The sequence below is a fragment of the Bufo gargarizans genome, chromosome 5, assembly GCF_014858855.1.
Source record: "Bufo gargarizans isolate SCDJY-AF-19 chromosome 5, ASM1485885v1, whole genome shotgun sequence".
NCBI lineage: Eukaryota > Metazoa > Chordata > Amphibia > Anura > Bufonidae > Bufo > Bufo gargarizans.
Window position 1 is genome coordinate 271666716 of NC_058084.1, and position 72089 is coordinate 271738804.

The 72089-nt window shown below is 44.3% G+C and overlaps 1 protein-coding gene across 3 annotated transcripts; it reads right to left on the reverse strand.

Moving 5' to 3' along the window:
- Positions 1-678: 678 nt before the first annotated feature.
- ABITRAM (actin binding transcription modulator) lies at positions 679-47038 on the reverse strand. Of its 3 annotated transcripts, none has more exons than XM_044293172.1 (7): positions 46945-47038; positions 46010-46116; positions 31809-31860; positions 28956-29085; positions 13658-13734; positions 13341-13410; positions 679-1148 (listed from the first exon to the last, which is right to left on the reverse strand). In XM_044293172.1, exons 2-7 carry the CDS (start codon positions 46074-46076, stop codon positions 1113-1115), a joined length of 432 nt encoding a protein of 143 aa, XP_044149107.1. In that variant the 5' UTR covers positions 46077-46116; positions 46945-47038; the 3' UTR covers positions 679-1112. The 3 variants fall into 3 exon arrangements, with proteins under 3 accessions (XP_044149107.1, XP_044149106.1, XP_044149105.1); XM_044293171.1 differs by having other exon boundaries at positions 679-1173; XM_044293170.1 differs by lacking the exon at positions 679-1148 and adding an exon at positions 10217-10445.
- Positions 47039-72089: the final 25051 nt, after the last annotated feature.

Genomic DNA, 72089 nt, shown 5'->3' on the forward strand with positions numbered 1-72089 from the left:
AGAGACCCTTGCTGTTGGATGTGTCCAAATCTGCCATAGTCATTCTACCTGCTAAGCTCCAAGTCCAAATCCCCAGATTGTCAACACAGACACAGAGCTATGGCTTATAAGTAGTGGTCCCTTCATGTAGAGGTAGGTTTGTACAGGCTGCAGTCAGATATCCGGCTAGGAATCTGGGTTGGATGTCCACTTCATCAGGACTTCATATTGCTTTTGGGAAAAAAGTTCCTGTAACAGTTTTGCCCTCTTCAAATTTTGGCAGCGCAACTGCAATGTAACCGTCTGTTGACGGCAGAGTTTGAGGAAACTAAATGTTACAATCTGTACATGGATTGGCTCAATAGTGTTAACTGAAGACATTCATCTGCCTGGTGGTGTTCCCCTGCCTGACTGCTACAATGCCACGGTGCTCTAGCACAGGGCATATATGAGAAATACATTATGTTCCTATGGAGCCCTGCTGCTTATGGGTTTTTGCTCCTTCAGATGTCCTGGTCACATTTACTTGTTATATAAATTTAACTTTATATATAAAACTATAAACTTATGTTGAAAGGTGAACAAAATGATTACCTTCAAAAAACAAAACGTCCCATGTCAGCATGATACAGAACCATCTAGATTACTGGTACAACAAACCTCAGAAATGCAAAGTTTGATAAATGAACGAACATTTTGTCAAGTTTTAAAAAAGCCATTTATTAAAGACAAAATGGAAGTCACATTTTCAAGGACATATCACATACTGAAGTGGCCCATTTATCTTCAACTGCATTATGCTTCTAATGTGACCAGTTTCTTAAATGGAAACATCAGCTAATGGTTCAAAGACCAACTGTAAATGCAGTATGAAAGCAACACCCGAGACCTTTGCTGCTGAATATGACTGAGGCCGTGCCCACATCTGCCAGTCATTCTACCTGCTAAGCTCCAAGTCCGAATCCCCAGATTGTGAACACAGACACAGAGCTATGGCTTATAAATAGTTGTCCTTTCATGTAGAGGTAGGTTTGTACAGGCTCTGAACAGTCAGAAATCCGGTTACGAATCTGGGTTGGATGTCCGCGTCATCAGGACTTCTTCATATTGCTTTTGGGAAAGAAGTCCCTCTGTCACAGTTTTGCTCTCTTCAAATTTTGGCAGCACAACTGCAATGTAACCTTCTGTCAATGGCTGAGTTGGAAGAAACAAAACGTTACATACTGTACATGATTGGCTCAAGTGTTAACTGAAGACATGCGTCTGTGAGGTGCAGTGTTCCCCTGCCTGATGGGTACAATGCCACGGACACGTGACAGCAGAGAAATACTGTGCTGCTGTAAGGCTGCCATGGCACATCCTGTGTAAGAAAATTGCACTACAGCTAACGCAAAAATAGATAATACTTTTTATAAAGTCTTGAGTAATACGAGTAGTCAAACTAATCACGTGGTGTCTTTCTGCACTATATCTGAAGAACAGCCTGCAATCAAGGCAGGGACATGTAGTCCCCTTCCAACAGTGAAATGTTACAAGGACCAGGCTCCCAACTACCACCTCAGACTACTCAACAAGAAAAATAGATCAGATTTGGATGTCCAAGTAATTTATCCAGAATGATTGGATATTCTCAAATCCTGAAGGAGTGTCATCTCATATGGCACTGTTATTTATATGTGGGGGTCACGTTCATGCGGTCCTTAACTGCTGCTACATAATCTAGGGCTGACAGGCCTGCATTACCAATGTTTGTAACAAATTCCCTAATATTTTAAAAATACAGCTGGTCAATCCATTTTAATAGGCGGTAAAAATCCAAATCTTAACATCTTGGCGACAACCATTTTTTCCTGCCTTCTAAGAGACAATGTTTTTTTTACATTTCAGTTCACATAGCTGTATAAGGCTGCATTCACTCAACAGTATGTATTTAGCATTCCACAAAACACGGATCTGCAAAGAATATGGATGATGTCCGAGTTGCATCCATTTTTTTGCAGATCCATTGTAACAATGCCTATACTTGTCCACAAACTAGACAAGAATAGGACATGTTATATCCTTTTTGCAGGGCTACAGACAGACAACACTATGTGCTGGCTGCATTTTTGCGGATCAGATGCGGCCCAAAAATATGGTTATGTAAATGGGGACTAAGGGCTTGTTTTTCATGTGACAAGTTAATAGTACCATGTAAAGGGGTTCTCTGGGCTTTTTACAAAACCCACCATTTCTTTTGCCCTGTGGAAGAAGCATATTTTGGTTAATATTTACCTGTCCGTTGCATCACCAACACTGCCATCTAGGCTGCAGGCTCTTCCACTCAGTTCTAGATGTGTTCCCAAGTCTTTATGTTCAGAGGTGCAATAGACAGGTCAGTATTAACCAAACTGCCTTTCTTCCACAAAGTAGAAAATATGGGCTTCATAAAACATTTGGCGAACACCATCAATTTACGCTTATTGGGGAAAACTGTACACTTGAAAGGAGGCTCTAGTAACCTGTTGGGCTGCCTCTAGACTGATACAAGATGAGATATGGTTAGGCATGGAAGCATACAGGTTTTGTATAGTATCCGTCAGCAATTTTCCCACAGATGTTGCAGCTGGGCCTGTAGATCCTGCACACTTGTAGGTTGCCAAAGCTGGGATCAGAGCCAAGGAAATGTTGCAATCTGGCGGAAACATTCCTAGGAAACCCTTGATGTGTGTGGGCGACCATTATCCTGCTGAAAAATGCTAGTTGGAAGCCCTGCCATGAGAGGCAACACATGTGGCAGCAGGATGACCTGCATATATCGCTGAGCTGTTAGTGTTCCTCATATTACTACTAGGTGTGACCATCGTATGCGATGGCTCTCCAGATCACCACAAGAGCACCTGGGGCAGTGTGTCACTCAACTACAAAGGTAGGATTGAAGAGCTTAGCACAAGGCCGCCATACTCAAACCCAACCACCATGGGATGCCAAACAGAACCTGGATTTGTCGGTAAAAAATAAATAAAAGATTACTCTTACCGGTAATTGGATTTTCCTGAACCCACTACAGCACCAGAGGCTCCGCCCCCACAGACAGGAAACCTGAAGTACAAAAAGGTGGAGGCTTTTCTCCCCTTTCAGTAGGTTTTTCCAAAGATGAGAGAAAACTCTGCTCACAATTATCCAATTTTATCTCAATCTTTTTTTTTTTTTTTTTTCTTACTGCAACACCCCACACGTGCAGCAATCACCAATATAACAGTGTAGGGAAATTAGGGTGCTGTCGTAGGTTCAGGAAAATCCAATTGCCAGTAAGGGTCCATTCACACGTCCGTTTTTTCTTTCCTGATCTGTTCCGTTTTTTCAGGAACAGATCAGGACCAGATCTGGACCCATTCATTTTCAATGGGTCCTGGAAAAAATCGGACAGCACAATGTGTGCTGTCCGTTTCCGTTGTTCCGTTCCGCATGTCCGTTTAAATATAAAACATGTCCTATTCTTGTCCTGAAAAATCGGATCCTGGTACAATACAAAGTCAATGGATCCGCAAAAAACGGATGACATTCGGATGTCATTCCGTATGTCATCCGTTTTTTGCGGATTCCGTTCCTGGAAACACATAACAAATTTTTTTTTTTTTTTTTTTTTTTTTCTTTTCAATTTTTTTTCAAAGAAATCCAAACAACTTTATTTGATTATTGAAATGTATACATGCTCCCGTTTTTTGCGGATCCGCAAAAAACGGATGACATACGGATGACATACGGAAACATTTTCAGGAACAACGGATCCGCAAAAAACGGACCGTTTTTCAGGATGGAAAAAAACAGGACGTGTGAATGGACCCTAACAGTAATCTTCATTTTTCCCCTCACCCACAACATCACCACGAGAGTGATAATCAAGGAGAAAATCAGGGTGGGTTGACTGCCGAAAGCACCAGTTAGATCCAAAGAAGAGTCTAACTAAGCGGTAATGTCTGAAGAAGGTAGTCGAAGAAGACCAAAACAGCCGCCTTACAGATATCCTCTATAGAGACAGCCACCCTCTCAGCCCATGATGTGGAAACAGCCCTAGTAAAGTGAGCTCTAAGGCCTTCTGAAGAGTAAGCCAATGATATTGCTGAAGAAATCCATCTGGCCAAGTTATTTTGACGCTGCATGGCCCTTTCTTTTCCCCTAAAAAACAACAAACTCCAGTCTTTAGTCTTAGACAAATACTGTGTCAAACACCTAACATCAAGACAATGATGAGCCTCTTCCTCCTCTGTAGATGGTGATTGATAAAAGGTTAAAAGCACAATTACCCGAGACCTGTGAAACTACCTTAGGAAGGAAGGCTGGATCAGGTTGAATGATCACCTCATCTTCTAAGTCTACTTTCACACTCGTGTTTTGGCTTTCCGCTTGTGAGATCCATTCAGGGCACTCACAAGCGGTCTAAAACGGATCAGTTTGCATTCAGAATGGAAAAAGATCTGCTGCTTGCAGTGTTTTGGTGTCCGTCTGATGAAACTGAACCAAACAATCTGGCACAATAGAAAACGGATCTGTCCTCCATTGACTTTCAATGGCGTTTATGACGGATCCGTCTTAGCCATATTAAAGATAATACAAACGGATCCGTTCTGAACGGATGCAGACTGTTGTATTATCTGAACTGATCCGTCCATGCCGGATCTGCACAAAACGCAAGTGTGAAAGTAGCCTAATATGGTAGTATAATAAGGATTGATGGAAATACTGTGGAGTTCACTAATCCTACAGACCGAGGTTACAGCTACTAAGAGGCATAGTTTAAATGATAGACAACTTATAGAAATGTCTTCAATAGGCTCAAAGGGATGTTTTATTAAGGCGTTTGGGACCAAATTCAAATCCCAAGGTTCTATTCTGGGCAAAAGAAAGGGAAGAACGGGAGACTGAACTAAAGATGCTAGCTATCCATGGATCTGAAGACAAATTTTCATTAAACAGGGCAGAGATAACCATGTTATAAGGGAAAAATAATAATGATCGTGTCCCCATCCCGATAGTCTAGCAACCATGCATGAAAATCGCACTGCATCCGCACTTGCTTGTGATTTTCACGCAGCCCCATTCACTTCTATGGGGCCTGCGTTGAGTGAACAACGCACAATATAGAGCATGCTGCGATTTTCAAGCAACGCACAAGTGATAAGCGGTGTTTTTTTATATATTTTTTTCACACATGTGCACAGCCCTATAGAAATGAATGGGTCCGGATTCAATGCGGGTGCAATGCGTTCACCTCACGCAATGCACCTCACGTAATCTTGCCCCGTCTGAAAGAGGCCTAAGGGTTTATTTCTGCCTTCCCATGCTGTCAATGGGTCACACTGTAGGCCTCTAGAATGGAATTGGGCCCATGCAACAGCTGGAATACATGCCAAACTTCCTAGAATTGATATTCTTGGGTTGTGGGCTAGATCTTGTATCTTTTCTCTTATTTTCCAGATCCTTTCTGCCGTTCGGAAACACCCTGTTATTACCTTAAATCCAGCAGCAATCCTAGAAAATGCTGATTTTGTTAGGGTTGTGGTCTCGATCTTTGTTCAAAACCCATCTCATTTCTTCCAGAGTCTGAGACATTCTGTACAGCTTTCCTACAGGCCTCCCATGATTCTCTGGCTATCAAAAAGTCATCCAGATAAGGGATAAAAAGAATATCCTTCTCCCTGATATGAGCGGCCATCTCCGAGATTAACTCTCAGTGCCACTGACAGACCAAATGGAAGGGTCTGAAGTTGTAGATGCCTGACCATTCCTCCTAATTCCACAGCCACTCGGAGGAACTTCTGATAGTCTTGATGGATAGGGATATGAAAGTAGGCATCTTTTAAGTCCATAACCGCCATAAAGCAATAGAGCAAATTTATTGCCAATTTTATGGTCTTCATCTTGAACTTTAAGATCAGGAACCAATTTAGCTTTTTTAAATTTATAATTGTTCTGAAGGTACAGTTTTTTTTCACCAGAAATCAGGGTGGATTTGATTTAAATTAAACTGATTTAAATCACTAGTCAGTAAAGCTTGATTTAAATCATCGTTTTCTACATAAAGACCAAGGCTGGGTTCACAAGGGCGTGTCCAGATGCGTCCCGGTGTATTGCGGCAAACCCGTGTGAGTAGGTACGCAGTTGCAGTCAGTTTTGACTGCGATTGCGTTCCGATGTTCAGTTTTTATCGCGCGGGTGCAATGTGTTTTTTTTTTAAATCAAACTGTGGTACCCAGACCCGAACTTCTTCACAGAAGTTCAGGTTTGGGTTTGTTGTTGTGTAGATGTTATTATTTTCCCTTTTAACCATGTTATAAGGGAAAATACAGTGAATAGACTGTCACCTAGCAACCATGCGTGAAAAATCGGCACCACATCAGCACTTGCTTGCGATTTTCACTCAGCCCCATTCACTTCTATGGGGCCTACGTTGCGTGATGAACGCACAATATAGAGCATGCTGCGATTTTCACACAACGCATAAGTAATGCGTGAAAGTCACAGCTCATGTGCACAGCCCCATAGAAATGGATGGGTCCACATTCAGTGTGGGTGCAATGCGTTCACCTCCCGCATTTCACCCGCGAGGAAATCTCGCCCGTGTGAACTCAGCCTAATTCTTGCTGGTATAACTTATAATATGCAACTAGATGAAGATTTTTAGAATAACTTTTCATATTGGGTTGATTCTGTATTCATAGGTTTGTAGAAGTTAGGATTAAAGGTCTTTTTCTCAACTCTGTTCATGTTATAACATTTTTGCTGTGTAGAGGCATGTGATCTCTGCTGAGTCAAATTCAGTTTTGAAACTGCACAATAATCTTACAAAAACCTCTGGAAGAGCATGACATTGTGAATGGATTAATGGAATTTATTTACCAAAAAAATAAACATATACAGCCTTATTCTACATAATTAAAAAAAATAATCTATTTCATGATGGAATAACCTTTAGATGGTAATATATTTTCCTCAAAAAGCATTTTATATATAAAAAAAAATTTTTAGATTTTTTTTTCCACCCTGCCAGAAATAGAGAGAGTAAAAACCTTTTCTCCCCTGTCCCCTTGGAACTGGAATCAGGACTTCCAGTAACAATTTCAAGACTTCTAGTTCTATAGAACAGTTTCTTTCTCCAGCAGCCTATGTAGCCAGACTACAAACCTTACTGGAGAACAAAAAAAAAAAAACACAACTCTAGTTTTAAACCTAGACCTATGGTGTCCAAGATCCAGGAACTATTAGAAATTTTCTACAGGCAACCTGGTGTCATTGTTGGTCACCTGCTTTTTTCTCATCACCAAATGATTTACCGAAGAAAAACCCTCTTCCGCTTCTCCTTTGTGATCTGTATTTAAAGGGGTATTATCATCTTAATGATCACTGTTAAATCATTAACAGATTTAACAGTGATCATTTTTCTAAAATATTTAATTAACAAATCCCCACCCCTTAGAAAAAAATAAAGCTATACTTACCTGACTGTTGTCTTCCATCTCCCCTGGTTACGGCCACCGCTCTTCTCAGGAATCGCGGTGGCCGCGCGTGCGCAGACGTCTTCTCCCGGCCGGCCGCCCACTGTACTGAACGCGCACGTCGAGTCCGTGCGTGCGCCCTGGTGACTTTTTCCTGGCAAGTATACTATACTGGCCAGGAAGAAGTCACCAGGGCGCATGCGCGGACTCTGCGTGCGCGTTCAGTACAGCGCCCAGCCGGGAGAAGACATCAATAAAGATGGAGCCCGCCCCCTGCCGAAACCAGGAAGTGGACAGCGCGCCGGGAGCAGGCAAGTATGAACCTGCGTCTTGAGAAAACCCCTTTAAATTCCTTGTCTCCTTCTGTTACCCTGAAAGGAACAATCAAATCTACCTCTAGAAATTTAACTCCTACCAGAAAAGGGTTGGATTGGAAATTTCTTATCTGCTGCCTTGTCTAAAGCAGAACCAAACCAATACTCTCCCTCACAAGTAACCGCACACAACCTTTTCTTGGAAAGCAATCTCCACTCCAACCCTTTAGCCACAAAGCCCTTCTGGCAGAGTTAGCGAGAGCAGAAGACCTAGCCACAAGCCTAATAGAATCTGCAGATGCTTCTGCTAAAAAAAAAAAAAATATATATTAAAAATTAAAAAAATAAACAAAAAAATAATCAGCTGCTTTCTTAATAGGGACCTCCCTAGGACATTTGTTTTTTAACGGATCCTCTAAGGCTACTTTCACACTAGCGTTCGATCGGATCCGTTCTGAACGGATCCGATCATAATAATGCAGACGGAGGCTCCGTTCAGAACGGATCCGTCTGCATTATATTGGCATATAAAAGCTAAGTGTGAAAATAGCCTCGGACGGATCCGTCCAGACTTTCAATGTAAAGTCAATGGGGGACGGATCTGCTTGAAGATTGAGCCATATTGTGGCATCTTCAAACGGATACGCTGCAAGCAGCGTTCAGCTGTCCGCCTGTCCGTGCGGAGGCGAGCGGAGCGGAGGCTGAACGCCGCCAGACTGATGCAGTCTGAGCGGATCCGCATCCATTCAGACTGCATCAGGGCTGGACGGAAGCGTTCGGGTCCGCTCGTGAGCCCCTTCAAACGGAGCTCACGAGCGGACAGCCGAACGCTAGTGTGAAAGTAGCCTTACTCAGCCAAACATTTAAGGAACGGGCAGTACAAATAGACACGATAGAGGGTCTAAACGAGGATGTAGCCGCTGCCCAGGCACCCTTTAGAAACCCATCTACTTTTTTTTATCTAATGGATCCTTAAGGGAGCCCATAATCTTCAAAGGGGAGACATGACTTCTTGGTTACCTTTGAAATAGCAACGTCTATCTTGGTCACTTTTTCCAAGGGGCACAATCTACTTCTGAGAAGGGGCATTTTCTTTTAATATTTTTTTGAAATATAAACTCTCCTGCTGGATTATCCCACTCATTTAGACGTCACATTTTTATTAATAGGAAAACATTTGATCTTGCACGGATCTTAGTTCCTTAGAATCTTCAATTCCCATGGTCGATCTAACTGCTTTTAATAAGCAATTAATATCTTCCACTGGAAAAAAGGGCCTTCCAATTTATTTTCACTCTTCTTCAGAAGAGTAAGACGATATGTCAGAACAATCTTCAATTGAATGAAAATACTGTTCCTGCTCCGGGTCAGAAGAGCTCACCAAATCAAGATGCTGGACTAGTTTAGATTTCTGCTCTGACCCCCAGACTTTCTTGTGGACCTAGCAGAGCAGACCTCAGATCTGACCAATGACCGAAGGTTCTTATTTTTTCTCTTAGACACAGCTTTCTTAGGTTTTCCCTGTAATATACACCATTATAAAAACAAATGGCCAGAGGCTGCTCACCCCCCTTGAGGGACCAGAGCTGGAGTGGAGTGGAAGCAGGATCCTCAGGAATATCCTTTTTGTCTTCCTCCATAGTGTAACAGATCCCCATGTTTAAAATTAAAGACAGACATCTATGTGCATCAGGTACATAGGTGTAGACACACTTCCAGACAGTCAGTCTACACTAACCTCAAGACTGACCTACTTAATTACAATACACAAGATAACACTCTGGTCTATTGTCTGGGTAAAGACACAGTGTCTACTTGTAAGCCATGTGGCCAAGCCCCTGTTTGCGAGTGCCTTATCTTTTACTGTATATTGATTGGTTGCTGTAGTTTGTGTTCCTGCATATCAATAAAGAGAGTTCTTCTTCACCCTCAATCTAGAGTCTTGTCTCGTATTGGGTTAACAAATATACAGCTATCACACTAGCGCTTGGAAGAGCTTCTTCCCTTGGATCACTACTGGATGCTGAGCAGACTCCTCAACGATCGGCAAAAGGACACCCTCCAGCGGAGGAAACCCCTCTACACTACGGGGGTAACTGCTACACAAAGTAGCTTGGCACGGGATTCAGCTCTCCTAATGGGTTATGAAAGGAACACCCGCCAGGAGACTATACACATGTATTCTGGAGTAATTCCCATGAACCCACCAGCAACTACACTCAGAGTGTGCACTCTATAAGCACCTCCCACAACGTCATCGCTGAGCATGTGTACTTCCGATGCTTTGTGTTCCAAGCCTCCTTACCAACGTCACAACTCCACCATGCAGACATATGCCACAGCGCTTTAAAGCCCTCTATACCAACTATCGCACCTTCCATCAGCGCATGAGCATGTCGCCATATCCAAAAAAAAAAAAAAAAAAAAAAAAACACACACACCACACACCAACAACTGCAGGTAAACCAGGGATACCCGGGGGAGAGGCCACATGTAGAACTTCAGGCTTCTCTCCAGAGACAGGAAACTATACTGAAGGGGAAGAAGAGCCTCCGCCTTTTTGTGCTTCAGGTTTACTGTCTGTAGGGGGTGGAGCCTCTCGTGGTGCCATCGTGGGTGAGGGGAAAATTATACAGTTCCAGCCTGTAGCAGTCCAGATTTCTCGGTTATGACAACACTGCAAATGAAGGTGACAGTGGCTGTCAGTCAATGGCAGGACATGTAATTGTTGCTGTGAGAACACATCTCCTTCTGGCAAGCACCTGGAAATGGTCCTGCCAGAGACAGGGGTGTGTAATGAAGATGACACCTGTGTCCAGATGGTGGACAACTGTGGCAGCCGCTTGTGCTTGTTGACTGATCAATCCCCTCTACTAGTGGTATGTCTGGGCTGTCCAAATCTAGCTCACCAAGGGTGCTTGACCTCATGTAACCACTGCTCCCAACATCTAACAGCTAGGTAAGAACGGCATAGATCACATGTAATTCTTCAAAACAATTGACCTGCATCCCTGAGCCCAATGAGCCCCCTCTCAAACTCTTAAAGGGAACCTGTCACCTGGATTTTGGGTATAGAGCTGAGAACATGGGTTGCTAGATGGCCACTAGCATATCCGCAATACCCAGTCCCCATAGCTCTGTGTGCTTTTATTGTGTATAAAAACCGATTTGATACATATGCAAATTAACCTAAGATGAGTCAGAGCTTGAAAATATGACTCTTCTCTGGTCACACAAGATATGACTCTTTTATGTTAATTTGCATATGTATCAAATCGTTTTTTTAACACAATAAAAGCACACAGAGCTATGGGGACTGGATATTGCGGATGTGCTAGTGGCCATCTAGCAACTCATGTCCTCAGCTCTATACCCAAAATCCTGGTGACAGGTTCCCTTTAACTGAACAAAATGTCTGAGTGTCATAAAGGCATGTCTAGCAGTCAATCTCTCACCAAGAGTTACACTAACCAAGAGTAACCCGAGAGCCTTTATGGGGCAGCTGTGGAAGCACTTTTACACCCTCTTGTGAGAAAGACCCAGTATCTAATATCTTCCTGGGATATAACCGCACGCCAAGTTTTTTTGCAGCAACTCGCCATTTTTACCTGGAAACTTTTTTTTTATGTCAATGAGTGTATATTGGAAAAAGCAATTCAACCACTTGAGTTTTATTTTTATGCCATTTACTGTGCTGAAACTGACATGTTACTTTTATTTTGTGTCACCTCGATTACAGCGATACAAAGTTTATATCTATTCTTATGTATAACTAATTAAAGGGTTTCTGTCAGCAGGAAAATGGTTATTAACCTGGCTGACAGTGATGCACTAAAGTCAGCTGAACATAACTATATTAGTGCCACCTGACTGCGTGCTGCTGTTATTGAGAAAAAAACTTTTGTAATATGCAAAGCGTTGATCCTACTCCTAGGAGGCTCCGTTCTCCCACCTCTGGCCACGCTCTGCTACACTTGATTGACAGGGCCAGGCAACGTTGGTCTCCGCTTGCCGGCCCGGTCTCCTGTGGAAATCTTGCGCCTGTGCCGTCCCGTTCAGTATTCGGCACAGACGCAGTAAGTGAAGGAAGCTCGCCTAGTTATGTTCAGCTGACAGTGATGTACTAATGTCAGCCAGATTAATATCATTCCTGCTGATAGAAACCCTTTAAGAAAAACGTTGAAAACAAATTGCTTTTGTTGCCATATTCTGACACCCATTTTATATTTCCATCTACAGAGCCGTGAAAGGGCTTGGTTTTGGTGGGGGTAGGACTTTTTTGAACCACTTTGGGGTACATATGGCTGTAATTTTTTATAGAATTGACCAAGAAAGTGTTCACCATACAGGATTTTCAGATGCGGAGATACTAAATTACATTTTTATTATTTATACGTAAAATTGGGTAAATAAGCAATTTGAATTTAATACTATTTTATTTTTAGTTCAAACGTTTATACCATAGAATAGTTTACAATTTCAGTTTATCGGGATTCTACACAGTCTTTCGCAGATGATAACTAAGGATCAGCTTTAAAAAAAACAAACAAAATAAAAACAAAAAAACAGGTAAGTATTTACATGCAGGCCGCGCACTGCCACTCTCTACCTGGCTGCAGCATGTCAGCAAGATTGGCATCAGCTGTCATGAGTGATCACTGCTGCAGCTGGGAGAACTGGATCAGCGGCACAGGACCTTCCAGTTCTTAGTCGCAGGCTGATCCTGAGAGTTGTCCCATTTAAGCTCTAATGCTCCTGCTGTGTATGCAGCGGGTCAGCTCCCAAACCCACTTCATACTCCCTTGATGTCACCATTTCAAAAAATATACAGTATGTCACCAAGGGGTTACAAATCAGTAAAATTAGATCCGTTTATAACCGCTTGAGAAAAGTCCCAGTAAGAGGACTGAAAAGTCGCTTTTTGGTGATTAAAAGGACACTTATTTACTTACTTTTTTGGAGTGCTGTGGAATTTTTTTATTTATTTTAAACCTGTTTATAGAGATATTTTCCATCCTAAAATACAAGCAAATCCTAAGTTTCCACCTACCTCCGATCAGTTGTCCTAGATAATGCGATTTCCCTGCAGCTTTGAAAAGTGCCCCATTATACCTCCCACTGGCCAATTCCTTTTCTATTCACCATCCCACTAGAGCAGTGGGCCATGTTTAAAGGGGATATCCCATAAGAGGTGTGCATAACCTATTAAGAGGTTAACAAATAAATATTGGATCGCAGTCGGTCTAACTGCCTGGACCTCCAGCCATTCCGAGATGAAGGGGTCCCTGAGCCACCTCTCTGAATGGAACAGTAGTGCACATCAGTCCACCATTCCTATGAGTCCGACAAAGCGCGACACATTGTGGGATAATCCCTTTAACATTAGGGGCTATTTGATCTGTGCACTGTGTAGGTATATACAATGTCATGATGTGGCTTTCCTGAGAATTATTACTATGGTGATTACAACGGATCTACATTACGGGAGAAATAATGAACTGTACGGCTCTCCCCATTTAAGTAACAATTTCCCATATATGAGAAGCAGTGTTCTCAGCAATGCTTTAGTTACCTTTTCCTTCAGCAGCTCTGGATTGTGAAGAATATTCTCATTTACTTCCAGTAACCGGCCTCTAATACAACTAGGAGAGCAAAACAAAGTAAAAAACTAGACAAATTTCTAATATCCCATTAATCCACCAGGTATCCTGCCACTCTGCTGTGCTATACATTTCCCCCACACATTGTATAGGTATCAGGTTCCATATCAGCTACTAATTTACCGCTCACTGTTCTTCAAAATGAAGTAAGCTCCTAATGCTGAAACTAATCCCCAAGAAATAAAACTAAATATTTCTTAAGTGGTTTTTGTAATGGAAAAGTGTGCACCTGTAAATGGTATATTCATCGCCGTCACAGCAGGTTATCCTACACAACGGTGCAAGCTCTGTTAAGAACTGAGCCCCCTGAATAATAAAAGACAACACAACCTGCATTAGAAGCAATTAGTTAATCACATCTCATCCTCATTTCATTGATGAAATGTTTATTAGAATACAATACCACGGGGTGCAGTATTTTTCAGCAAAATGAATAAGCAAAAAAAAGGTGAAACTTGAAGTTTCCTTCCCTTTATCTAAATGGTTTTGACAAATGTGTACACACAAATACAGTACCAAAACTGCAGTGTGTGAACACAGCTCACGAGTCACATACTATCAAGACTTTCCAGTAATAAGGAGATATCTGTATAGCATTAGGCAAGTGCATGGCAATTACCAATAGCAACTCATCCTACTAAATGGACCTTTTGGTAGATGCTCCAAGCTGGAGCCATATGCAATCCATGTTCCACCATATGATGCTCTGTGAGGCACCATCCTGGAAAGAAAACCTCTAAATTGGCATTCATATGGATTCTGACAGAAAAAAAAGCTTGCATGGGTGCCAGTCAGTTGGTATGGCAGCCTGAGGCCTTGTGAAGGCTCCCAGGCTACCATAGCAAACTGCCTGTCAAAAGAGATTGTCCATGATCTGAAAAACATTGCTGCTTTGTTCCAAAAACAGTACCTCATCTGTCCATAGGTTGTGTCTGGTACTGCAGTCTAGTTCCAAGTATAAATAGGGCTGAGCTGCAATACCACACACAGCCTCTGGACAGGTGTGGTGCCGTTTTGGGACAAAGTAGCTATGTATTTTGAGAACAGAAAAAGAATTCGGCGGCACCAGTCTGCTGGCTCAGGTGCTATGTCCAAAGGAATGAGCTTCAACCACCTTATATATGTAGAAAACAGGACAGCACTCCAAGACTTGAAAAGGATAGAAATCTTTATTCACCCATGTGAAAAATAATTGCAACGTTTCAGCTCACAACTGAGCCTTTCTCAAGCAAAGAAACACAAGCCTGTGCGTGTCTTATACAGCATTCTCAAAAATCAAGTAACCAATGAATTTTGCAGATCAAAAACATGTGACTAGTCATCATGTGAAAATAATTAACCTCATTAGGTCATGTGAACCATTACATATGCAAAGTATCCTACTACTGAATACATGGAGCTGTGTCCATTAGTATTGCATCCAAACTTTTAACATTTGAATAGTGCATTTAACAAAGTGCATATGTGCATGAATAAAGTGCATAAATGTACAAAAGAGATAAATCATATATTAATGTTTAAAATCATACAACACGGAGACTGAGGAAAACCGTGAAAGTTTGACCATGTCTGACAATCGCATGTCCATGTGAATACTGGCCAAGAACAGCACTGTTAACTAATACTGCCAATACCACAAAATGTCAAAGACAAACCTCTGCCTCCACTATGCGCCCGCAGCTCAGCTCCATTACATCATCAGCAACCAGATTTCATAATGTTACTGTGTAGGGGCTATTGCACACGCATAATGTGGCATTATTTCAAGGAATCGTCTCAGTTTGGAACCAGGCACTTATCACTGTGTCAACCTCACTGTCTGGGCCAATCTGAAAGGGATCCAACCTCCCGGGTGGATCAACCCCTCCAAAATTATGGTCAGGTAAGGGGGACACCACATGTGAGTGTACCCTGAACCGTCTCACTGTTTCGGTCCATAGACAGTGTAATTGGGATCTCCCATATAGACCACTTAATAGCAGAGATTAATTTTGACACAGCGTGGATACAGTAACAGCGGAAAATCTATCCAGTTCATTTTCTACACATAGAACATCGCGAGCTGTCACATGTGTCCGAACGTCTATGTTCACTGTTTCCGCATCAGTCTGCATGGTGTCTAAAAAACAAAAAGAGAAAATTACTCATATGCTTGTGAATCTTATCTAAATACCACCTTCACAACAGGGATCATGCCAGAGAGCATAAGTTATGGGGTATCAGGTAAACAGTCATCTAAATACATCCAGGATTATATTCCACATTTAACCCTTTAGGTTTTAGGCTATCAAGAGTGTAAATCCACCACATTTCTTTATTTTTCAATATTTTTAATCGATTACCCCCTCTCCTGGGGGGAGGTACATGGTCTACAATCCAGCATATTAATTCACGTTCTGTATGTTTCTGCTCAGAAAAATGCTTCGGTACTGGTAGATCACACCGTTTTTGACGTATTGAGAATCTATGATTATTCAGCCTGGTTTTCAAATCAGTTGAGGTTTCTCCCACATGTATGATATTACATGGGCAGGTTAACACATAGATTACAAAATTTGAATTGCACGTCAAATGAAAGTTGATAGGGTAAGTTCTGCCAGTGGCAGGATGTGTGAAGCTGCATCCCTTGCCAATGTATCTGCAATTTACGTAGCTTAAACACGGAAAACTGCCCAATCCATATTTTGTCAATTTCATTTGACGTGTTTGCTGCTTTGTACCACAATTCGCTCTTACCAATTGATCCTTCAGACTGCTAGCTCTCTGGTATGAAAACAGGGGAGGCAGTCTGAATTCTTGAATATCACTGAAAGTATTTCCCAGTATACTCCAATGCTTTTTAATAATCTTACTGATAGCTGCACTTTCCTCCGTGTGTATGGAAATAAATGGAATCCGACGTTGGGGATTTTCCTTGTCTTTCCTCACTAAAGTCAACCCTCTATCTCCGAGGCCTTCTGCTTATGTGTGCGTAGCAACATTGGCGGATAGCCCCTATCTTCAAACTTCCTTGACATTTCTTCAAGGGCCTCCGTCAAATTGCTATCCTCTGACGTTATCCTCCGTACCCGCAGAAATTGCGAGTACGGTAAATGCCTGACCATATTTTTCGGATGATTACTGTCAGATCTTAATATGGTGTTCTTGTCAGTGGGCTTAGTGTATAATTTAGTGAGGAATTTTTCCCCAGACCAAACGAACGTGGTGTCAAGGAACTGTACCTCCGTATGTGAAAAAAATAAAATAAAATCAATGTGAATTGAAGATCACAATTTTTACTGTTTAAATACATATGAAAGTCAACCAGTTCCTTCTCCGTGCCGGTCCAAATGAGGAAGATGTCATCGATATAACGCCACCACCGCAGCACATGTCTGAAGTGGTGTGAAACATAGATGACGTCTTCCTCAAATTTTCACATAAAAATATTGGCGAACGTTGGGGCCACATTCGACCCCATCGCTACTCCCCTTAATTGCTTATAAAAGGAATCTTGAAACAGAAAATAATTCCAATGTAGAACAATACACAAGAGGGATAGAATGAAATGCCTGGCAGGTTCAGTCATTGAGGAGAGTTCTAACATATATTCCACAGCCGCTATGCCCTGTGTGTGATCAATTGAGGTGTAGAGAGAGACTACATCAAAGGATGCAAGAATATATGTCTGCTCTCTATCCACCTCAATTGCATTAAGTTTGCATTAAAAAAAAAAAAAAAAAAAAGCCGTGTTTTGAATATATGAGACTGCCCCTGTCGCTAAATTGCGAAGTATCTTATCCAAGAATATGGCGATATTGCTGAATATTGACTCAGAACCAGACACTATCGGCCGGCCCGGGGGATCAACCAGAGATTTGTGGACCTTGGGGAGCACATACATCACAGGTGTGACTGGATGTGTCACCACAAGGTACTCACAGAGATCCTGGTCAATCACCCCCGCCGCCAATGCATCGGTAAGGCACTGTCCAATAATCCTAGCGATATCAAATTTAGGGTCATAGTTAATCGGCAAATACACATTTATGTCACTGAGCTGCCGCTCTATTTCCGCAATATACTTGTGTTTATCCAGGATGACCACCCCCCCACCCTTATCGGCAGGTTTAATTACCAAAAGGGGATCATTCCTTAGTTGATCTAATGCGGCTATTTCAAACTTAGTCATATTGGGACGTGTAAATCTACTAGTGACAGATGATTTGAGAACAGATAAATCCTTTTTAACCACATTCATATATGCCTCCAACGCAGGGTTATTAACCACTGGTGTGAAGGTACTTTTCCCCGGTAGACAGTCTCCTCATGCAAAACTCGCTCGCCGGAGGGGAGTCAGTCTGCACTTTATTGTGAAACCATATTTTCAGTTTTATAGATCTAAAAAAAAAAAAGTCATAGATAATGATCATAGATTCTCAATACGTCAAAAACGGTGTGATCTACCAGTACGAAGCATTTTTCTGAGCAGAAACATACAGAACGTGAATTAATATGCTGGATTGTAGACCATGTACCTCCCCCCAGGAGAGGGGGTAATCAATTAAAAATATTGAAAAATAAAGAAATGTGGTGGATTTACACTCTTGATAGCCTAAAACCTAAAGGGTTAAATGTGGAATATAATCCTGGATGTATTTAGATGACTGTTTGCCTGATACCCCATAACTTATGCTCTCTGGCATGATCCCTGTTGTGAAGGTGGTATTTAGATAAGATTCACAAGCATATGAGTAATTTTCTCTTTTTGTCTTTTAGACACCATGCAGACTGATGCGGAAACAGTGAACATAGACGTTCGGACACATGTGACAGCTCGCGATGTTCTATGTGTAGAAAATGAACTGGATAGATTTTCCGCTGTTACTGTATCCACGCGGTGTCAAAATTAATCCCTGCTATTAAGTGGTCTATATGGGAGATCCCCATTACACTGTCTATGGACCGAAACAGTGAGACGGTTCAGGGTACACTACACTCACGTGTGGTGTCCCCCTTACCTGACCATAATTTTGGAGGGGTTGATCCACCCGGGAGGTTGGATCCCTTTCCGATTGGCCCAGACAGTGAGGTTGACACAGTGATAAGTGCCTGGTTCCAACCTGAGACGATTCCTTGAAATAATGCCACATTATGCGTGTGCAATAGCCCCTACACAGTAACATTATGAAATCTGGTTGCTGATGATGTAATGGAGCTGAGCTGCGGGCGCATAGTGGAGGCAGAGGTTTGTCTTTGACATTTTGTGGTATTGGCAGTATTAGTTAACAGTGCTGTTCTTGGCCAGTATTCACATGGACATGCGATTGTCAGACATGGTCAAACTTTCACGGTTTTCCTCAGTCTCCGTGTTGTATGATTTTAAACATTAATATATGATTTATCTCTTTTGTACATTTATGCACTTTATTCAAGGTACATATGCACTTTGTTAAATGCACTATTCAAATGTTAAAAGTTTGGATGCAATACTAATGGACACAGCTCCATGTATTCAGTAGTAGGATACTTTGCATATGTAATGGTTCACATGACCTAATGAGGTTAATTATTTTCACATGATGAATAGTCACATGTTTTTGATCTGCAAAATTCATTGGTTACTTGATTTTTGAGAATGCTGTATAAGACACGCACAGGCTTGTGTTTCTTTGCTTGAGAAAGGCTCAGTTGTGAGCTGAAACGTTGCAATTATTTTTCACATGGGTGAATAAAGATTTCTATCCTTTTCAAGTCTTGGAGTGCTGTCCTGTTTTCTACATATATACACACACACACAAAAAAATCACTTTCCCAAGTTTACGTATATAAAAATATACAAACCAAAAAAAACTGGTTTTGTTGCATCTAAAAAAAAAAAAAAAAAAAAAATGTCCAATGTGCAAATATAAAAAGTATTTATCCTTTACAGTTAACAGAGTATGGGGGAAAAAAAGCCTAAACTGTTTCATCTCGCCACCCGAAATAAAAACAAACATTACATAGCTCTGTAGATGTAAATATAAAAAAAGTTAGATGCCAAATTATTTTAATTTTTTTAGAAAGATTTTTGTTTTAAAAAGCAGTAAAACCTAAGAATATAAATTTGGTACTATTGTAATCGTACTGACCTACAGAATAAGGTCATCATGTCACTATTAGCACACAGTGAATCCCATAACAAACAAACCCTAAAAAAAAAAAAAAAAAAAATTATGGCAGAATTTTTTTTCTCTCTAGTTCACACCACAAATTTTTTTTCCTTTTCCTAACCACATTGTGGTCAAGCCATCTATTGGAAGTGTACATGTACAGATCGAGGGAGATTATCAGTGGTCTTGTAGGTCTTTAATTTTTCAATAATTGCTCCCACAGTTGATTTCTTCACACCAAGCTGCTCACCTATTGCAGATTCAGTCTTCCCAGCCTGGTGCAGGTCTACAATTTTGTTTATGGTGTCCTTCGACAGGTCTTTGGTTTTTGCCATAGTTGAGTTTGGAGGGGGACTGTTTAAGGTTGTGGACAGGTGTCTTTTATACTGATAAGTTCAAACAGGTGCCATTAATACAGGTAACAAGTGGAGGATAGAGGAGCCTCTTAACCTCTTCAGGACACCGGTACGTCATGTATGGTTCCGATCGACGATGCCCGGTCATCGGAACCCGGGGCCTGCTCAAATCATTGAGCAGGCACCTTGGCTAGATGCCGCCCCCCCATGTCGGCGATCACGGCAAACCGCAGGTCAATTCAGACCTGCGGTTTTCTGCGTTTCCAGGTTATTCGGGTCTCTGGGGACCAGATAACCCAGAACAGGATGGTGATCGGTGGTGCGATTTTACCATCCTGCGATCCTGAGAGGTGATCCATAATCACTATCCTGCAATCCTGAAAGATGATGGAGGCGATCATGAGAGGTGATGTCACAGATTGGTTGGTGGGCGGGCCAGCGGGAGATTCAAATGTTGCCAGCGCTCCTCTCCTCCTCCTTGTGTGTCCCGGAGCCGGAGGAGAGAGGAGCACTGCCTGCACGTCGATCTGTGCCAGCATCACCCCATCTGTGCCCCTTGCCCACCAGGACCCGATCTGTGCCCCAGCACCCAGCACCCCCCCCCCCCCCCCCCCCCCATCTGATTAGCAGGTAATTAGGGAAAGTATAGGGAAAGCTGCCGCTTGTCCCCCCCAAACATTTTTTTGGGGTGCAGGATTTATTTTTATTTTTGTGTACGCTGACTGTGGCCGGCACTCTTAGCGTCCGGCCACTGTTAACGCATCGCACACCCCACCGCTGATCAACTTCGGACTGTTGATCTGCGGTTTTGAATTATTTTTCACATTTTTTTTGCCCCCTTTTTTTAGTCTTTTTTCCTGTTAGTTTTAGGGTGAGTTCACGCACACCAAATAAAGATTTACACACACGCAGACACACACTCCCCTATGGCCCGCCGGACGTTCTCGGCCAAGGAGGCATACGCCCAGCTTGCCTCCGAGAGTCCCAGTGAGGACGAGGATGACCCCACTTTCCTGTGGTCATCATCTAGCGATGATGAGCCCCCAAGGCGGCGGAGCAAGGGGACCGCCATGTTAGGGACCCTGTGGCCCACCCTAGTACGAGCAGCTCTGGGGCTCGTACTAGTTTTCTGGCCCACCAGTTAAATCCACCACCAGGGCCCCCTGCCGGTGAACTTGTCTGGTGTACCCCGGAGCCATAGGATTTTTCAGTGACCAACTAGTAAATCTAATGGGTGTACAGGTTCATCTGCTCCACCAACAGTTCGTTGCTCAACACCCGGGGTCCTTTTTGGCTAGGCCCGGTGGCTGGATTCCAGTCAGTGCAGCCGAGATGAGGACATTTTGGGGCCTCGTGCTGCATATAGGCCTGGTCAAGAAACCCAGTGTCAGGCATTACTGGAGTGGGGACGTTCTCTACCAGACCCCACTTTACAGTACGGACATGACACGCTCCCGGTTTGAGGCCAGTTTTGTTCCAATTCATTCTCAATGGGGGGGGGGGGGGGGGGGGAACAAAAAACGGAATTAGACTTACCGGTAATTCAGTTTCCATGAAATCACCATGACGGCCACAAGGAGATTGACCCATGACCTCTGTGGGGGCAGGAAACAGAGAAGAGGTTAAATTGCCCCCTCCCACCACCGCACCTCAGTGTTCCAAAGATATCAAGTGCCAGAAGTGTCCTAGTATTTCCCAGTATTACACCATACCAGAAAAATACCAGTGAAAAACAAAATTTCAACAAAAGAAGGGGAGGGAATGTATGGGCCGTCATGGTGATTTCATGGAAACTGAATTACCGGTAAGTGTAATTCCGGTTTTCCCATATCATCACCATGACGGCCACAAGGAGAGTTATAAAATTATTTTTTTATGGGTGGGGGCAACCGCTTGGAGAACCTTCTGACCAAAGGAGAGGCCAGAGGTTCCAGACAAGTCCAAACGGTAATGTTTCACAAATGTGTGAATACTAGACCAGGAGGCGGCCCTGCATATATCATCCAGGGAGGCCCCTGCTCTTTCAGCAAAGGTAGTGGATACAGCTCTGGTAGAGTGAGCTCTAATATTGGAAGGAGGATCCAGATTCTGATTCTTATAACATAAGGTAATAGTGTCCTTAATCCATCTTGCAATGGAGGATTTTGAGGCCCTGGATCCCTTATTCCTTCCAGCAAATTGGACAAGCAGACTGTCAGACTTCCTGAAGTCCCTAGTGGCTTCCAAGTATCTAATGACTGTACGCCTAACGTCAAGGAAATGAAATTTCTCTTCCTCCTGATCCTTGGGATTGTTGAAGGATGGAAGTAGGATCTCCTGGCCTCTGTTGCGGTCTGAGGCCACCTTTGGCAGGAAACCTGGGTCTAGTTTAAGCACAATCTTATCCTCAGTGATGGTAAGGTATGGTTCCCTAATGGAGAGAGCCTGAATCTCTGCCAGTCTCTTGGCAGAGGTAATTGCTATAAGAAAAGCAGTTTTGAATGAAAGCAACTTAATTGAACAATCCTCCAATGGCTCAAATGGGGAACACATAAGATTGTTGAGAACTAAATTTAAGTCCCAGGTTGGGCTGCGGGACCTAAGCGTGGGTCTCAATCTACGTGCAGCTCTAATGAATCGTTTGATCCATCTATGGTCTGCCAGGTCGGAATCAAAGAAGGCGCTCAATGCCGAAATTTGAACCTTTAAGGTGGATGGAGAGAGGCCCATGTCCAGGCCCCTTTGTAGAAATTCCAGAATTTTCTGGATACTGGGCCCCACAGAATTTGGATTCTCCTCGCCCGACCATGAGCAGAATCTCTTCCAGATCTTCAGGTATATCGCGGAAGTGACTTTTTTCCTAGAACATCTCAGGGTGGCTATAACCTGGTCTGACAGGCCCTGAGACCTTAAGAGGGAGACCTCAGGATCCAAGCCGTGAGCTTCAGGAACTCCGGATGAGGATGTAGCAAAGGACCCTGGTATAGGATGTCCCCCCTGACTGGGAGTCTCACTGGTTCGTCTATTGCTAGCTTTAATAGAGGGGCGAACCAACTTCTCTTGGGCCACAACGGAGCGATCAATATTACCGTGGTTCTCCCCTCCTGAATCTTCTGAATGACCCTCGGGATGAGCGGCAATGGAGGGAATGCGTACCCTAGATCCCAGCACCATTTTAGGGAGAAGGCGTCTACTCTCCAGGGATGGTCCCCGGCATTTAGGGAGCAAAATGTTTGCACTTTCGTATTTCTCCTTGATGCGAACAGGTCTATTGTAGGAAGCCCCCATTTTTGGGTTAGCATATTGAAGACCTCTGGGTTCAGTGCCCACTCTGTATGATCTACCACCTGTCTGCTCAAAAAGTCCGCTTCTAGATTCAGGGATCCCTTCAGGTGCATTGCTGAGATGGACTTTAGTTCCTTTTCTGCAAAGGAGAAGATCTCCTCTGAGATACTCTGGAGTCTCCTTGATCGAGTACCCCCTTGGTGTTTTAGGTAGGAGACCACAGTCACGTTGTCCGATAGGACTTTCACGTGCTGATTTCTTATCAATTGCTTGGCGGCGAGAAGGGCTTCTCTTACTGCATACAGCTCCCTGAAATTTGAAGACTGAGCAGATATCAGACGCTTCCACGTTCCCTGGAAATAGGCTTTGTCGATTTTTGCTCCCCAACCGGATTAGCTGGCGTCCGTGAAGATGGTAATTGACGGTGATCTGATCCATGGGACTCCCTGGGACAGATTCCTCTCCTTCGTCCACCATGAGAGGGACCTCTTTACTAATCCTGGGATTGGGAGCTTAGAGTCCAGAGAACCCTTCTTGTTCCAGTGGGACAATAGCCAGGTCTGAATCACACGGCAGTGAGCCTGTGCCCACTCGACAGAGGGTATACAGGAGGTTAGGAGGCCGATTAGGCTCATTGCTTCCCTCACTGAGCATTTTTTCCCGCGTTGGAAGTGCCTCACCTTGTTTATCAGGGACTGGATTTTGCTCTGTGGAAGAAAGGTTGACTGAGTTACGGAGTCTAGAGTAACTCCCAGAAATCTCACCTTCTGGGATGGAACCAACATTGACTTGGGTTCGTTCACTATCCAACCTAGTTGAGATAGGCGGGACAGAAATACTTCCAGGTCCGACAGCAGGAGATCTTTTGAGTCCGCTATGACTAGGAAATCATCCAGATATGGCACTATATTTAATCCCTCCTGTCTGAGAGGGGCTATCATCTCTACCACAAGTTTGGTGAAGAGCCTTGGAGCGGCTGAAATCCCGAAGGGCAGTGCTATAAACTGGAAATGACGAATCCGATTGGAAGGGTCTAGGATAGCAAATCTTAGAAACCTCTGGTGATCTGGGTGAATGGGGACGTGCAGATAGGCGTCTTTCAGGTCGATCGAGCACATAAATGCCCCTAGCTTTATCAACGGTACTAAGGATTTGAGAGACTCCATCTTGAACTTCCTGTAAAGAATAAACTTGTTCAGTTGTTTTAAGTTTATGATGGTCCGGAAGTCTCCTTCCTTTTTCCTTACTAAGAATAGGGTTGAATAGTACCCTTGACCCCTCTGAGATGCGGGGACCGGGATTACAGCACCCTTCTTCACCAAGTCCTGGACTCCTTGAAAGATATTTAGGTTGGAGAGTCTGGTAGGCAACTTCGTGATGACGAATCTTGCAGGGGGGAGAGAGGTGAACTCGATCCTGTAACCTTGCTGAATGATGTCCAGGGCCCAGGGATTTCTTGATGTTAATGACCATGGACCCAGGAAATCCTTCAGTCTCCCCCCTACAACGGCGTCATTGTTTGTCCTCGGATTTGGATTGGGGCTTGAGAAGGAAGCCCTTTCCTCTACCCCCTTTGGGATAAGACCAGAGGCCTGACTTGCCTTTCCCTCTAACAGACTTGTTCTGTCCGCCGTAGGACCGAAAGGACTGTTTTTTCCTAAAGGACCTTTCCTCTGGGAATCCCTTTTTCTTGTCGGCCGCCTTCTCAAGTATCTCGTCTAGGACCGGCCCGAATACATATTCTCCTGAAAAGGGGATAGATATCAACTTTAGTTTAGAGATTCTATCGCCCGACCAGGACTTCATCCACAAAGTCCGACGAGCCGCATTGGAAAGCCCTGCCTCCCGAGCACAGAATCTGATAGATTCAGCAGATGCATCTGCCAGGAACCCTGTAGCTGATTTAAGTAGCGGTATGGACTGCAGGATTTCTTCCCTGGAGGTCTTTCTGATTAGGTGGTTCTCAAGTTCCCCTAACCATAGGTACATAGACCTGGCTACCGACGTTGCCGCAATGTTGGTCTTGATGTTAAACATGGAGGCCTCCCAAGCTTTCCTTAAAAGGGCATCTGCCTTCCGCTCCATGGCGTCCTTCAATTGGGCAGCATCCTCAAACGGCAGGGCAGTTTTTTTGTTAACCTTTGCCACCTGCACGTCAACTTTAGGGGTCACGTCAAACAGCTTAGACTGAGAGGGGTCGAATAATAATCGATTTTTAAACTCTTTGGAAATCCCCAATTGTTTTTCTGGTTCTGACCATTCCTCCAGAATCATTTGTCTAATGTGTTTGTTTATGGGGAAGACCCTGGATTTTTTCACCTTGAGTCCCCCAAACATTTCGTCCTGAATGGAAACGGACCTAGAGGTCTCTTCAATCCCCATTGTCGCTCTGACTGCCTTTAGCAAGTCATTCATCTCCTCCGAGGAAAAATAAAACTTCCTATTATTTTTGTATATTTCCCCCTCAGAGAGAGATGGATCATCCTCCCACTGCGTGGAAGTAGAAGCTTTATCGCCTGCATCCTCGGATCCGGAGGAAATAATCCTGGAACGCGGACGCTTGCGAGAAGGCTCGTCCTGGGGATCAGACGGAGCAACTCTAGCGGCCCGAATTTCTTCCTGAACCACCGATCTGATATTTTCCATAAGGGACGATTGTTCCTGCTGGATTACATCAGAAATACATGCTTTACAAAGCTTCTTTCCATATTCGTCAGGCAGTTTCCTTGCACAAGAGATGCAGCGAGGAGGTTTTTTAAACTTTTTTTGCGCCTCTTTAGCCTGAAACAGATATGGAAATAGCGGTATCAGAAATAAGGCTTTAGAAAAAAAATGAATATCGTGCCATAAGACAAGCGGACCCCCAGAGGGATACTTACAGGAGGCAGAGGGGGAGCATCCAGCTCCATAACAGTTTGTACCTCAGGACCTGACATTTCTGTAAAGTAAAATGCAGCTGCAGTACTCACAGACCTCAGATCAGCGTCCTATGGCAGCTCCCGCCTTTTATTCAAACTGCTCTGCTCCTGCGCTTTACTTCCGGGTTGCGCCGAACCCGGAAGTGACATCACCGACGTCGGCGTGCGCACACGCCGGCCGCTACCAGCCCGACCCACAGGGGAGGAGGAGGAGGAAGATTGCGGCCCGGGAGCAGGCTCCAGACCAGCCGGAGAGAGTCCTCCCAATACCCCCCAGCCCAGCATGAGCACGCGGCCGCCGGCGGACTGGGGGAGCTCCGACGAGCCTCAGGTAACCCAGGAGGCCCCTGGAGACAGAAAAAATAATAAAACAAAATCCTATCTTCATCTCCCTGCCGCCGCAGGGAGACTCTTCTCTGACCCTGGCCACAGTGGGGACAGGAACACTGAGGTGCGGTGGTGGGAGGGGGCAATTTAACCTCTTCTCTGTTTCCTGCCCCCACAGAGGTCATGGGTCAATCTCCTTGTGGCCGTCATGGTGATGATATGGGAAAAACTGATCAGGGTGCATAAGTATGCATCTGTTCCGTTTTGGTGCTGGACACAACCACTGCAAGCTGCAGTTTTGCGAAACAGAATAAAGCAGATCAGTCATGAAAATCAATGTAAGTCAATGGTGCTGGATCAGTTTTTTTGTTAGCGAAAACAAAGGATCCGGCTACCAGGGACTTACAATTATTTGTTCAGTTTTGATTTAATGAAACCGGATCCAGCCAAAACAGCATTCTAGATGTATTAAATGGAACTGATCCGTTTAACTGAGTTTTGAAATCTTCTGCCAGATCTCAAAACTGCAAATAATGGCAAAAAGGAAGAGAAAGGCGCTCATAGGGAGAATAAGTCAAATAATGGTATCCTCACAATAGGAGACATAATTTGCGCACCTATTTAAGTTGCACCAAATTGGGCACAACCACAATGAAGGCCCGATGAATTTAATTGCTGGTTGGTGCTGCCGGACTTGTCCAATAAGCTTAGGCGGGAGCCAGACCGCCGGTTGGGTGGACAATAGTACTGGAGAGCCACTGGACTATAGAGGTCAAGCGAGCGTGAGGAAAACACAGGGCGCACAGGTCACAACTGGGTTTCAGTTTATTCAGAGAGTGCGTTTCGGGGTTTATGACCCCTTTTTTAAGTCTGGATGCTGACAGCTGGAGTAGAGGCACGTCTGCTGCGTGCTGACACGTGGAGCGCTTGGAGCGTTGTGTGCCAGATCTCAAAACTTGAATTAACAACACAGATGTGAGAGTAGCCTTCATCATTGAATTCAGGCGTTTCGTTCAGTCCCACTGCCACAGGTGTATAAAATCCAGCCCCTAGCCATGCAGTATGTTTTTATAAACATTTGTGAAAGAATCGGTTGGTCTAAAGAGCTCACTGAATTCAAGAGTGATACTGTAATAGGCTGTTCATGATATATCTTCCCTCCTATACATTCCACGAGCAGCTGGGATTGGTATTATTGCAAAGTGGAAGATGTTTAGGAACCACGGCAATTTCACCATGAAGTGGTAGACCACGTAAAGTTACAGAGCGGGGTCACCGAGTGCTGAGGTGCATAAAAGTCCCCAAAGATCTGCTGACTAACTGCAGAGGTCCAACCATCTAGTATTAATATCAGCACACAATAGAAGCTTTATGGCATTGGTTTCCATGGCCGACCAGCTGCATGCAAATCTTACATCACCAAGGACCATGGCAAGCATGAGATGGAGTGCTGTAATGCAAGCCGTCACTGTATTCTGGAGCAGTGGAAACATGTTCTGTGGAGTGACGAATTACTGACAGTCTGGTGGACTAAAACAAATTAATATTTTTAACCTGATGAAGGTGGCCCAAGTAACCCCGAAACGCATTGATTTATTTGTTTTACCGGATGAGCATTTTCCATTAAAGAAGAACTATTCACCATACTTACATCTGTCCTGACCAGTGATTTTCCGCCTAAAAGTGAAGACCTATCACACTGCTATTAACCCGTCTTTGGAGAGACTGGGCTGCTTCTCCTGAAGAATCTGATGCTTTGGCTGCATACCCGGCGACTGGACAACTTTAGTTTTTTTTATACATCAACAATAGTGTTGTGCCTATGCTTAGCACAGCCACCTAAGGTGAGCCTCCATTTCTCATTCTATCCACCAATATCTTTATCTGGAACCTACTACCCTATGGTGCCCTTTCTTGTATATCATTTTACAGCTTCTGTACGCCTAATCATAAAAGTCTGGTGGACGAGTCTGGGTTTTGCCAGGAGAATGTTACCTGCTTGACTACACACTGTGCCAACTAATGTTTGGTAAAGGACAGATAATCCTATGCTTTTTTTCCTAGCCTAGTCCCCTTAGTCCCAATGAATAGAAATCTTAATGCTTCAGCATACCAAGCTATTTTGGACATTTGTACACTTCCAATCTTGTGGGAACAGTATGGGGAAGGTCCTTTATTGTTCCAGCATAACTGCACCCCAGGGCACAAAATGGTCCATAAGTGCATGTTTGAGTGGGTTTGGTGTGGAAGAACTTGACTGGACCACACAGAGCCCAGGCCTCAACCCTATCAAACATTTGGGATAAACTAGAACAGATTGTGAGCCAGACACTCTTGTCTGATAAAGGCTCAAAGGCTCTTCTGTATAAATGGGCATAAATTCCCACAGACAGAAGGACCAGGGAGTTTTCCCAGTGCATGCACAGAATGTGCAGTGTGTCGTAGCCCGACATCATCCATGAACCCTATAGTAATAAGCACAATTACAATAATACAGATATGAACATATTTGCACATGAAATGACACTTACTCTTTTGGACTTCCCCGATACTTTGTTCTGTAGTCTGCTGCAGTTAGCACTGATTTGGTAACTAATACTAGAAATATTTTTGCCACTTTGAAGAACTGGATGGCATTCTGCCAGAGTAACTACACAGATTCTAAAACAGATAAAAAGGGAAAAAAATTAATAGAGCTGGAAGTTCATAGATAAAAATACAGGACAGGCATGCCAAATATTAGGTATTTAAGCTTTTTTTTGGTCACTGTTGACCAAAGAAAATACCATAACCTTGAATTTCCCAGCACACATTCTTATCCATAAATATCTGTTTATACGCACTGATGTTTAAAGGGATTTTTCAGGCTGGGGCAATGGTGTGAAATGCCATGACATTAAAAAGGAGCATTCCTTATCTATTAGATTGCCTGCTGCCTCAGCATTAATGGCGGCTCCTCTGACCCAGTCTCACTGATTTATGATGCAGTCAATTCCTACTGGTAGGTCTATTGTACTGCATCATAAATTTCTATGATACAGTAAGTTCAGGTAAGCCGACACATGGGCCATGTTGTGTGCATGAACCAAAACAGCAATTACTTCCTTGAAATGGTTGTCCCTTTTTACATACATGCCGACGCTATGACACCACCACCATGCTTCACTGATGAGGTGGTATGCTTGGGATCATGAGCAGGTCCTTTCCTTCTCCATACTCTTCTCTTCCCATCACTCTGGTACAAGTTGATCTTGGTCTCATCTGTCCATAGGATGATGTTCCAGAGCTGTGAAGGCTTTTTTAGATGTTTGGCAAACTCTAATCTGGCCTGTTTTTGAGGCTCACCAATGGTTTACATCTTGTGGTGAACCCGCTGTATTCAGTCTTCTCTTGATTGTTGACTTTGACACACACACACCTACCTCCTGGAGAGTGTTCTTGATCTAGCCAACTGTTGTGAAGGGTGTTTTCTTTACCAGGGAAAGAATTCTTCGGTCATACAACAGTTATTTTCCATGGTCTTCCGGATCTCACCGGTGCGTTCCTTCTTTTTAAGGATGTTCCAAACTGTTGTTTTGGCCACCCCTAATGTTTTTTGCCATCTCTCTGATGGGTTTGTTTTGGTTTTTTTCCATCCTAATGATGGCTTGCTTCACTGATAGCGACAGCTCTTTGGATCTCATCTTGAGAGTTGACAGCAACAGATTCCAAATGCAAATAGCACACATGAAATGAACTCTGGACCTTTTATCTGCTCATTGCAATTGGGGTAATAAGGGAATATAACATACCTGGCCATGGAACAGCTGCGAAGCCAACTGTCCTACTACTTTGGGTCCCTTAACAAGTGGGAGGCACATATGCAAACTGTTGTAATTCCTACACCGTTCACCTGATTTGGATGTAAATACCCTCAAATTAAAATTAACACGTTAAGGACCTATGACGAGTATACTCATCCTGGAGCACTGCTACTTAGCGCTCCATGGCGAGTATACTCGTCATGGCAGTAAACTGTCACCATGTCTGCAGACATGGTGACAGCGCTGAGTGCCCGGCTGTTACACACAGCCAGGCACCCAGGGTCAATGCCTAGGAGGGTCCTGTTTCAAATCCATTGTGGTAGTGTATAGAGCCAAAAATGTTAGAATTGTGTTGATGTCCCAATATTTATGGACCTGGCTGTATATTCTCCGATTGCCCATAGTGCCTCCTTTGCTGGCTGGATTCATTTTTCCGTCACATACACACTGCTTGTTTCCATAGTTACGACCACTCTGCAATCTATTAGTTGTGGCTGTGCTTGCACAATATAGGAAAAAAAGGGTCAGCCTCTCTGGTGTCTGGGATCATGGGAGCACACATAGGCTGGTGCTTTTTCCTATAGTGTGCAAGCACGACCACCACCGATAGATTTCAGGGGGGTCGTAACCATGGAAATAAGCAGTGGATAATGTGATAACAATATATTAGTAAGTTGATTGAATTAACTTTATCTACATAATAAAGTCCATTTGCTGAAGTAAGACAACCCCTTTAAAAGATACAGTGGCTCAGGAATGCAAAGGCTTACACAGCCAAGCCAGCTGATGGGGACCCAGGGGCCTTCTGCGTCACAGTGGGGGGAAGTTTTGAGGCCATTGCAAAATATTTTTAAAAAAAATATAGATAAAAAAAAACAAAAAAAAAAACAACACGTATACATACTAGCAGAAAGACTGCCATTTCATGTCATGTTTCTGTATGTCGTAAAAAGATAACAGTATCCCCCCCATAACCGTGATCTCCACAGCAGCCGTCCGTTTAATAGTGGCCCATGCATGTAGAAGTGTAGTTGTGCCGTCATATGTCATGACTGAATATTTAAGGACCTGCGAACTACTAAAACCTGTGATCAGTTGTTATGGCAACCTGGAGTAGGACCTGCAAGCTTCTATTGGCTAATGCAGGTCATTTTTTGGGGAATCTCTCCAGTACGGCAAGTCCTAGAGAGCAGAGACCCATACTAAAACCTTCCCGGACACCTGATGTACCTGTGTGCCAAATTTGGTGAAGATCGGTTCAGTCGCGCATAAAGAACGTCCAGACCAGAAGATCTTCTGGTATTCCAGAAGATCAGCCCTACTACTCCTCAGTATCCTGTGTCTGCCTGCATGACGACTATCTGCAGCAGGAGCCTCCCACCTTTGCCTTGTTAATACTCGGCCTCCTTTTTGCAAATCTAGACAATACAATAATCATAAACTGCAAATGGAACTGTTCAGCAGTATATGAACTCGTTGTTATGCACCCTTCAATCAGGCATTCATAGCATTAAGGATATGCCATAAAATCCATTCATTGGCATTGCTTTTTAAAGCTTCTTTTCAATTTGTTGGATTTACCGGTTTGAATGCTGCAGTATGCAGAAGTCTTCATTAAGCTGGCCCTTTACATCTGTAATAGAAAGAATGCCAATTAAACCAAAGCATAACACTAAAGGCCCTTATATACAGTAGGTACCAAGGATTGAGCAATAAAAATCGTCTGGTATAAATGTGCCACCAATCACAATGAACGAGCAAACACTCCTTTTTTATCACGTTTTATGCAGCACACTACCTACATATACAGCAATCTGCTGGCAGCAAACAGCGAATCCGTATGGAAACAAGTGATCGCTGTAGGCAATGCCTGTCCCCATACAGAGATGACTGCTGCATGTAAATGCAGCTTCAGCTCTGCTGACTTACTAATATTAAAAGTGGTGGCAGGCACTACAAAATATTAATACTGGGGTGCCAATCAATGTGGTATGCACCATGTGAGGAAGAAATAAAAAAGTCCACATATACAACATACTACACTTAATATATCAAACTTATGTATCAAATGCCTAACAACAAACTACCAAAATTTTATAAGGTTAACCCCTTCCTGACATGCACCTTATATGTACGACGCAGCAGGAAGCAAGTTCCCGACACTCGCTGTACATGTAAAGTACGCTGTATGAGCAGGCACGAAAGCTGAACTTGATCAATCAGCAGCCCAGCAGTATCCGCCAGCATCAGTGATTGAATATTAACCCTTTAGATGTGAATGCTTACTTAAAACGGCCTTGGATCCTGCCAGCTACAGAGGCTTGATCTTAGACGAACTGTCAGTTCAATGCAGCCTGTATGCAGCCTACATTACCAGTCTGTCCTGTCCATCCTTTCCGTACCTCATGACCTCCATTCCCACAGATTCAGCTGAAGAGCTTATCAGCTGTATTCAGGATTATAATCTGACAAGTAGAGCAGAGAGGAGGATGAGGCAGCTCTTTAGCGCAGGGTTCTGAAGTAACTTGTCCTCCTGTGTGATTATGACAGGTTCTGTGTGTACTAATAGGATGGCGGCCATTTTATTTCTCCTAATGATTGCTCCCCAGTGAAAACGAGCCATTATAACTAATGAAACATATTTGGGAATTTATTTATAATGAAGTAATATTTATATACTTTCATTTTCTTTATTCCTGGTGAACTCCTTTAAATTCCATTATAACTGTTATAACAGAGCGGGATAATGGAATATAGAATGCATACTGTATGTGAACCCTTACTGATTAAGTCGGAGTTAAAGCTAGTTTTGGGTGCAGTCAGGCGTTAGAACTGTACTGATTTGTATTAGCTATTAATATTCTGTAATAATGACGTTACAAAAGTTTACAAATGATAGAGATTATATATATATATATATATATATATATATATTTTTTTTTTATTATGTTCTATCAAGCTAAGGCCCTTATTTATAAAAAAAAAAAAAAAGGGGTTCTAGAGTGATAAGATAAGTTCTCACCTCTCCTGTCCTTATACTAGGTATCTTCATGCTTCTCCAAGGCCCTTAGTTACAATGTCTGAAACTGTACTGCACATACTCATTAGTAAGTTCCTCTTCTAGAAGGAAGTTCCCTACTGGGCATGCCTGCAGTCATCTCAGAACTACTGAACAGAGCAGCAAGATTGCATTAAAGTAGAGGCAGCCTGCCTCTACTATGGAAAGAGCCATAGTTGCCTGCACCCTGACGCTCTAGTGTGTATATCTTCTGGTCCGTGGCTTGTTTAATTGGTCCCCTGCGTGGACATGATCATCTACTCTATTGCAGCCAATAACTGGCTTAAGTGGTGATGTGTATCTTGTGGACACGTCACTGCTGAAGCCAGTCATTGGCTGCAGTGGAGCAGAGGAGTGTGGTGTGAATTGGACGTCAGATCCAAGATCCAAAGTCTATTTGCTCAAAACGTCATTTTAATGCTGTATGGAGACCCGTCTCCATACAGCATTAAGATTAGGGATGAGCGGATCGACTTCAGATGAAACATCCGAAGTAGATTCATATAAAACTTTATTCTAATACTGTAGATCAGGAGTTCCTTACAGTATTAGAATCTATTGGCTCAGATGAGCCAAAGTTATTGCTTTGCGAAGTCTAGCGAGACTTCGCGCAATAACTTCATAAATTAATTTGTACTGTAAAAAGCCATTTCCCAAGGTACCTCCTTTGTTCCATCCCGCCTGTAGGAAATCTAATACGAGCGGGATGTCAAGAGCTTCTAGCAGTTTTTTTTGGCAAATCTGATAAAGGTCCTCCAAACTCTAAGGTAGATCTCTGAAGTGACCTTCTGACTGGCCATAGTGTTTACCACATCCTCAGAGACCGCTTTTCTTTAAAATCTACCTCTCAACCAGGCAGTCAGGTGCAAATTCTTCATATCTGGGTGAAAAATTGGACAGCAGCTCCTGGATATTCTGGAAGCACCCATGGTGTTGCTATCGCCATTTTGGGGAGCCAGGAAAACCACACCCTTCTCGGCCAAAAGGGAGCTATAACTATTACCGTGGCCTCCTCCTCTCGGATTTTCTTGAGGACCCTTGATAGCAATTTTAGCGGGGGAAAGGCATACAGAAGGCCCTGCTTCCAAGACTGGGCCAGTGCATCCACTGCTCTCAGATGCTCCTCCGGAGAAAGGGAAAAGACCTCTACCTTTCTGTTTGACCTGGTGGCAAAGAGATCCATCTCTGGAGTTCCCCATAATGCTGCCGCTCGATTGAAAACCCCCTGATCTAGGGACCACTCTCCTTGGTATAGTCGATGACGACAACTGAGGAAGTCTGCTTTCACGTTGTCTGAACCCCTTAGATGTACTGCAGAAAGAGATAATAGAGAACCTTCTGCTAGGCTGATAATCTGATGAGTGAGACATTACCTCCCTTGTACCTCCCTACCGGCTGATATGGGCCACTGCTGTCCTGTTGTCTGAATAGACCCTTACGTTCCTGCCTCTGATGGCCGGGAGACTCTGTACTAAGGCTATCCTGATTGTATCCAGTTCCCTGAAATTGTGCGAATGGAGATTTGTTGTAGCAATTCCCCTGCAAAAGCAGGGACCCCACACAGGCTACCCTTTCGGATGGGCTTGCATCTGTGGTTAAGTGGAGAACTGGCTCCGTGGTCCAAGGAACGCCTCTTTCTACATTTTTTGATCCATCCACCACCCCAAGGAATCTAGGGTCTGGGAAGATAGAGAGAAGGGAGACTTCGTCCCAATCCTGCAGGATCTGAAGAAGCCTTGAATGCTACTGGGCCCATTCCACCCCTGGAATAGTGGCTGTCATGAGACCCAGTACCAACATGGGCTCTGACAGATGAGTGAAGAAGCTGGACTTTTGATCTGATTAGTAAAGCTTTTTGCAGGGGTAGCAGGCACTTCTGGGAACTGGATTCCAAAATCATTCCTAGGAAACTGCTCTCTGGCTTGGGTATAAACTGGGTTTTTCTAGTTTTATCTCCCATCCCAGCTTTTCTAGACTTCCCTCAACCAGGCAATCTGGGCTGTCATTGTGGACTCAAGGAAACAGAATTACCGGTAAGTCTAATTACGGTTTTTCCATTTCGTCCACCATGACAGCTCTACCAGATTACTTAATAGGGTGGGCAACTGCTTGCAGAACCTTCTGACCGAAGGTTAAGTCAACAGAAGCAGAAATATTAATGCGGTAATGTCCGAAAGGTATTTATACTTGACCAGGTGGGCGCTTTACAAATTTTGTCGGAGACACCCCCTTTTTCTGCCCACAAAGAAGCCATAGCTCTTGTAGAGTGGGCTCTTATATTTGTAGGGCTGTTTAGACCTGATATTTGATAGCAACAAGCAATAGTAGATTTAATCCATCATCCAATGGATGCTTTTTTTCCCCCTTGCTTGAACCTGCGTATTGAACAAGAAGATTGTCTTCCTTCCCAAATTCCTTTGTTGCTGCTAGACACTGTATGATAGTATCCCAAACATCCAGGAGCTGGAACTGATCGTGTGATGGATCTGATAAATCCCTGGGAAAAGATGGAAGGACAATTTCCTGATCTCTTAGAAAGTCCGATACGACCTTCGGCAAGAAACCAGGATCCAAACGTAATACTATTCTATCTGGAAAGACAGTGAGGTATGGTTCACGGCAGGATAGCGCCTGGATCTCGCCCAACCATCTAGCCGAAGTTATGGCTACTAGGAAGGCTGCTTTTAATGACAGGTGTTTAAGTGAAATATCCTGAATAGGAAAAAAAAATTAAAAATTGAGATTTTTGTAAGTCCTTTCAGGACCAAGTTCAAGTCCCATTGAGGAGTCCTCAATGGGCCTTAAAGAGGACCTTTCACTAGAATAAAACAATCTAAACTATACAGACATGGAGAGCAGCGCCCAGGGATCTCCCTGCACTTACGGTTATACCTGGGCGCCGCGCCGTTCTGCCGGTATAGCCTCCGGTATCTTCATAGGTTAGGCTCCACCCAGTGAAACCTGCCAGCATCTCCTCCCATGCTGTAGCACTGGCCAATCGCAGCGCTCAGCTCATAGCCTGAGAGGCTTTTTTCTCTCTCAGGCTATGAGCTGAGCACTGCGATTGGCCAGCGCTACAGCATGGGAGAAGGAGATGCCAGCAGGTTCCCCTGGGTGGAGCCCAACTATGAAGATACCGGAGCCTATACCGGGAGAGCGGAGCGGCGCCCAGGTATAACAGTAGGTGCAGGTGCGCTCTCCGTGTCTGTATAGTTAGTTTAGATGTTTTATTCTAGTGAAAGGTCCTCTTTAACCTAGAGGCAGCTCTTATAAAACCTCCTTATCCACTTATGGCTGGCCACGTCTGTATCATAGCATGCCCCCAAGGCTGAGACCTGCACTTTAAGTGTACTTCGTGTCAGGCCCAGATCCTATCCCTTTTGAAGAAAATAAAGTATTTTCTCAATGCTTTGGGCAGAATCTACAGGAGGGTTCTGGCCTAGCCAGCTATAATACTTCTTCCAGATTTTAAGCTATATCGCAGAGGTGAATTTTTTCCTGCTAGATTTGAGGGCATTTATAACCGTTTCAGACAGCCCTCTGCTTTTTAAGACCTCATGCTCAGGATCCAGGCTGATAATTTGAACCGTCCTGGATTCTGAAGAAAGATTGGACCCCGAGAAAGGATGTTCCCCAGTGGGGGAATTTTCCAGGGTTCTTCCAGAGCTAGTTCCTTTAAGTACTGGGAACCAATTTCTTTTTGTCCAGTATGGAACCACTAGGATTACTGTTACTGGGTCCGATCTTATTTTTTGCAGTACTCTGGGTACTAGCACTCAAGGGGGAAAGGCATAGGCTAGATCCCAAGTCCACCTAATTGAGAATGCATCCAATGCCCAAATGTTCTCCCTGGGGTTTAGGGAGCAGAAAGGATGAACTTTTGCATTTTACTTTGACGCAAACAGGTCTATCTGGGGGGTCCCCCATTTCCTGGTGATCTGATGGAATACCTCTGAGTTTAGGGCCCATTCTCCTGGATCTATGGTCTTCCTGCTGAGGAAGTCCGCCTGTATAATTTTCTGTACCTTTTAAATGGATAGCTGTGATGGATGGAACATTTCTTTCTGCCCAGAAGAATATTTTTTCTGCAAGATCTTTTAAGCCTGGGGATCCTGTGCCCCCCTGATGTTTTAAATATGCGACTGCTGTTACGTTTGTCTGAAAGAATTAGGTGTCTTCCGGATACCTTGTCCTGTGACGCCTTCAGAACCTCCCAGATAGCCCTCAGTTCTATGTGGTTTGATGATTTAATTTTTATGTTGACCGACCAAGTGCCCTGGTAGATTAGTGAGCCTACCTTTGCTCCCCATCCTGTGCCACTTTCATCTGTATATATTTGCATTTCTGGATTTTTTATACAGGGTACACCTCTTAGCAAGTTTTTGTTTTCCGTCCACCAGTTCAAATCTGATCTTACGCGGTCGGGGATGGAGATTCTTTTTTCTAGAGGACTGCCTCTTGTCCAAATTCTTTAGGATCCAAGACTGGGCTACCCTGGTATGAGCTTGGGACCAGGATACTGCGGTTATACAGGAGGTCATCATTCCCAAGAGGCTGATCGCACTGCGGATGGAGCACTGAGACTGGCGTTAAAATCCTTTATAGGCAAAACAAAAAGGTTCCATTTTCTCCTGAGGGAGGGATGTTATCTGGGAAACTGAATCCAGAATCACTCCCAAAAAATGTCATTCTGGTGGATGGAACTGTGCAGGATTTCTTTAGGTTTATTATCCAGCCAAGTCTGAGAACCTGCATATTAGGTCGTTGGTAAGGCTGGTTGTCTACCCCAGAACTAGGAAATAGTCTAGGTACGGAAATACTTTTATTCCTTCTGCTCTGAGGGGGATATCATTTCCACTAAGAGCTTAGGGAATACCCTTGGAGCAGAGGAAATTCCAAAGGGTAACGCAGTGAACTGGAAGTGCTTTACTCCTCCCGAGTTGTCTACTAGGGCAAATCTGAGGTTTTGATCAAAGGAATGATGGTTGCTATTTATTCCATCTTGAATTTTCTGTATGTGACAGCTTTGTTTAGTCCCTTTAGATTTATAATAGTGCAGAAGGAACAGTCTGGTTTCTGAACCAGGAATAAATTTAAGTAGTAACCCCTTCCTATTTCCGCACTGGGGACTTTTGCCACCACTCCTGAATCTAAGTTTTAGGACCCACTGCCAGATATTTTCTAGAGTCTTTTGGCTGTGAGATGTTAATCTTAACTTTTTTAGAGGGAGTTGGTAGCCATTTCCTAAGATGTCTAAGGCCCTCGGATTTTTGGTCACGGTTTCCCAACGGGACAGAAAATTCCTCAGTCTCCCCCCTACTCTGGCGTCATTGCTTATTTGCTTGCTTATTCTGCGGGGTTGAAAAGGAATGCTCTGCCTTTTTCCCCCCTTTCTGGTAACACCACCTACCCGACTTCCCTTTGCCCCTATAGGATCTAGTCTGGGTATTAAAGGAAGGAAAGGGCTTCTTTTTACTTTCTTCCGGAAACCCTTTTTTTGTCTGCTGCTTTTTCAAGGATGGAGTCTAGCATGGGTCCAAAAATGTATTCCCAGGAAAAACGATAGAACATAGAACCTCAAAAGGCAAGCTATCCCCTCCCCATGCTTTCACCCACAATGCCCTTCTAGCTAAATTGGAGAGAGCAGCATCCTTGGTGGCGAACCTCAGACTCAGGTGAGGCATCCGCCAAGAATGCAGCGGCTGATTTAAGGAGTGAAATAGAGTTTAATATTTCCTCTCTTGGGTTTTATTTTTAATATGGTTTTCCAACTCATTAAGCCTGAAATACATGGACCTAGCTACCGACATCGCAGCCATGTTTGTTTTTATACCAAACATAGACGCCTCCCAGGATCTTTTTAGAAGCGAGTCGGGCTTCCTTTTCATTTGGTCTTGTAATTGTGACGAGTCCTCAAATGGGAGGGAGGTATTTTTGACTACCTTTGCCACCTGGACGTACATTTTTGGGGTGTCATTAAACAATTTAACATCAGCCGTATCAAATAGCCTATTCCTGAATTCCTTGGATACCCCCAGGATTCGTCCATTCATCCAGGATCATATCTTTTATGTTTTCGTTCACTGGAAATACTTTTTTGGCTCTAAGTCCCACGGACATTTCATCCTAGACAGATCGTGGTTTTGCACCTCCTCAATGCCCATGGTTGCTCTGACAGCGCCCAATAATTCCTCCATGTCCTCAGATGAGAAGAAGTATTTCTTACTATATTCCACAATTTCTCCCTCAGACAGAGCGTCAATATCTACATTCTGTCAGAGAGGATGGAACAGACCTGAGGTTTTTTTTTTCGGTGGTGTTGGAGGGACAGATCTGAGAGAGGCAAGGGAGGACTTTATTTTGCTCTGAATCAAGGATTTGACTTCCATGAGTATGGATGGTTGCTCCTCCTTTACAAGATCATTGATGCAAACTGAGTCTTTTTGCGATTTTCTGGAGGCCTCTTGCTACAAGTCGCACCCCTAGGGACTTTAGTTTTAGTTCTGGGCTCTTTTACTCCCTATAAGAGAGGAGTAACCAGGTATCAATAGACAAGTATAGCAGGTCAGTATGATACACCATTTTTTTCTCCCCACAGGGGAACTCACGGTTGGAGTAGCCGAGGGGGCTTCAGAAGATTACATCTGGACTACAGGGGCATCAGGAACAGACATCTGGAGCTTGGAGACACTCAGAGGGAGGCCCAGTCGTGTTCCACCGCATCTTCTAAATGCCCAGAGCGGCATCTGACGTCATCGCAGTGCGCGTGTGGTCCAAGCTCCGCCCCTTCAGCCTCCTGCCAGTCTGAAGCAGAGTGCAGCACTAAGGCTTTTCTACAGGGAGTCAGCATGCGGCGCGGGGTCAGCTTCCTCAATGTAGGGAAGGGGGACCCGACACTATGAGGAGAGATACAGGCCCCTGCTGACAGGGACGAGATGCAGCTCCATTGTCATCCTCTGCCCAGCTTTGGACTCAACCGCAGGAAGGCAGAGGGAAGGGACAGAGATCCCTAAGGTATTTAAAATAAAAAAAAATAAAAAAAAAGTCTTCACCTCCACCAGGAGGACTCTCTGTGATGTGCCCCTGTAGGGACAAGAAACACTGTGGGTGGTGGCCTTTTAAACTGTGTTCCTGCCCCTACAGAGGTCAATCTCATGGTAGAGCCGTCATGGTGGATGAAATGGAAAAAGTTGAATAAAACCTCTGTCAATTGCTGCTCTGGGACTCTTACCAACACCCTTTTTTCTATCAGGGGACAAAAAAAAAAAAATGATTATGGCAAATTGTTTTGTGGGATTTGAACAGTAATCTGTAATTACATATCTCCCTACTGGAAAAATTTAGCTTTAGGCCCTCCCCCATCACAGAATTTATCCAGGGGCTGTTAGAGATCGTCTGTCACTGAGCTGCAAAGAGACAGGCTACCCCCCACAGGTGCTCTGGCATCATTGGGACTGCTTTTTTGTGGCATCTGACCCGGAAAAAAAGAAATCCCTTACTTACTTACCCAGACCTGCAAATTGTTTTGCTCTCTCCTTCCCCTTAAAGACCCCCTTATTAAATCTGGGACGGAAAGACTTTCTGGGTGCCTGACTAAGAGGGAAAGCCCCTCTTGTCAGAGGCCTTTTCTAGTAAATAGTCAAGGGCAGGCCCAAACAAAAACTCTCCCTGACAAGCACAAAAGTTTAACCTTAGAACTAGCATCCCTATTCCAGCCTTTTAACCAAATAGCCCGCCGGGCAGAGTTGGATAAGGCGGAAGCCCTAGCAGAAAATCTTAAGGTATCCGCAGAAGCGTTGGCTAAGAAATCCAAGGCATTTTATATAGTAGGGAAGGAAGAAAGTAACTAACTGTTCCCTAGGGGTACCCCCTTCAATGTGGGCCTCTAATTCCCCCATCCACACCTTTAGGGACCTGGCAACAGACAGTGAAAATAGCAGGTTTAAAAGCCACTGCAAAGGCTTCAGAATTTTCTCTTTAAAAGGATAACTGATATTTTTACACCAAATTCAATTTTCAAATATGTAGTTGCTGATGAGGTGATAATCCCTAATTATTTTGCTCATACCCCCATGTTGAATTACATTCCGTCCATAGCAACTGCTTCCCCAGACTTCATTCTGACTCTTCTAAAAGATGGCCACTGATGACCTCAACCTGAGACCAAGACCGCCTTTCCCTCAGTACCCAAAATTTATTCTGCTCATCTCTGGAACGCGCAGCCTCACCTCAACCAGTTGGTGTTCTCCACACTTAAACACACCATCTTCCTCTTGAGACCGCTATAATACTCTGTAGAACAGTATTTCAAGCTCTCTATGCAGCATGTAACTTATGCAGTCCGACGGGAGCGCTCACTACTACGTCCTCCGTCTTTTATATAAAGAAGATAGGAGACCTAACAACGCTCTTATAGCGGCACCGCAGAATTGCCAGGGGGAGGACCAAACATGCAGGAATTACTAGGTAATTCAATACCTAGCCAAAAGGGAACGAATGTAAACTTAAAGGGTTGTCAGAGTTATGAAAAAAAAAAAAAAAAAAAAAAAAAAAAAAAAAAAAAAAAATTTATATATATATATATATATATATATATATATATATATATATATATATATATATATATATATATATATATATCTCTGAAAATCTGATATATAACTGAGCTAAGCAAGTTTTATGCAAAAAATAAAATATATATTTCCTCATTTCCCTGGTTCTTTTATGGCCCTTTGTTTACATGCAATAAAAACAAAAACAATCTCTGCCCCTCCCCCTGCTCTGCTAAGGGAGAGAATACAAGAGCTGCCCTGAGTGACATGTCTGCCTGCTGGGAGACTCTGCAGCATGTTGTAAGTGTAGAACACCAAGCCCCAGCTGTATAATGACACTGCTAATACACACAGGATCTTTCCCCTACCTTCTTGTGCAATGCTCTCTAGTATATCAGCTCCAGTGCCCAGCATTGTCTCCTCACTGCCTGCAAAGCTGTGCAGCTGAAGGGGTTAAGAATCCTAGCAGAGTAGACGGCAGTGAAAGGGGGAGTGGCCAGCACAGTGACGTCTTGTAAATGACCTTTATCAGAGCAGGGAGAGAAGCTGACATCACAGGTCATGTGACCTTCAGTAAAATCTGAGAAACCAGCCCCTGGAGATAAAGAGTTAATTGGAAAGCTGTTACATTTGCTTAGTTAGGAACCTAGAAAGAACAAAAACAAAAAAATATATAACTCGGATAACCCCTTTAATGAGACAGATCCAATTACCTAAAAAACACAAAAAAAAAAAACACACACCTCTGCCCTCCTGTCCAGTGGGCCCTTGAGCGAACCCATATACTCAAAGGGGCTTTTCTGTACATTTTACTGGGGCATCAAGCTTTGGGGCTCTATCCCAAGAAGCAGACAACTCCTCAAATGGATACTTCCGCTTCACCGAAGGAGGAACAAAAAGCTTCCTATCTGGTCTTTTCCATTCTCTGGCAATCACCCCGGAATGTTCTTATGCACAAACACCTTTCTCTTCTTGGGGCCCAAACCTTCAGAGTCCTGGACTCTGCTGTGGCTTCTGATCATCCAACCCAATAGTAGCCCTTTACTAGGGAGTTAGTGTTCTCCACATGAAATAGTGGTCTCCCTGCGGCCTCATCCTCAGAAGACTCATCTGATGACCCCCGCTCTCATTCTTCCAGACCAGAAAGTATAAGCACTGTCACACTCGAGCGGGAGTCCTTCGCAGCAGAAGTACTGGGACAGTGCTTTATGAAATTGCTAACCGACTCTCAGACCTCTTCATGCATCATCCGTTTAAGGCCCCATGCACACGACCGTGTTTCACAGCCGTGTGCGGGCCGTGGAACCGCGGCCTGGATCCCTTTTGAGAGCAGGAGCGCACGGCGTCACTGGTTGCTATGACGCCGTGCGCTCCCTGCTGCCGCCGCAATACAGTAATACACTGGTATGATCTATACCAGTGTATTACTGTACTGTGCCGGCAGCAGGGAGCGCACGGCGTCATAGCAACCAGTGACGCCGTGCGCTCCTGCTCTCAGGAGGGATCCAGGCTGTGGTTCCACGGCCCGCACACGGCTGTGAAACACGGCCGTGTGCATGGGGCCTAATGCTGCCCATAAAAGACAGAGCTTCCTTCTCCATTAATTTGCTGATACACTCTTGACATAGGGGTTTTGCCCAGGCAGAAGGAAGTTTCTTCTTAGGCTACTTTCACACTCGAGTTTGGTCACATCATGGATCTGCACAGACGGATCGGTTTAGAAAATACAAACTTCTGCATCCGTTTGTATTATCTTTAACACTGCCAAGACGGATCAGTTTAGTCTTGAACACTATTAAAAGTCAATGGAGGACAGATTGCGGCAGTAAAAAACGGATCCAGAACGTTTGGCTCAGTTTCGTCAGACGGACACCAAAATGCTGTAGGCAGCATTTTGGTGTCCGCCTCCAAAGCAGAATGGTGACTGAACGGAGGCAAAATTATGCATTCTGAGCAGATCCTTTTCCATTAAGAATGCATTGGGGCAAAACTGATCCGTTTTGGACCGCTTGTGAGAGCCCTGAACGGATCTCACAAATGGAAAGCCAAAACACCAGTGTGAAAGTAGCCTTACCCACACCACATCCCCCTTTCATTTACTCTGGAGGGCCTTCCTAGAAGACTCCTTTGAAACCTAAGCAACAAGAAATGACCCCATGAGCATTAAGAAGAATATTTCATGCTGGGGTATAACCCCTCTTACCCCAACTTGGTACCAATGTATCATTGGTGGTCTCAGTGGGTTCAACATGCTGAACCTGCTCCATGTTTCATACAGCCAACACCAGCCTGAATGGAGCAAATGCCACGTTTTTCCACCCAGCATGGCAGTGAGCTGGCTGGGCTTTTCCCCTCGGCAAACGCTAGCCGGCATCCCTCCTCTTCTGGTCCGCAGCGTCCGCTTCCTCCCATCGCCGCAACCCGGAAGTAAAGGCTGAACAAACCGGCAGATTTATCACACGGGCTGGCGGCCGAACATGCGATCACGGCTGCAGAAGTTCGCAGGAGTCGGAAGGAGGACGGAAGGGTAAAGGATAGAGAAGGGAGCCCAGACTTCCTTTCCATTGATGTTCTTCCAGCGGATCAGATTCCCTCCTGCCCCTTAGGACAGGAAACAGAACGGGAGATACAAGGGATGATCCCTCCTTTAAAAGGCCGTTCTGGTTCCTGTCCTGAGGAGGTGGAGGCTGTCTCTCTAGGGGTGCTGTCATAGGCGAAAAAGGAGCTAATTTGCATGGTCGCTAATAAAACAGCCAAAGCAGGCATGCACCAGCCGCATAATACAGTTTGCTACTGCCAAGTATGGAGCAAGCTCAAGTTCATGAACCTGCTGCATACATTCCTCATGCACCTCAGACATACAGTTACATCCAGGAGCGAGAGAGGGTTAAAGAATTACTGCCTGACGGGCATACTAATTAGCCCATGCATTATAGGCAGATACTTATTACACCCATAATAAAAGCACTGCCAGCCTCCTAGTAATCATGTCATTGGAAGGACCAAAAAGAGCACACAGATGGAGCCCCATCAGACATAGCAGATGCCACGGTTACCATTTACCAAGGCAGCTTTGTTGGTCTCCAGTCAGTGACTGATGCCCAAGACTATTTAGCAACAGTCTGAGCACTGGGAGTCTTCAAAGAATTCTGCTCTCTTCTTATGAAGCGCTGCTGTAAAAAGGCAGCATATCGGAAGACGTTCTTCGATTGGCCAACACAAAAACACTATATGGCATTCAATAAGGGATTAAAAGGGTTGTCCAAGTTATATTTACTGATGACCCCCGCCGATCAGCTGTTTGAAGAGAAGGCGCGCACCGTGCCAGCACCGCCTCCGTTACATCTGCAGCAGTGAGCAGGTGTAATTACACCCAAGCCACCCCATTCACTTCAATGGTACGGATCGCTTCTATAAAAAGGTGTATATGAGCGATCCGTACCACCGAAATAAATGGGACGGCTTGGGTGTAATTACACCTGCTCACTGCTGCAGATGCAACGGCGAGAAGGTAAACAGTGAAGAGGAGGCAGCGCTGGCTCGGCGCACGCCTTCTCTTCAAACAGCTGATCGGCGGGGCTGCCAAGTGTCGGACCCCAGACGATCTGAGGATAAGTCATCAATAAATATAACTTTGTCAACCCCTTTAAGGCTAAATAAATATAATCTTTCGATTAACTTTATCCAATTTTGAGGGAGGAAAGCATCTCCACCATACTGCAAATAGTTTATGCTGATAACTGATACATGACCAAATAGGCTAATACCTGTGGCACCTGAAGGCGCTTTGTTATGGCAATTCATCAGCACCTCAGACAGAGCTGACCCCTTCTGTTCTTTCAGGAATTCCCATAGATTTCAGACTAACAGAATATGGGAGGAAACGCACATGGCAAACAGCATACCCAGTCAGCAAACTGAAGCGAGACTTGGAGACAAATGGACTCACAATCAGCACTCCAACATAATCCACCAGGCAAGGCTAGATGAGAACTAAACCCAGACTCAAATGCAAGGCCGCATAGAAGCAAGCAGACTCCTGCTTTGTGTAACAATAGTCCGATTTTTTTGATCTTTACATACATTAATAGACATATGAAGGTGGGTTTTCAAAAGAAGACGACCCCTTTGAATGTTACTTGTTCAGTCGGCATAGCTTTTCTGCACTGTACCTGATTTGTACCATCGCGTAAAATAACGATCAACCACAGAAGGAAATTGTTGGGGTGCTTCAGCCATATAAAGATCAATGATAAAGCAGTAGTTTCACTCTTGATGCCTAAAAAAAAAAAATATATATTATATTAGATAATAATAATAATAATAATAATAATAATAATTTCACACTTATGTTGTGAGGTTGAAACACCGTATCAGTCTCTCTGGTGTTATCCGGAAAAAAACGGATCTGGTATTTTTTTTTTTGCATTTTAAAGAGGTCTGTGCATGGAAAACCGGATCCATTTTGCCAGAACACTTGGTGCCAGATCCAGCATTAATGCATTTCAATGGAAAATAATGCCAGATCCGGCATTCCAGCAAGTGTTCTGGAATTTTGGACGGAGAAAATACTGCGGCATGCAATTGTGAAAGTATCCTAAGAGAAGTACCGCTGCACACTCAGGGTTAACAAGCAAGTAAAAATTCTTTATTGTGACATATCCTCCAGTAAATACATCAGTAGATTAGTAAGGATATCAATTAACGTGACTTCAAGTCTTGATGTTTCGGTCAATTCAGACCTTCGCCACATATGACAGTAACGAGAAAGGGAACAGAATCCATTAGTTAGTAGACTAGGTAAGCGGTCCGGTAGAGTGGAGTCCGATATGTAACAGTATGGGAGATATGGCTGTAACACAAAGTGGCCATAGAGATCAGAACTATGGTGCCAGACCTGGGCTGAAAGAGGCTAGTGATGGAATGGTACAAAATGTAAGGAAGTAAGGTGGAGGGGAATATTAGGTGTCACTAGGTAGTGATGCAAAGAGCCCAGACCGAAGCAAACTAGAGGGAAGAGAAACTTGTCAAAAAGAGTATAATATTAAGATGCTGCCTTGTGGGGTGTGGCGGTAATCTGGAGGCAACCCCGGCAGGAAGGACTTACCAGAGGAGAGTCACGAGACAGCATGGAGGACCCCGTGGGACAGCGTGAACGCGCAGCGGGGGAGCGACGTCTAAGTAGGGGCAGTGCGCCTGTGCGGCGCGTGAAGTCACGCGAGAACTCGCAGACTACGGCCTCATGTAAGATAGGTGGAGCGCGAGATCAAGCAAAGCGTGATGCGGCCATGTTGGATGTGGGATAAGGGAAGAGAATCGGTTATAGAGTGAATGGGGAAAGAAAGAGAAAAACGGAGGATAACATGGGAGTAGATGTGTGTGGTCAAGTGTGCAAACAAGGGGGAGTAGGGGAAAGCAAGTGGAATGAGGGTGTAGTGGGAGGAGTGCAGAATATGTGTAAATAAGAGAAAAGAAGAGGGGAGGAAATGGAAAAAGAAAGAAAAAAAAAGATGAAAAGAAAACTAATAAAAAATAGAGAAAATTGAAAAATAAAAACCGTACAAATAATAAAGATTAAATAAAATAAAAAAATTGTAGAGGAAAAGAGGGGAATAGAGTGAAAAAAATTGAATGAATGGATTTATGGCAAAAGTGAAGAAAAGAGGAAAGGCGCGATGTGTGATGAAGTAAGGTGAGGCGTGTGTGTGTTAGTGCGTGTGATCTGTGGGAGAAAGCGAAGAGAGGCCGGTCTGGGGTGCATACTACCTCAGGAATCCACCGGAGGATCAATGGGTCTGGAAAGTAAAACGGAAAAATTAAGTCACAGAGAACAAAACTAGTAGACTGCTCATGTGTTATTAAATATATGGATTAAAGTCCCGATTGAGGCCTTTGGGATGTAGGCTCTGTGTGTAGATCCAGTATGCTGTGCGTTCTTTCAGTAGGTGTAAGTGATTACCACCGCGTCGTGGGCATTGCACTTTTTCAATGATCTTAAGCTGTGCAATGCTGTGGGGGGCTTTGTTGAAATTATCAGGAATTGGTAACCAGTTCTTCTTACATCTGATAGTGGACTTGTGGCTTGTGATAAGATCCCATATAGGTCGTGTGGTTTCACCCACATAAAGGAGTCCGCAAAGGACATTTGATGAGATAAATGACAGAAAGGATCTGCCCGTGTGTGTATGTGTGACACGGTCACCCTTTATTACATTGGAGCAACAGCTGCAGTGTAAGCAAGGGACAGTGCCATGGCGTTGAGTCTTAAGGAAAGTTTGTCTAGGTTGGAACATTCGGCTCCCTATGTCAGCTTTGATGAGTTTGTCTTTGAGGTTGGTAGGTCTTTTCAAGCACATTAATGGTGGGGTTTAAAAAGATTGTATCGTGGGGTAGGCATTTTTTAGGAGGGGCCAATGATTTTGGATTATATGTTGAATTTTAGGCATGAGGGGATGGTAAGTATGAACGAAAGGAACCCATTCAGGGGTTTCTTTGATTGATTTTGTGGAGGTAGGTGTGCAAGACATTTCTTTATCAAGTAATTTTTTTGAGTAGCCTCTTTCAGTGAATTTAGAGGCCATAGTTTAGAGTTGTGCCTGTCGGGCCTATGGGTCAGAAACGATGCGTTTAAGGCGGTGAAATTGGGTTTGTGGGAGAGAGTTTTTTGTTGCAGATGGATGGCAACTAGAGTAGTAGAGGAGGTCATGGCGGTCAGTCTGTTTTGTATAGAGGTCAGTATTGATGTTGCCCATGTCGTCCGTAAAAAAATTTGTATCAAGGAACTTAATGGAGTGGGGATAATACTTCTAAGTAAATTGTAGTTCTGGTCTGGGACTGTTAAGTAAACCTGTTAATTCAGATAAAGAGGTTTGGGAGCCATGCCATATACAAAATATGTCGATGAATCTGAAACAGCATGTGACATAATGAGATCAAGGGGGTATATGTAAAATTCTTCAAAATGGGCCATGTAGCCATTAGCTTAAGGCAGAGCCACGTTCGCACCAATGGCGGTCCTGCACATCTGCAAGTAGAAAGTGTCTACGTAAAGGAAGAAATTGTCCCTCAGGACAATGTTGAGTAATTCAAGTACCAGTTGAATGGTATTGAGGTCACGGGTGGACTGTTCTAGAAGGGATTCTATGGCTAGGATACCTTTGTTCTATGCTGGTGTAGAGGCTATTTATGTCAAAAGTGACCAGGATGCTGTCTGGCGCAATTGGTGAAATGTCTCAAAATTTTATTAGGAAATCATTTGTATCTAAAATATATTATTTCAAAAGCTTGTGAGACCTGTAGAGTTTCATTATTTCATTCTTTGAGAAGTAGAAACGCACGCTGCAACAACCCTTCCCCCCCCCCCTCGGCCTTTCCCTTCCTCCCTCCCTCCCTTTTTCCTGTTATATATAATGTACTTTCGACAGCACAATTCTTATACATTGGTTTATCAGCTCTATACTTGGATTTAACAGTGATATAGCTACCTTGTATTGTATAAGATGTCATTATCACCTTTATTGTCATTCATACAATGATCTTTAACACTTTTTGTACTTATGAGATAAATACGTACAATAAAATTTGTTTAAACATAAAATATATTATTTCACTTTCCGGGTGAGGGGGGAACAATTTTCTCAAGGAAGATTGAAATTGGTGCTAGAATGGAGTCGGTGGATGAGACTATAGGGCGACCTAGTGGTTTGTGTAAAGATTTGTGTATTTTAGAATGTACAGTACAGACCAAAAGTTTGGACACACCTTCTCATTCAAATAGTTTTCTTTATTTTCATGACTATGAAAATTGTAGATTCACAGTGAAGGCATCAAAACTATGAATTAACACATGTGGAATTATATACATAACAAAAAAGTGTGACACAACTGAAAATATGTCATATTCTAGGTTCTTCAAAGTAGCCACCTTTTGCTTTGATTACTGCTTTGCACACTCTTGGCATTCTCTTGATGAGCTTCAAGAGGTAGTCACCTGAAATGGTCTTCCAACAGTCTTGAAGGAGTTCCTAGAGATGCTTAGCACTTGTTGGCCCTTTTGCCTTCACTCTGCGGTCCAGCTCACTCCAAACCATCTTGATTGGGTTCAGGTACGGTGACTGTGGAGGCCAGGTCATCTGGCGCAGCACCTCATCACTCTCCTTCATGGTCAAATAGCCCTTACACAGCCTGGAGGTGTGTTTGGGTCATTGTCCTGTTGAAAAATAAATTATGGTCTAACTAAACGCAAACCGGATGGAATAGCATGCCGCTGCAAGATGCTGTGGTAGCCACGCTGGTTCAGTATGCCTTCAATTTTGAATAAATCCCCAACAGTGTCACCAGCAAAGCACCCCCACACCATCACACCTCCTCCTCCATGCTTCACAATGGGAACCAGGCATGTAGAGTCCATCCGTTCACCTTTTCTGCGTCGCACAAAGACACAGTGGTTGGAACCAAAGATCTCAAATTTGGACTCATCAGACCAAAGCACAGATTTCCACTGGTCTAATGTCCATTCCTTGTGTTCTTTAGCCCAAACAAGTCTCTTCTGCTTGTTGCCTGTCCTTAGCAGTGGTTTCCTAGCAGATATTCTACCATGAAGGCCAAATTCACACAGTCTCCTCTTAACAGTTGTTCTAGAGATGTGTCTGCTGCTAGAACTCTGTGTGGCATTGACCTGGTCTCTAATCTGAGCTGCTGTTAACCTGCGATTTCTGAGGCTGGTGACTCGGATTAACTTATCCTCCGCAGCAGAGGTGACTCTTGGTCCTCCTTTCCTGGGGCGGTCCGCATGTGAGCCAGTTTCTTTGTAGCGCTTAATGGTTTTTGTGACTGCACTTGGGGACACTTTCAAAGTTTTCCCAATTTTTCGGACTGACTGACCTTCATTTCTTAAAGTAATGATGGCCACTCGTTTTTCTTTACTTAGCTGCTTTTTTCTTGCCATAATACTAATTCTAACAGTCTATTCAGCTGTGTATCCACCTGACTTCTCCACAACGCAACTGATGGTCCCAACCCCATTTATAAGGCAAGAAATCCCACTTATTAAACCTGACAGGGCACACCTGTGAAGTGAAAACCATTTCAGGTGACTACCTCTTGAAGCTAAGAGAATGCCAAGAGTGTGCAAAGCAGTAATCAAAGCAAAAGGTGGCTACTTTGAAGAACCTAGAATATGACATATTTGTTTCACACTTTTTTGGTATGTATATAATTCCACATGTGTTAATTCATAGTTTTGATGCCTTCAGTGTGAATCTACAATTTTCATAGTCATGAAAATAAAGAAAACTCTTTGAATGAGAAGGTGTGTACAAACTTTTGGTCTATACTGTATATGACAGGGGTTATAGGATAGTGATTGGTAAGAAAATCAGCAGTTTTTTTTTGTCTATGGTGCCACACGCAAGGTGTTTATCAAGAATGGCCTGTATTTTTGAGAAAGTAATCCTGTGTAGGTTCAGTCGTAAGGATGGTGTATGTTTTTGTGTTGACTAATTGGCGTTCTAATTCGTCCTTGTAGTCCCTTGTGTCTGAGAGGACAATTGCCCCACCCTTGTCTACCGGTATTATGGTAATCTCTCAATTACGTTGAAGACTCCTTACAGCCTGTTTTTCCTCCATTGTGAGGTTGTTCCGTGTGGGGTAACAGCCGTGTTTATAATCTGTGATAATTTTATTAAAGAGGACCTTTCATCTGTTTAGCCCTAGTCTAATTTTTATGTCTTAACTTATAGGGTGGCCTCCACTCATGTCATCGCACTTTTTTTTTTTTTTTTTCTCATTCTCCCTGGCTATGAGCGTTGGCATAGTCTTTGTGACTTTTAGGAACTTGTGATGTTTTCTTTTTTCTATGTTTTTCCGGAAGCCCATCAATGTTTTATCAAGCTTAGTTTTGGATTCAAGCCACTCGGTGTTTGAGAAAATGGATGTTAGTTGATGTTCTATTGCGATGATCTTGGCTTTCAGATCATTAGTTGTTTTCTGTAGAAAGTCAATTGTTAATATAATCAAATCAAGATAGCATTTGTTCAAAATGTTCTGGAACTTGCTGCAATAATCTAGATGCGGGATGGCCAACTGGTGGCTCTCCAGCTGTTGTAAAACTACAACTCTCACCATGCTTTGCTGTAGACTGATAGCTATAGGCAGTGTGGGCATGCTGGGAGTTGTAGTTTTGCAACAGCTGGAGAGCCTCAGGTTGGCCATCCCTGGTCTAGATCATCATGAAACAAAGTGGGTCTGAGGTTGCTTCTGAGACCACGTGGGATGCGGTTAAGCCTGTGGTATTCAGCTAAGGTTGCACTATGTAGTTCATGTGCGATTTGTCTTAGCACTCTTTTGTCGGGTATTTATTTCATATAAGATATGAAATCATAAAAAATTATGATTTCATATTTTTATGAAATATGAAAAATTTAATTGGCGGACATATAGACGCCAGTTCTTTTATTGATGAGATCTAAAGTTAATTTGTGCAGATAATGAAACAGGGTGCAATTAATTATATAAAATATAATTTATTACAAATAAATATAGTAAAAATGGCATACAAATTAATACAAGGACAATATCAAAATTGAAGATAAAAAGGATAAACACAGATTAATAAAGGAGGAATAACCGATCCACTGTGTCCTTATGACCAATCAAAGATATATATATATTAATATGATATTATACCCCACTTGGCAATCAGACTATGGAAATATAATTTCCCAGAGTTTTTCCTCTACTCAGACAATGTCTAATCTCCCATTAGCAATATGCATCTTTGCTAAGAGGACAACTAGCATTTAGGGAGGTGTTTAATACTATACGTTCCTATAGTATGGGAACTCTTGACTATATGCCGAGAGGAATATCTTATTAATACCAGAATCAGTAAGTATAAATATACATTACCGGGTCAAGGATGAACAGAGTTTCGGATGTGATCAGTTCTCAAAAACATTTCCAGTATACAAAAATTAATCCAAGTTTCTTTGTGATAAATCCTTCTTATGGCCAATGTTTCTTTGTAGCAAGATTTTCTTGTGTTGTAGTTGTATTTTAGTTGTTGAAGTCCTTTAGTTGCAGAGGTTTTAGCTGAAGTTTTTTTAGTTGAAGTCCTGACTAACCTCTTACATGCATACTTTATACCCCATGTTATCTAAAAACTCATCCCCTTCTAGATTAGGGATTTCCAATCAGATAATGTGGGTGTGACGTATGTTAACCGCCTCCGGACCGCCTAACGCAGATGTGCGGTCCGGAGGCGGCAGCGCTGCGCAGAGTCATGCATATATGCGTCATCTCGCAAGACGCGAGATGACGCGCTTTGCCGGCCCGCGCATGCGCAGTTCGGGCCGGCATTTCGTCAAGGGGGGTCGCGTCATCAGCTTGCCAGCCAATGATCGCGGCTGGCAAGCTGATGATTTAAAAAAAAAAAAAAATCAAGTGCCAGATAACAGATCATATTAGTAAATATGATCTGTTATATGGCTGCCCTGCTCCTCTGCTGGTCCTTTTCGTCGGTTGGATCCAGCAGAGGAGCAGGCTTCACAGTGAGTAGCACCAACAGTACACACTAGCCCCAGATCACCCCCCTGCACCCCAATTAACCCTTTGATCACCCCTTTGATCGCCCCTGTCAATCACTAGTGAAAGGAAAAAAGTGATCAGTGCAAACTGTCACTTTTTTTTTTCACTGGTGTTGACCGTTAGGTTTTAGGATAGTTTAGGCCCCTTGGTTAGGTAGTTTAGGGATCGGTTAGCACCCAGCCCACCGCACCGCAGTCACTGATTTGCTGATTAGCGTATCGCTAATCAGCATTTGTACTTTTATAGTATCTGGAAGTGATCAAAACTGATCACGGTCAGATCTATAATAGTATTAGTGTCAATTTAGTTCGCCCTCCACCCAAAACGCAGTGTTTGCCCGATCAGGCCTGATCGGTCGCCCACACGTGCGTTCGCCCACACCCGCCCCACCGCAGTGACAAAAAATTATTATTTTTTGATCACTGCACATTTACTTTACACACGCTGCGGCGATAAAAAAATCAGTTTTGATATTTTTTATCAACCGCAGCGGCCTCCGGTACTTCGCTAGCCTCCCCTTTGTAAGACAGGCTTGCTTTTTTTCTTGGGTAGTCTCAGGGAATACCCCTAAATTTAGTTGCCCAAATGTCAAACAGGGGGTATTCTTCTGAAGAGGCCTACAGGCTTCTGACCCAGTCGGATGAGGAATGGGAACCCTCATCTGATGAATCTGGCGGGTCAGAATACGAACCTGTAGAAAGCAGTGGCTCTCTGACCCAAAGTTCGGACGAGGAGGCTGAGGTCCCTGATAGCACCAGGCGTACCCGGCCCCATGTCGCTAGACTACAGGTTGCGCAGGATCCACCTCAAGAGCAGCAGAGTGGGGCTGGCGCTGTCGGATTACGTGGTGAGGCATACACCAGCAGCGCAGCCCTCCCTGGACCTAGTACCAGCACTGCCGTACAACCTGGTGAAGTGGCGAGCACCAGAAGGGCAGTTGAAGCTGGTACGGTGGCACGAGCAGTAGTGACCCCGTCGCAGCCACCGCAAAGACGGGCCTGTAGAGCCCCTAGATTCCCAGAGGTGCTGGCAAACCCTGATTGGCAGTCCCCAACTTCAGCCGCACCTGTAGTTCCCATTTTCACTGCCCAGTCTGGAGTTCGGGTTGAGACAGCTCAGATCGGTTCGGCCCTGGGATTTTTTGAGCTGTTCTTGACTGCGGAGCTCTTAGACATAGTCGTGGCCGAAACAAACAGGTATGCCACACAATTTATAACCGCCAACCCGGGAAGCTATTATGCCCAGCCTTTCCGGTGGAAACCAGTCCAAGTTTACGAAATTAAAACTTTTCTGGGCCGTCTCCTCAACATGGGTCTAACTAAAAAGCATGAATTGCGGTCATATTGGTCCACTAACCCAATTCATCACATGCCCATGTTCTCTGCTGCTATGTCCAGGGCACGTTTTGAGGCCATCCTGCGTTTCCTGCACTTTAGCGACAACACCGCCTCCCGTCCCAGAGGCCACCCTGCTTTTGACCGACTCCACAAAATTCGGCCCCTCATAGACCATTTCAACATGAAATTTGCAGATTTGTATACCCCAGAGCAAAACATCTGCGTAGACGAGTCCCTAATACATTTTACCGGGCGCCTTGGCTTCAAACAATACATCCCAAGCAAGCGCGCCCGGTATGGGGTCAAATTGTATAAGCTCTGTGAAAGGGCCACAGGATATACCCACAAATTTCGGATCTATGAGGGAAAAGATCAGACCCTGGAGCCGGTCGGTTGCCCTGACTACCTGGGGAGCAGTGGGAAGACAGTCTGGGACTTGGTGTCACCCTTATTCGGCAAGGGGTACCATCTTTATGTGGACAATTTCTACACAAGTGTGGCCCTCTTTAGGCATTTGTTTCTAGAACAGATTGGCGCCTGCTCGTTACCACCCGTCTTGCAAGGGGGCAGAGGGCCGCATTGTGTAACGAAGAACTGCTCGCGGTGAAATGGAGAGACAAGCGTGACGTTTACATGCTCTCCTCCATTCACGCAGACACGACAATACAAATTGAGAGAGCAACCCGTGTCATTGAAAAGCCCCTCTCAGTCCACGACTATAACCTTCACATGGGAGGGGTGGACTTCAATGACCAGATGTTGTCTCCGTATTTAGTTTCCCGCAGAACCAGACGCTGGTATAAGAAGGTGTCTGTATATTTAATTCAATTGGCTCTGTATAATAGTTTTGTTCTCTACAGTAAGGCTGGGAGAACTGGATCCTTCCTCAAATTTCAGGAAGAGATCATCGAGAACCTCCTGTACCCAGGAGGTTCCGTGGCCCCATCCACCAGTGTAGTTAGCCGTCTACACGAGCGACATTTCCCCAATGTCGTTCCTGGTACCTCAACCCAACCGTCACCCCGAAAAAGATGTTGTGTCTGTAGCAGGAGTGGAATAAGGCGTGACACCCGCTATTACTGTCCTGACCACCCTGCCCTATGCTTTGGAGAGTGTTTCCGGAAGTACCACACACAGGTAAACCTAGCATAGGGATCACATCTCACCAGGACAGGCACACAGGGCTATTAGGGCCCATTCACTCACAGCTGCTGCAAACGTCTCCTTTCACCTGGGACAAAGTGCATAACGCACTTCGCAACATCTTTGGGCGATTTGCGCTTTGCACATTGACCCATGGGGAAGGAGAGGTTTGTTCTATAAAGGTAAAAAATAAAAAATAAAAACACCGGTAAGCAAGAAAGTTAATGTTTAGTTCAAAAAGTTAAAGTTTATATGTTCTGTTCCAAAGTTAATAAAATTATTGCGTTGCGCCTGTTTTTTTTTTTTTTTTTTTTACCTTCCAGGTGGACCAACCGATCGACTAGCTGCAGCACTGATGTGCATTCTGACAGGAGCATTGCGCTGCTGTCAGATTACACGCAAGTCGGTGTATGCGGCGCTGCAAGACGAGATTTCTACTCTGCATTATAAGATATGTTTGCCAAGGCATATGAGCTGAGGAGGAGGCGGCGTTCCTATGCTTTGGCAAACACTTTGTATATAAAAAAATAATAAAATCCCGGCAATGATTTATTTATCCACATCGATTGATGTGAATGGAGAAATCTGGTTTGCCAGGGCATACGAGCTAAGTGGGTATGGATGTTGGGCGGAGCTCCTATGTCCTGGCAGACGCCTTTCCCCTCTTTTTTTTTTTTGGGCAGGAGATTTTTTCATCCACATTGATCAATGCGAATTAAGAAATCTGTGCCATTCATTTTTTTCTTTCAGCCCAGAGGCTGAACGGGAAAAAAAATCTCATTACCTGTATGCTCAATATAAGGAGAATAGCAGAAACTCCTAATGCTGGCCATACATGTAATGATTGCGGAGACCCTCAAATGCCAGGGCAGTACAAACACCCCACAACTGACCCCATTTTGGAAAGAAGACACCCCAAGGTATTCGCTGAGGGGCATATTGAATCCATGAAAGATTTAAATTTTTGTCCTAAGTTAGCGGAAAGTGAGACTTTGTGAGAAAAAACAAAAATCCATTTCCGCTAACTTATGTTAAAAAAATAAATTTCTATGAACTTGCCAGGCCCCTCATTTAATACCTTGGGGTGTCTTCTTTCCAAAGTGGGGTCACATGTGGGGTATTTATACTGCCCTGGCTTTTTAGGGGCCCTAAAGCGTGAGAAGAAGTCTGGGATCCAAATGTCTAAAAATGCCCTCCTAAAAGGAATTTGGGCACCTTTGCGCATCTAGGCTGCAAAAAAGTGTCACACATGTGGTATCGCCGTACTCGGAAGAAGCTGGGTAATGTGTTTTAGGGTGTCATTTTAAATATACCCATGCTGGGTGAGATAAATATCTTGGTCAAATGCCAACTTTGTATAAAAAAATGGGAAAAGTTGTCTTTTGCCAAGATATTTCTCTCACCCAGCATGGGTATATGTAAAATGACACCCCAAAACACATTCCCCAACTTCTTCTGAGTACGGCGATACCAGATGTGTGACACTTTTTTGCAGCCTAGGTGGGCAAAGGGGCACATATTCCAAAGTGCACCTTTCTGATTTCGCAGGCCATTTTTTTACACATTTTGATTGCAAAGTACTTCTCACACATTTGGGCCCCTAAATTGCCAGGGCAGTATAACTACGCCACAAGTGACCCCATTTTGGAAAGAAGACACCCCAAGGTATTCCGTGAGGGGCATGGCGAGTTCCTAGAATTTTTTATTTTTTGTCGCAAGTTAGTGGAATATGAGACTTTGTAAGGAAAAAACAAACAAACATCATTTTCCGCTAACTTGTGACAAAAAATAAAAAATTCTAGGAACTCGCCGTGCCCCTCACGGAATACCTTGGGGTGTCTTCTTTCCAAAATGGGGTCACTTGTGGCGTAGTTATACTGCCCTGGCAATTTAGGGGCCCAAATGTGTGAGAAGTACTTTGCAATCAAAATGTGTAAAAAATGGCCTGCGAAATCAGAAAGGTGCACTTTGGAATATGTGCCCCTTTGCCCACCTTGGCTGCAAAAAAGTGTCACACATCTGGTATCGCTGTACTCAGGAGAAGTTGGGGAATGTGTTTTGGGGTGTCATTTTACATATACCCATGCTGGGTGAGATAAATATCTTGGTCAAATGCCAACTTTGTATAAAAAAATTGGAAAAGTTATCTTTTGCCAAGATATTTCTCTCACCCAGCATGGTTATATGTAAAATGACACCCCAAAACACATTCCCCAACTTCTCCTGAGTACGGCGATACCAGATGTGTGACACTTTTTTGCCGCCTAGGTGGGCAAAGGGACCCACGTTCCAAAGTGCACCTTTCGGATTTCACCGGTCATTTTTTACAGATTTTGATTGCAAACTACTTCTCACACATATGGGCCCCTAAATTGCCAGGGCAGTATAACTATGCCACAAGTGACCCCATTTTGGAAAGAAGACAACCCAAGGTATTCCGTGAGGGGCATGGCGAGTTCCTAGAATTTTTTATTTTTTGTCGCAAGTTAGTGGAATATGAGACTTTGTAAGAAAAAAAAAAAATCATCATTTTCCGCTAACTTGTGACAAAAAATAAAAAGTTCTATGAACTCACTATGCCCATCAGCGAATACCTTAGGGTGTCTACTTTCCGAAATGGGGTCATTTGTGGGGTTTTTCTACTGTTTGGGCATTGTAGAACCTCAGGAAACATGACAGGTGCTCAGAAAGTCAGAGCTGCTTCAAAAAGCGGAAATTCACATTTTTGTACCATAGTTTGTAAACGCTATAACTTTTACCCAAACCATTTTTTTTTTGCCCAAACATTTTTTTTTTATCAAAGACATGTAGAACAATAAATTTTTTACAAAATTTTACAGCTGAAAGTGAAAAATATCATTCTTTTGCAAAAAAATCGTTCCATTTTGATTAATAACAAAAAAAGTAAAAATGTCAGCAGCAATGAAATACCACCAAATGAAAGCTCTATTAGTGAGAAGAAAAGGAGGTAAAATTCATTTGGGTGGTAAGTTGCATGACCGAGCGATAAACGGTGAAAGTAGTGTAGTGCAGAAGTGTAAAAAGTGGCCTGGTCATTAAGGGGGTTTCAGCTAGCAGGGTTGAAGTGGTTAATCATGGGGATGATGTCACTTTATTGGCATTCCCATCTACAACTTTATGGCACTGTTGTATCATATAACAATTCAAAATATTTTAAGAATTAACACATACAGTTGCAAGAAAAAGTATGTGAACCCTTTGGAATTATATGGATTTCTGCACAAATTGGTCATAAAAGGTGATCTGATATTCATCTAAGTCACAACAATAGACAATCACAGTCTTCTTAAACTATTAACACACAAATAATTAAATGTTATCATGTTTTTATTGAACACACCATGTAAACATTCACAGTGCAGGTGGAAAAAGTATGTGAACGCCTAGACTAATGACATCTACAAGAGCTAATTGGAGTGAGGTGTGAGCCAACTGGAGTCCAATCAATGAGATGAGATTGGAGGTGTTGGTTACAGCTGCCCTGCCCTATAAAAAACAAACACCAGTTCTGGGTTTGCTTTTCATAAGAAGCATTGCCTGATGTGAATGATGCCTCGCATAAAAGAGCTCTCAGAAGACCTATGATTAAGAACTGTTGACTTGCAAAAAGCTGGAAAGTGTTATAAAAGTATCTCCAAAAGCCTTGCTGTTCATCAGTCCACGGTAAGACAAATTGTCTATAAATGGAGAAAGTTCAGCACTGCTGCTACTCTCCCTAGGAGTGGCCGTCCTGTAAAGATGACTGCAAAAGCACAGAGCAGACTGCTCAATGAGGTTAAGAATCCTACAGTGTCAGCTAAAGACTTACAAAAGTCTCTGGGATATCCTAATATCCCTGTTAGCAAATCTACAATACGTAAAACACTAAACAAGAATGGATTTCATGGGAGGATACCACAGAGGAAGCCACTGTTGTCCAAAAAAAACATTGCTGCACGTTTACAGTTTTTAGATCCGATAAACAACAACACACATGTACGTACATAACAAAATATTTTATTCATCACAAAAAGACAAAACATTGGACATAATAAATGTATATAAAATTAGCAGCAATAAAGTGGCGGCACCGCGAATCAGCGCCCCACCAGGTACCAACTATCCCCCCAAGCACCCCTCACCACTTAGCCTGAGTAAGCCAAATGGCTAAAGTGAGAAAATTTCTCATACACAGGCCGGGTGAAGGCATGAACTTTCAGATGATAATACAATTGTTGCCATGTTAGCCATATTGTAGATGTGGATGAATACCATATGTGGGTATTACACCCCAACAGCCGCTGAATAGCTTGCAGTATATATCCAACACCTAAGAAATTACAACAAGCATGGACAACACATATAGAAATAAGTAAAGGGGAACCAACCTTGGGACCCTGGTGAGCGCACCCCTGATGCGCGTTTCGCACAGCTTCTTCAGAAGGGGCGTGCCTATTCAGTCAAACTACTCCACTAACAAATCACTCAGCTGCGGTAGGGTTTATAAGTGGAGTAGTTTGACTGAATAGGCACGCCCCTTCTGAAGAAGCTGTGCGAAACGCGCGTCAGGGGTGCGCTCACCAGGGTCCCAAGGTTGGTTCCCCTTTACTTATTTCTATATGTGTTGTCCATGCTTGTTGTAATTTCTTAGGTGTTGGATGTATACTGCAGGCTATTCAGCGGCTGTTGGGGTGTAATACCCACATATGGTATTCATCCACATCTACAATATGGCTAACATGGCAACAATTGTATTATCATCTGAAACTTCATGCCTTCACCCGGCCTGTGTATGAGAAATTTTCTCACTTTAGCCATTTGGCTTACTCAGGCTAAGTGGTGAGGGGTGCTTGGGGGGATAGTTCCAGATTGGTACCTGGTGGGGCGCTGATTCTCAGTGCCGCCATTTTATTGCTGCTAATTTTATATACATTTATTATGTCCAATGTTTTGTCTTTTTGTGATGAATTAATAAAATATTTTGTTATGTACGTACATGTGTGTTGTTGTTTATCGGATCTATGAGTTGGTGTTCACACATGATTCTCTCACTGGTTTTGAGAGGTATATCGGTTATAATAACGTTTACAGTTTGCACAAGAGCACCTGGATGTTCCACAGCAGTACTGGCAAAATATTCTGTGGACAGATGAAACCAAAGTTGAGTTTTTTGGAAGAAACAAACAACACTATGTGTGGAGAAAAAGAGGCATAGCACATCAACATCAAAACCTCATCCCAACTGTGAAGTATGGTGGTAGGGGCTGCTTTGCTGCGTCAGGGCCTGGACAGATTGCTATCATCGAAGGAAAAATGAATTCCCAAGTTTATCAAGACATTTTGCAGGAGAACTTAAGGCCATCTGTCCACCAACTGAAGCTCAACAGAAGATGGGTGTTGCAACAGGACAACGACCCAAAGCATAGAAATAAATCAACAACAGAAAGGCTTAAACAGAAGAAAATACACCCTCTGGAGTGGTCCAGTCAGGGTCCTGACCTCAACCTGATTGAGATTCTGTGACATGACCTCAAGAAAGCGATTCACACCAGACATCCCAAGAATATTGCTGAACTGAAACAGTTTTGTAAAGAGGAATGGTCAAGAATTACTCCTGACCGTTGTGTACGTCTGATCTGCAACTACAGGAAACATTTGGTTGAAGTTATTGCTGCCAAAGGAGGTGCAACCAGTTATTAAATCCAAGGGTTCACATACTTTTTCCACCTACACTGTGTATATTTACATGGTGTGTTCAATGAAAACATGGTAACATTTAATTATTTGTGTGTTATTAGTTTAAGCAGACTGTGATTGTCTATTGTTGTGACTTAGATGAAGATCAGATCACATTTTATGACCAATTTGTACAGAAATCCATATCATTCCAAAGGGTTCACATACTTTTTCTTGCAACTGTATATATGGCTTCATTACACCACTTAAACTTTGACCTTTTCCACCTTAAATCAATTAGGAGGGACTCTTTCTGACACTTTGTTCAGACTGACTGGCAGTATTAGATGTTTCCCTAATCCTTGAATTTATGGGGCAGATAAGAGTATAATAGTCCTTAGAAAGTTTTACCCAGTTTGTGTATCTTAGCCATCCAAATGACTGATTCATTGCCATCTAAGATAATTAAGCTCTTCACTAAAAGAAGAACCTCTTAGTAGAAAACCAGCTTATATGCTTCTACAGAATATACTATCATTGATACATATGTAGCATAATACATATATATATAAACGGATACAATGATACATTATCAATAACGAGATGATTATACAAACATTATATATATCATTGGTTAAAATATACTAAATTATATGCAATCACACGTGAATATACTTTATACTGGTGATTATATGGAATAACGCCACATACCAGTGTCTTAAGCAATAACCTCTCTTGACCCAGTACTTAAGATAGTATACATGAGACTCATTATATTCTTTAAGATAACACATCTGTTGGCCATAACTTTTAAAACAAATACATTGCATGCCAGTGATTTTCCGTACCAGTTAAACTTATCCTGACCTTTTTTTTGGCTTATTACAACAGAGATTTTGGCCTCTTAACGGTAATGTGAATCTCCATTTTGGTTCTAATATTGTCAGACCTTAATGTGCAGATATAAATATGCCCGACAAATCCCCCTTCATTCTAAAATATTCCAGAGAGTGTGAATATATTTGGAATGTTCAAAAGGGCTTTTCATATATCTTCTTCGATGCGTAGACTTGGCTTATAGTGTTCCAACCAAAGCTTGGCTAAAGTTCTTCTGAAGAACTTTATCTAACGTATGACTTGGATAGTCAACAAATTCAACCATCCCATAGATCCTGCAAAACAGGATATAAGTTCGATAAAGGTTTGTTTTGATTCTCCATCTCCACATGAATGTTTAATAGGTTCCTTTTCAATGAACCAACTTTGAGTTCCAATGTCTTGATAGAGATGGAATCAGCAACTGTCACACCGGTAGTAATAACAGTGCCCACTATGCCAAAGATTATGGCGGCTATGATTGCAAAAAAAAAAAAAAATGAATCGCTTGGTCTGTAGAAAACTGTTTTCTGGTTAGGGTTTTCCTTGCTTGCTCCATGATCTGGGTAATCCGTTTTTGGAAATATCCGATGTGTATCTGATACCAGGCTTGGAGCTCCGGCGACAGGATCTCAGACACATTGAGTTGTTTTTCGACGAAGACACGAAGATCCAGGCTGATGTAGACCTTCTGGGATAGAATCATCTTATTCGTCAATATGAACCCTGCAGTGTCCTGTAGCATGATGAAGGACCTGGCACAGAAATTGGCTCGGGGTGGAACTCCTTCCCTAAGATCAGGACGACGTAGATAATGGCAATCATCTTTGATGACAACTTACGCGTATAAAATATTGTATGAGTACATACATTTTTTAACTTTATCCTGCAAGAAAAGAGTTACTAATACCATATACCTCTGAAAGTTCTTTTCTTGGACAGAGTAAGTTCTGGTTTCAGAGGTGAGTTAGGAGACATTTTGTTACAGAGGAAACGTACATCAGGATGGGTTAGTATGGGTTTAAGATGTAGAATAACAGATAACACTTTTCCGTTCATACGATACCAATCCTTATTTCCGTCTTTAGCTGGAACCGTAAAGTCTCTTCACCTCTTTTTATCCAGCTCCTTCAATCTCTCGAAGTCGTGCACTAGGATGACAAACACATAGCTGATTAATGTGCACCCATTTTTCAATAAACTCATCCCCCTTAGGGATTTTGATCTTGTAGACCACTGGAGATAATTTGTCAGTGATGACATAGGAGCGTTTCCAGGAAGGTAAGAATTTTCTCTCCTTCACTTGATCCTGAGCAAAGTTATAGAGATACACACGATCGGAAATTTGATACTCCTTCTGTGTAGTCTTCAGATCGTAGTATGTCTTAGCACTCACTGCGGCTTTTTCTATATTCTTCTGGGCGAATGCAAAAGAATGCTGAAGGTGCTTGCGTAAATTTTCCACATACTGATGCGATGTTGTAGCATTGATCAAGTTATGGTCCGTTGTCCTGTAAAGTAAATGCTGGGGTAACACCATCCTTCTTCCCGTGATCATCTTGAAGGGAAAAAGCTTAGTTGCTGCGCTTGGGGTGGCTCTGATGGCCATAAGCACCAAAGGCAACTTGACATCCCAGTCCTTACCAGATTCATTGACAAACTTTTTCAGGATGTTCACAATGGACTGGTTGTAACATTCTACTCCACCAGTAGAGGCTGGTCGATAAGCTATGTGTAGCTTCCTCTTTACCTCCAGGATTTCCCACATCTTTGTCATCACCTCAATGGTGAAGTGACTTCCACGATCGGATTCGATGTGCTGGGGAAGACCAAATCTAGAAAATACGTGGTTAATGAGCAGAGTGTCATGGAACCATGAACCAGACGTACAACAAGAGATGAGTGGAAATAAGAAGGCTTTATTGAAAATAAAGCTGTAAGGCAAAAGTCCAAACGGATGGCTAAACCGAAGCAGGGTCTTGCGAAACCAGGGATCAGGAACCAGAAGGGTAGTCAGACGAAGCCAGGATCAGGAATCAGCAGGGTAGTCAGACGAAGCCAGGATCAGGAATCAGCAGGGTAGTCAGACAAAGCCAGGATCAGGAATCAGCAGGGTAGTCAAACGAAGCCAGGATCAGGAACCAGAAGCAGCAGCAGTCTTAGAAGCATGTGAGCACAGGAGGACCAAGCAAGGAACTGAAGCCACAGACCTCCTATATATATGAGCTAGGCATCCAGCTCCTCCCAGTGGGAAGGAGGAGCCGCAGGGTGGGAGGCTACAAGAAACCCAGAAACCAAGATGGCCGCCAGCACATGTCAAACGAAGGAGGACAGCAAGGAGGTAAGACAATGACAGTACCTCCCCCTCAAGGGCCCCTCCTCCGCGGAGTAAGGAACGGTTTCTGAGGGAAGCGTGCGTGGAAGGCTCGGAGCAAGGCAGGAGCATGGACATCTGCGGAGGGAACCCAGGAACGCTCCTCTGGACCATAACCACGCCAATGGACCAAAAACTGCACCCGGCCGCGGACCAGGCGTGAGTCCAGGATATTGCTCACCTCATACTCCTCACGATTGCCCACTTGGACCGGACGAGGCCGAGGAATCGAGGAAGTGAAACGATTACACACCAGTGGCTTCAACAGGGAGACATGAAACACGTTGGAGATCCGCATGCCAGGAGGAAGCGCAAGGGCATAGGCTACCGGGTTTACCCTGCGAAGCACTCGGAAGGGACCAACAAAGCGAGGCGCCAGCTTGGGAGTGGGCACTCGAAGGTTGAGGTTGCGGGTGGACAACCATACGCGGTCTCCGACCTGGTAGGAAGGAGCGGGCGCTCGTCTGCGATCAGCCTGGAGTCTCTGGCGCTGCGCAGAGACCTCAAGGGACCTCTGGATCTGTACCCAAGAAGCACGTAGGACGGAAAGGTGATCCTCCACAGCCGGAATATCCTGGGGAGAGAATACCTCCGGTAACACGGCAGGTTGGAACCCATAATTGGCCATGAAGGGAGACGTCCCAGAGGAAGAGTTCACCGCCGTGTTCCTGGCAAACTCAGCCCAAGGCAGGAGGTCAACCCAATTGTCTTGGTGATCGGAGACATAGCAACGAAGGAATTGCTCCAAGGCCTGATTGGATCGTTCTGCGGCCCCATTGGACTGAGGGTGGTAGGCCGAGGAGAAAGAGAGATGAATCCCCAACTGGGAGCAAAAGGCGCGCCAGAACCTGGACACAAACTGACTCCCCCGATCCGACACAATCTCCTTGGGCAAACCGTGCAACCGGAAGACCTCCCTGGCAAAAATTGAGGCCAACTCTTGTGCAGAGGGTAACTTCTTAAGAGGAACACAGTGGCACATTTTGGAAAACCGATCCACTATCATGAGAATGACCGTATGGCCTCGGGATGCAGGGAGGTCCACAATGAAATCCATCCCCAGGTGTGACCATGGACGCTCCCCGGTGGCTATGGGTTGCAAAAGGCCCAACGGAAGGTGCCGAGGGGACTTACTCTGGGCACAAACGGAGCATGCCGCTACATATGCGGCGATGTCGGAACGTAGAGAAGGCCACCAGAACAGACGTGAAACAGCCCAGGACAGCTGATTCTTTCCAGGATGCCCCGTGGCCTTGGAGTTATGGTAGGTTCGCAACAACCGAGTGCGCAACTCCTCAGGCACAAAACACCTGCCGTTGGGTCTCCCAGAGGGAGCACCAGATTGAGCCGCCAAAATCTGCTCACCCAGGGGAGAGGTCAGGCTGGTGCGAATGGCGGCCAGGATCTGATTCGGAGGTATGACCGAAGTCGGAATCGACTCCTCCCCGGACAGCTCGGAGTACTGCCGTGATAAGGCATCCGCTCTGATGTTCTTGGAACCGGGTAGGTAGGAGACCACGTAATTAAAACGTGACAAGAACAGAGCCCATCTGGCCTGACGTGGTGTCAATCTCTTGGCCTCAGAGAGGTAGGTCAGATTCTTGTGGTCCGTCAGGATGAGAACCGGAACCACCGAGCCCTCGAGCAAGTGCCTCCATTCTTTAAGGGCCCGCACGATGGCCAATAACTCCCTGTCACCAATCTGGTAGTTGCACTCCGCGGAAGACAGTTTCCGGGAGTAAAACCCACAAGGAAGCAGAGGACCCTCTGGTGTTCTACGCTGAGACAGGAGGGCGCCTACTCCCGTCTCAGACGCGTCCACCTCGAGGACAAACGGCAACCCAGGGTTGGGATGCGACAGAATCGGAGCCGACACAAAGGCGGACTTTAGAGCCTCAAAAGCTCGGATGGCCTCGGGCGGCCAGACCTGGGGATTACTGCCCTTCTTGGTCAGATCCGTGAGAGGCTTGGTTAGCATGGAAAAGTCCCTGATGAACTTCCGATAATAATTGGCGAAGCCCAAAAAGCGCTGCAGGGCACGAAGACCACTGGGCTGGGGCCACTGTAAGACAGCCGAAACCTTCTCAGGATCCATGGAGAACCCCTCAGCGGAAATGATGTAACCTAAGAAGGTTACCTGGGATCGGTGAAATTCGCATTTCTCAAGCTTACCGAACAGCTTGTTCTCTCGTAACCGTTGCAACACTCGTCTGACATCCAGAATGTGGGCCTCCATGGATTCAGAATATACCAAGATGTCATCCAAATAGACCACCACACACTGCTGCAACAGGTCACGGAAAACATCGTTGATGAATTCCTGGAAGACTGCGGGCGCATTGCACAACCCAAAGGGCATAACCAAGGATTCATAATGACCGGTCCTGGTGTTAAACGCGGTCTTCCACTCATCGCCCGCCTTGATCCTTACCAGGTTATATGCCGCCCTCAGGTCGAGTTTGGTAAAGACTGTGGCCCCTTTGAGGCGATCGAACAGCTCGGAAATCAAGGGTATCGGGTAAGCGTTCTTGATCGTGATGCGATTGAGACCCCTGTAATCGATGCAAGGCCTCAACTCACCGCCCTTCTTTTTCACAAAGAAAAATCCAGCCCCTGCCGGGGACGAGGATTTGCGAATGTGTCCGCGTGAAAGCGCCTCCCTCACGTACTCCTCCATGGCCTCATTCTCCGCTACCGACAGTGGATAGACTTTGCCACGAGGCGGAACGGCACCAGATTGTAACTCTATGGCACAATCGTATGGGCGGTGCGGAGGTAGGGCAACGCACCTTATCGAATACATCCCGGTACTCCTCGTATTCAGGAGGCAACAGAGAGTCCGAGGAAGTACACAGCAACTTGACAGGCCCATGGATGCAACTAGCCCCACACTGCGGTGACCACGAGAGGATCTCGGCCGATTTCCAATCGAAAGTCGGATTATGCTTCTGGAGCCAGGGGTACCCCAAGACCACCGAGTAGTGTGGAGACGAAATAACCTGGAGACAGACCGACTCTCTGTGAACGGCACCAATGGCCATCCCCACTGGAAGGGTCTCATGAGTCACGTGTGGCGGCAGAAGGGGTCTGCCGTCTATCGCCTCAAGAGCCAGTGGGGAACCTCGAGGCTGCAGAGGAATGGAATTGGCGGCAGCGAACACACTATCAATGAACAAACCACCAGCACCAGAGTCCACCAACGCCTGGGTCGTCACCGAGCCCCCGACCCAGGAGAGGACAACAGTAATCAGTGGTTTGTCAACACGGGAAACCGGGGACGAGGAGACTCCACCCAAGATCTGCCCCCGACAGGATCTCAGGTGCGAGCGTTTCCCGGACGGTTCGGGCATGCCAACCGAAAATGCCCACCGAGACCACAGTACATGCATCGGCCCTCGCGTCTCCGGAGTACCCTCTCCCCCTCGGACAGGCGAGCAAACCCCAGCTGCATGGGTTCACCCCCAGACAAGTCATCCCCAGGAGGCGTGGGAGGAGAGGGAGGCACGGGTGGGACAGCAAACGTAGGCGCCAATCTGTTAGAAGGCCTCCGCAGGCTCTCCTTAAAGGAAGGTCTCTCCCTGAGTCTGGTGTCAATCAAAATCAGGAAAGAAATAAGAGACTCGAGCTCCACTGGTAGGTCCTTAGCAGCAACCTCATCCTTCAAGGCATCCGAGAGACCATGAGAGAAAGCAGCGACCAGAGCCTCATTATTCCAGCCCACCTCTGCTGCCAGGGTACGAAACTCAATGGCGTATTCAGCTACGGATCGTGAACCCTGTCTGATGGACATAAGGAGCTTCGCAGCAGAGGCAGCACGAGCCGGCACATCGAATACCTTCCGAAGAGAAGCAACAAAACCAGAAAACTCGGCAACCACCGGATTGTTGTTCTCCCATAAAGGGCTGGCCCAGGCCAAGGCCTTGTCCGAGAGCAGCGAGATCAAGAAGCCCACCTTTGATCTCTCAGTAGGAAAGGCATGTGGCAGCAACTCGAAGTAAATGCCCACCTGGTTAAGGAAACCTCGGCACTGAGTTGGCTCTCCCCCAAAGCGCTGTGGAAGGGGGGCAGAACCGGTCATACCCCGAAACACCGCAGGCGCAGCAACAGGTGTCGGGGTAGACTCTGGCGCAACAACCGGAGTGGCAGTAGGAGCGGGCCCAGGAGCGACAACCGACCCATCGGCAACGGAAGCTAAATGAGCCGTGCGTTCAAGCAGGGTTTGCAACGCCACAGCGAACCGACCCAACAGGTGATCCTGCTGATCAAGTCTGGCAACCAGCGTAGGTAGCGAGGATGGCCCTGTACCGTCAGAATTCATGGCTTGGTCCTAATGTCATGGAACCATGAACCAGACGTACAACAAGAGATGAGTGGAAATAAGAAGGCTTTATTGAAAATAAAGCTGTAAGGCAAAAGTCCAAACGGATGGCTAAACCGAAGCAGGGTCTTGGAAACCAGGGATCAGGAACCAGAAGGGTAGTCAGACGAAGCCAGGATCAGGAATCAGCAGGGTAGTCAGACGAAGCCAGGATCAGGAATCAGCAGGGTAGTCAGACGAAGCCAGGATCAGGAATCAGCAGGGTAGTCAGACGAAGCCAGGATCAGGAACCAGAAGCAGCAGCAGTCTTAGAAGCATGTGAGCACAGGAGGACCAAGCAAGGAACTGAAGCCACAGACCTCCTATATATATGAGCTAGGCATCCAGCTCCTCCCAGTGGGAAGGAGGAGCCGCAGGGTGGGAGGCTACAAGAAACCCAGAAACCAAGATGGCCGCCAGCACATGTCAAACGAAGGAGGACAGCAAGGAGGTAAGACCATGACACAGAGATGCACATACGCTTGAACTGCATGTTTTGCACGGCAAACATTCCACCCATTTGGTGAACAGACAAGTTACGGTTAACATATACTTGTTGCCTTTTGATGAGATTGTTACTGGTCCAATGAAGTCAATTTGGATGTCTGACCATGGCATGGACATTCCCCTTTTCATCAGCGGTGCCCGATGAGTGGGTCCTTGTGGCTGAAATTGAGGGCAGATTAGACATCCCTGACAATATGTTCGCACATCTTGTAGCATATGTGGCCAGTAAGCGTAGTCCCGTAGTAACTCGTACGTTATTTTCTCACCTCAATGACCAGCTGTTGGGGCATTATGTGCATGTTGCAACATCAGACCTCGGTATGCTGCAGGTACTATCCATTGCGTGATACCGTTCTTCGAGGTTCTTATCAGCAGTCCATCCTGTAATGAGAATTGGGACTTACCTTTCATCAAAATTCGTAACTCCTCCTTACCCACACAGTCTTCCGTGGTTATGGGACAGTTATGTGGATCCTCAATGTGCTTATAAAAGAGACCAATAATTGGATCCCCCTTTTGGCTCGCAATGAGATCCTCACTAGGTGAATCTTGGCTCCACTGCGCCACATTGACTTCAGCTCCCTTTTGGGCGTGACTCCTTGTCATAGCATCCACTTGGAGAGTTCCCATGAGGTCATCAACGTCAAAGACTTCTCCGTCAATGGCTGCTTGCTTTGCCAGGGAGTCTGCTAGGTCACGCCCCTCTTTATCCATGCCTGGATATTTTGAATGACCTCTTACCTTCTTCCAATAAATGGTAAGACTGTGGGCGGTAACCATCTCATCAATTTTACAAAACATCTTACCATGCTTTACTGGCTTGTTATTACTTCTCACCATGTTGGATCTTTTCCATCCGGGAAAGTACTCCACAAAGCTGTTACGAATATAATAAGAATCTGTGATGATTACAAACTCCTTAACATCCTATTCGATAGCCATTTGTATGGCTTTGTACACAGCAGTAAGTTCTGCAACCTGGCTGCTTTTGGAACCAATTTTGTATCCAACTGATACATCTAGGACTGTATTATTCCACACGACTCCAATACCTGAAAATAATGTACGTTCAGATCCCTCATCGGCATGGAAGGAACAGCCGTCTACGTACACACATGGTAACGATTTGCAGTACTCCTCTCCATAAGATTTATATGGGGATGATGATTGTTCCTCCAGGAAATCACTTTCCGTTGACTCACTTTTACGTTCCGTATTGGTGCAGTCATGGAGTTCTACTAATCCCTGAGCAACTGGGTTTTTATTATTTTGTTTGTACCTGATCTCCAATGGCCATTCCATTAAGGACATTGTCCAGGCGGTTATCCTGCTGTTTGACAAGTTTCCATCTCTTATACGATCACTCTGCAAGTATTGCAGCGGCTGGTGTGCGGTCTCCACAATGATCCTTTCGCCTTGGATAAAACTCCTAAAATATTGCCCACACAGTTGACAATAATGCTTTCTCACAATCATTGAATTTTACCTCAACCGGTGACAATGACTTGCTGGCATAGGCGATGATCTTGTTTCGGTTTTCCTGTTTTTGGAAAAGAACTGCACTTATGCTTTTACCAGTGAAACCTGTTTCCACGAAGAAAGGTTTTCTCCCTTTTGGATAAGCAAGGCATGGGGCCTGGATAAGTTTGCCCTTGAGCTCGGTTACAGCTTGCTCATGACGCTCACTCCATTCCAATTTTACTCCTTTCTTTAGCAACTGCAAAAGAGGTTTTGCAATTTTGGCATAATTATCTATGAACTTACGTGAGTAGTTCATTATGCCCAGGAATGATCTGTAGGAGATTTTGTCTTAATCACTGCTTCCACCTTCTTTTTCTGTGGGTTAATTCCATCCGCAGTGACTTCATGACCTAGGAAATTAACCTTGGTCCGGCACCATTGAGCCTTCTGCAAATAAAGTTTTACACCTGCTTTCCTCAGCTGGATTAGTACATGCCTCAACTCCTGAATATGTTCCTCAAAAGTTGTACTTTTGATCATGATGTCATCCACATAGGATAAGGTACCTCGTTCAGTGGCATCAGGCATTGCCTTTTGCATGAACACTGCAAACTCATGACCCGCATTTATGTACCCAAAGGGCAGTCGGGTTCACGCATACTGTCGTTTGCCAAATGTAAAGGCCAGTTTGTACTGATCCCTTTCATCCACCTTAATCGTCCACCTTGTGCACAGTCAAGGGCAGTGAAGATTTTGGATCCTTGTATTTGTGCCAAACATTGGTCAATATATGGCACGGGCTATCCGGACATATAAACACGTTTGTTCAACTGTCTTAGGTCCGAGCATAGACGAAATTGACCATTAGGTTTGAGGACTCCAAGTATCGGATGATTGAATGAACTGTGTACTGGATGGATGATACCCCTCTTCTC

Bases quoted from the DNA above. Each gene is read 5' to 3' on its own strand.
- ABITRAM (XM_044293170.1), bottom strand. From the start codon at position 46,076: ATGGCTGAAGCACCCCAACAATTTCCTTCTGTGGTTGATCGTTATTTT. The intron at 13,735-28,955 runs GTAAGTGTCATT...TTTATTATTCAG, and splicing joins TATCGGGGAAGTCCAAAAGA to GGGGCTCAGTTCTTAACAGA. The intron at 10,446-13,340 runs GTAACTAAAGCA...CTTCATTTGCAG, and splicing joins CAGAGCTGCTGAAGGAAAAG to TGTTGTCATAACCGAGAAAT.